At 38.0% G+C, this 72,089-nt stretch overlaps 1 protein-coding gene across 1 annotated transcript; it reads right to left on the minus strand.

Moving 5' to 3' along the window:
- Positions 1–45,942: 45,942 nt before the first annotated feature.
- LOC308670342 (C-type lectin domain family 5 member A-like) lies at positions 45,943–46,529 on the minus strand (the record flags this gene model as incomplete). Its single annotated transcript, XM_081331836.1, has 2 exons — positions 45,943–46,051; positions 46,144–46,529. The coding sequence occupies 2 exons, from the start codon at positions 46,527–46,529 to the stop codon at positions 45,943–45,945; spliced, it is 495 nt and encodes a 164-aa protein (XP_081187962.1).
- Between the last annotated feature and the right edge of the window lie 25,560 nt (positions 46,530–72,089).

The following is a 72,089-nucleotide window of genomic DNA, read 5'->3' on the forward strand; positions in this document are numbered from 1 at the left end:
ATTATCCTGTGCTTTTTGTATAAGATAAGATCTGAAGAAAGGATATCCTGACATATTCATTACTTAACATTATCTTTTATTTTTGCATTCCTTCTTTCCTTATCCAGGGAGAGTCATTTTTTTTAAAGAATCAAAGGTCACATTCCCTTGAAGGAATGTGGTTGGGAGGATGAAGCTGCATACTGTCAGTTTCATTTATATGCTCATTTTGTCCTTCATTCTTTCTCATTCCCTTTCCAAATATACACATAATTGATCAATCATCTCCAAAAAAACGAAAAAGCTACAGTCGTCATCCATCATCTCAAAGAAATGAAGCAACATAAGCTACCTGTAGTACCATAAGCTGCCTTTCAAGTACTCATGCAAACAGGTTCACTTGCTTCTGAGATAAAGACTTCTATTCATACCCAGCCAACAATAATTGTCTGTTAGACTGCCTCTTCTGTTCTTTTTTCCTCTTTCCAAGCTTACTCTTTCTACAGTGTCTTAACAAAGAAGAGATGGCACTGCTATTTGCAAAGCACAAAATGTGTCACTTAAAAAGCTATAGAAATGAATGTAGGTGGACTATACTTCTCCCATGTTTGCTCTGCATGAATGTTTTAAAATGTTACTGAAACAAAAGCACTTCCAACCAAAGTAAAATGCATCAGAAAGCAGTAGAATATCTCTGTTTATTTTTTTATTTGACTTCAAATTTAAAATTCCTAGATTAATATAAATTATTGTATGTTCAAGTACAGATTCTATGAGTAATATCACATGAACTTTAGCAGAAGATGAAGCACTGACAAATATAATTCCTATCATTCCAGCTGGCTCACTGTGAACAACACCTTTGTCATTAAAAATTATTAATAATAATCTAGGAGTCTTTGCAGCCATAGTAACATGACACAAGCAATGGTGCACAGTTTTCAAGCTTATTAAAATGTGAATTCTTTGAACATTTAGATAAGGAAGATTTTGTAGTACTTAAGACATTTAGTATAAATGTATTCATGCCATAGAATAGCCATCATAGAGAATGTAATTTTATAAATAGATATACTGTATTTATATATCAGATATTTCCTTTCTTCCTTTCTCCTACCCTCACTCTAGCCAAGAAAGACCAAAGAAATACACCACAAGAAATTAAGTTAAATATATTTAGAAAGTTAAAAACATTTCCATTTAAAATACTGAATTACCATTATTTTATTTTCAGAGTTAAATCACATTGATGTAAACAAGCATACTTTTGCACATATGGTGACAGAGAGAGGAAAAGAGAAAAGCAGAGAATAGAAAGCTAACAAATTTAACAAAATGTTCAAATGCATCAACATTATCTTTTAGTAACAAGGCTTATAATATTTCGGATCATTTCTACATTTCTCTGAGGACTATGGCTGCTTTAGATATTGTATCAGTAATATGAACAGTACAACAGGAGTAACAATCAAAGTAACTTTAAAGAGTGTTGGGGGCTTTTTGGCTATATTTTATTTGCATAGTTGTTGTACATCCCACTGTTTTTCAAATCTGGGCATCCATTTTTCTGTTTTTCAAAGGTTTATAATTTGTAAAAGTTATATTGAAGTCAAAGCATTCTAAACCTTTCTCTCCAAACTTTGCTCTTTCAGCTCAGATTTCCCCTGGCATGGATGTAAATTTTAGATGATTATTTTCTTCTAAATGATTATTTCTCATATATAACACAACACAACACAACAACATAACATAACATATATTAATATATGTTGGAAGGGACCTTGGAGGTCATCTTGTCGTCCAGTGCGCTCCCACAGGGAGGGACTTCTCAGGGTGCCGCCGGTAAAAGATTGCCGGCGGGTAACACCCAGGGGGAGGGCCTTCTCAGTGGGTGCGCCTGCCCTCTGGAACCAGCTGCCCGTGGAGCTTAGGACTGCCCCCGACCTCCGTTCATTCCGCCAGGACCTGAAGACCTGGCTCTTCGAGCTCTCTGGCCCAGGCTGAGAATTTTAATTTTAATTTTAATTGGGTTTTTTTTTTACTTTTTCAGGGACTGTTGTAATTATTTTTAATTGTTTTTAACTTTTGTATTTCCTGTTTTAAATACCCTGTAAACCGCCCTGAGTCCTGTGGGAAAGGGCAGTATATAAATCCAATTAAATAAAAATTGCTCCAACACTGGAGGTTTTTAAGAAGAGACTGGACAGCCATTTGCCTGAAATGGTATAAGGTTTCCTGCCTGAGCAGGGGGTTGGACTAGATTACCTCCAAGGTCCCTTCCAACTTCTTCTTCTTCTTCTTCTTCTTCTTCTTCTTCTTCTTCTTCTTCTTCTTCTTCTTCTTCTTCTTCTTCTTCTTCTTCTTCTTCTTCTTATTATTATTATTATTATTATTATTATTATTATTATTATTATTATTATTATTATTATTATTATTTAAATTGATAGGACACTCACTGAAGATACACACAGAAAGTCATAAAGTGTAAAAAATAAACTTTCTGCATTTGCTACAATATAATTCAATTAATGATGTTCTTTCAAATATGGTGACCATTTGTAACAATGTTGGTCATGCTTTAGAATTATTAGCAGATAAGTTTTGAAAAGATAAACAAATATCAGGCATCAAGATTCAAAGAGAAAATCTATATGTTAAAATGTTATTTATCTTGTTGGTAGGCTGATTTTTTTCTCCAAATCATTCTCTTAGCCTGCCATTTGTAGTTTTCTTTAGTAGGTTTTTTTTTGTCTTGTCAGATAAAATATCACTCTTTAATTAACATTTTTACCTTCATGAACCTCTCCTTTGCTTCGAACAACTTGACATATACGTTCAAAATGTATATTCAAAGTATACTTCTGTAAAGATTTGGGGGAATTCCTTATTGTTTTACATCTCACATTATTTAGCAAATGTGTACTTGATCATCACTTATGATATTTATGTACATTACCTAAGATAGTTTCTGACATTACCAAATCCAATTTTTTGTTGGGAACTTTCATACATTGTTGTTCTGTAAATATTTTAATTCCTCAACTGCTTAAAAATGTTCTAGTCAAATGGCAAGCTTCGAGGGTCAAACTCACAGAGATAGAGAGAGAAAGAGAAAGAGAAAGAGAAAGAGAGATTATGGGATTAATTACAATAAATATCTCTTTGTATGTAGCTTTCAATTGACACAAATATATTCCAAAATCAATGTTTTTACCTATTGTGTTATGAAAGCATTATCATCATTTTCATTCCCATCACGATTCAGCAAGGTGCATCACTCTTTTAACAATAATTCATTACTCCATAATGTACTTTTATATAAGATTATTGAGAGGATAAATGAAAAAAAATAGTTTCTTATCATTTCCAATTTCAAAAACAACTCAAGAAACAAGTGAAAATCCATCTGCCGGAGATTTTGGAGAGTTGCTATCATGAAGGCAAGATAATACTGAGGTACCTGGAAGTGGATGACACACAGAATTGTCCATGTTGAAAGAAAGGGGAGTCTGTGTGAGTGAAATTGTTTTTGAATTGAATTATTTTTAAACTATGTAATTGTTACTAATGAGGTGTTCATGGTAAAGGTAAAGGTAAAGGTTCCCTCGCACACGCGTGCTAGTCATTTCCGACTCTAGGGGCCGATGCTCATCTCCGTTTCAAAGCTGAAGAGCCAGCGCTTGTCCGAGGACGTCTCTGTGGTCATGTGGCCGGCATGACTAGACGCCAAAGGCGCACGGAACACTGTTACCTTCCCACCGTAGTGGTCCCTATTTTTCTACTTGCATTTTTACGTGCTTTTGAACTGCTAGGTTGGCAGAAGCTGGGACGAGTAACAGGTACTCACTCTGTCGACAAGCTCAGTGTCTTAACCCACTGAGCCACTGCATCCCCTCGGTGTTCATGGACCAAGGCTTAATTAGAACTCTTGTTTCAAAAGGCTCATTTTTGTTCTAACCATACAGAAAGTGATTTTGCATTGAACTTTTCATTCATTAAATTAATTTAAATACACGTATAATTATTTCCATTATATTTCTCCATGTGCTTATTATGTTACATTAAAATAGAGAAAATTTAAAAGAGGCCAAAATATGGCCATAAGTACCAATTTGTTGACTTAAAAAATATCAAGATTGACAGTATATGTACCTTGCCAGATAATACAAAGGATTTGTGTAATTTGTGGTTATAATACCACTTGATGTCAAACTTTTATAAAATAAGTGTGAAAGAAAACATGGACCGTAAAAATGGATCATTTCCCTTTGTTCATATATGGAAGGAGTTGCTTGCTCTGTTTTCTGTTGCACAAATTAATTTATATAGAAATTAGTGGAGAAAACATTTCTAAAAAAATATTTTTTGAAAGAAATCAAACAGGCTTCTATTATATGGAAGAGTTTGGCTTCTGTAGCAAACTGCTACATACATGAAGGTGTTTATGACAACTTGCAGCTTTCAAGTGTCTGGACAAAAATTTGCAGTGCACTTGCTGCTCTGGGGTTGTTGGAAGTTCAGTCCAATGTACGTGTTTAAAAGCAAAGTGGAGCATTCCAGACTGTAAATGTGAAAAACAGCAGATCATATATAGTGCACAGTGCAGATGATTTTAACAAATGGACTCATTTTTTCCACCCTCTTGAAAATATACAGATGTAAATGATTCAAGCCTGGGGGGGGAGGGGAGGATGGAATTAATGCAGGTCCAATAATACTTCCAGATAAATAGCCACACATCCTGTCAGATGCATCTAAGTTAAAATGAAAGGATGGAGAGGAGATGACTGAAGTATTTTAAGAATATCTGAAACTAAGTAAGGAGAAGCACACTTAGGGAGAAAACATTTTTTGGCAGAACTGTAAGAACATTTGCTTAAAAACTTTCAGCACAGTTAATTCCACTGAAATAAATAGTTTTGCTTCTAAACTCACATATTAAGCATCAATCAGATTATAAATTTGCAAATCTGAAATTATTTTTAGCCTGCACTGAAATGAATTGGAAAATGTAAAAGAAAATGCAGTGAATGTTGCTTTTGTTTCAAAAGCACCACAGCACTTCTGGGTTGAAAGGATTAGATGGTGACATCACCTTTGCCCAGGGGACAGCAGCTGAGGGCTCCTTTCATGTCCCTCTTAATTGCCCACTGAAGTGGTACCTATTTATCTACTCAAATCTGGATTGTTTCGAACTGCTAGGTGGGCAAGATCTGGGGCAAATGATGGGAATTCACCCTATCACACAGCAGACAGAGACTACACCCTCATCATCATCTGCATTATACACTTTTTACTGTATAAACAGGGAGAAAACCCCACACTCATCATGTTACCTAGTTGAATAAAGAAAGATCTGCATGCAAATAACCAAGATTGGAGAGCACCAAGGTTCCACAGTTCAACCCTGAGCTAGATATATTCTTTTATTCAATACAGAGATCAGAAACAGATAAAGAAGCCTATGTTGAGAAGGCAAGAAAGCAGGCACAGGCACTCAAAAGGCAAACATGACAGCATGTTATTAAGGCCTAGTTGCCCATCCTTTAAACATTACACAAAGAGCAGACCTGCAATTCAAGATAGACAAGTAGAGAGTAAAAGAACACTTAGCTGATTTAAATGAATTCAAGTTTCCAGGACAAAATGAATTAGTGCACTGAAGGAATTAGCAGAGATCATGTAAATGTGGCATCTAAAATGTGGAAAATTTTCAATCTTTGAAGGCTCCAAGGGACTCCAATAGGGGAAGTGTATTTTTAAAAGGGAAGGAAAAGGACCCAGGAAATTACCAACAGAGAGATTTGTAAAGCTCTACATCTGGTGAGGATGTAGAAGATGGTAGAAGACAGGAAGGCCTGGAGGAACGTTGTCCATAGGGTCGCGATGGGTCGGATACGACTCCGCAGCTAACAACAACAACAACAACATCTGGTGAGGGAGAAGAGAAAAGTAAAACACATGTAGGGCAATTTGATCCATTCTGGTCTAGTAGATCACAATGAACATGAACCAAGAGTATATCACAGATGCTAAAAAGGCAGAAAGGTTTTTATGTATTAATAGAAGCATAAAATTTAGATCCTGGGAAATAATTGCTCCAATCTTCTCTGCATGAGTCAGGCCCAGCTATAATTGTATCTTGTTCTGGGGACCAGACCCTATGGAAGACATAGATAAATGTAAACAGGTAAAGAATTGGGTATTGTATGTTTAGCATACAATAAAACTGGTAAATGGTAATAATAACATTTATTATACCATTTATTACAATAAAAATGGTAATAAAATATTACCATTTAGAGGAAAGAATGGAAGAGCCTAGAGAGCAGGAAGAGAGCCAATGCATCAATATTATAGGAACTGAATGATATAGGAAAGTTAGATAGTAGAGAAGTTACTCCATATAAGAAGTGTCAATCTGTTAAACACATTCCCTCATTAAATGTTATCCATCTGTTTGAAATGCTTTAGAGTATCCAATACTTGGATAATGAAGGAAGATTGAAATCTAGACAAGACCTATATCAACAAGGTGTTGATTTGGCATGGTGGCCATATTTACAAATTCAAACAAGATATGAAAAAGACTTGAAAACAACGGGGCTTTACAATGAACAGACAGAACTCGATCGTATATTGTTAAAAACAGATGAGAAGCTGATTAAAAAACTCTACAGGTTTCTGCCTAATCTAAAGATAGAGGAAGAACAAGTTAAAGAAACAATGATAGTTTGGGCAAAAAATGTTGGTCACACTATAGAACTTGAAGAATGGGAAAAGTTACGGGATAGAAATAACTAAAGCTGTATCATATAAAGAAAATTTGTATAAAATGTTTTATAGGTGGCACATGACACCAGTGAGACTAGCAAAAATGCAGCTAAAGACCAGGTATCTATTATCATCTCTGGTGGACATGTTCTAAAGCTAAAAGGTTTTGGCTTAAGATACATTTATGGTTGGAGCAGATGGTTAAAAAACAAATAGAATTTAAACCTGAATTGTTTTTGTTAGGAATGATAGATTATGATAAAGAGACTGGGTATTTAATACTACATGTATTAACAGCAGCGAGAATTATGTATGCCCAATAATGGAAAATTGATAGTATACCAACTGAAGAAATGTTTATCAAGAAAATACTAGATTGTGCAGAAATGGATAGATTAACTTTAGAGATTAAAGAAAAAGAGCATTTAGTTTATTATAGAACTTGGAATAAATTTTATCAATGGCTAGACAAACAAATTAGAGAGAAAGGAACATGATACTTATTTGTTTGACCTTATTTTACTAAGAAAAATATTACAGATTGAAAATTTAACATTGTTTACTATAATTTGCTATGTTTATTATTGTTATCAATCATTATTCTTACAATTTTTATTGATGTATATCAACCCAGACAATATGCTATGTGCTAAATATTGAATGTAATTGGGGGAAACCCCAACCCCTCCCTTAACTTTCCCTCTATCCCAACCCTGTACCCCATCCCCGCATTTTCCTCCCTACCTTTATAAAAACCAATAAAATTCACATAAAAAAGAAGATCCAATACTGATTAGGCATTTGAGCTAGGGAATTTCTGTGGTCCAGCTCTATTATATGATTTTCCTATAGAACATCTCATGTTCAAATCATCCCCACCCCAATAAATAAGGATACAGTAAGTTTTGTTCACACAATCCCATCAGTGTTGAGTCTTACTACAATGTTGACTGCTTCCATTGCATTTCAAGGAAGCAGACTAGCTAATGGAACAGGAACAGTCTGTAGAATACCTATACTGTACCTGCATCTTATAATTCTCTGCTATCTAGTAACTGTTCTTTCAGGGGTTGCTCCCTCACAGACCAATTAAAGGATTAAAATGAATTATAAATGAATATAGAAACATTTGAAAAATGTGAACACTTCCTTCACATATATGTACAGAGAGAAGCACAGCTGCAACTGATTGGAAAAATGATATGTTATCTTCCCCTGCCTATGTTATGGAGAGAAGCCAAACTTCTGGAAGACACAAATTCTTCCCTGAACAATAGTTTCACAGAAGAAACAGAGATCTCTGTATGTTATCTGCCTACTTGTCAATTACTAAGTGATAAATAAAATTTGGAAGCTGATTAGATGGCTGAGGACAAGGCTGCTGATGGGTAGATTAATGAGTAGCTGGTGAAGCTGGATTCTGGAGTGTGCTAGAGAAAAAGATGGCATGTTTGATCCTAGAACCCATCACTTGACAGCAGAACAGATCTGGGAAGAGAACAATGTGGGACAGCCTGAAGGAAAAATGAATCATTTTGGAGGACAGGCAGAAAGCAGCAGAGTGAGTTAAGAGTAGAGGAGAAGAAGAAAAAAAGGTTGAAAGACTGAGATAAAAGTTTAAATTTAGTTTTATTTAACCCATCTGATATTTCCAAGAGACAGAGAGAAAAACAGGTCTCCTACAGTGTAAGTAAGACACAACTTACCACACAGACAGACAGGATAAAGAAACTGAGAATGAAAGCAGTTTAGAGAGAAGAAAAATAAAATCTTTATCATATTTAAAAGAGCACATACAGAGCCAAAATCAGTTAATATTTGTTATTTGGACTCAGTCCACCAGCGAACAGAAAATATTCAAATCTCTGTAAATAAGTAAATAGCTTATAGATTAGTTGTTGATCCTCAACTATTTACCTGAATCTTGAGTACAGTTTGTTACATCTTATAATTTGTTAAAAAGTTTTCTTCTATGTTTTATTTCCCACTTGTGTATTTATGATCCTACATTAATGTTTCTGGGTCAACTGAATATCTGGCTTCTGGATTTTGTTCATCTGATCGATTCAATTCTGTAGAAACTATTAATTTTAAATGTTCTCCTTACAATGCTGCAAGTAATTTTGCAAATTTTGTTTTTCATTTGCTACCTGTAGGTTTTGTTGTTGTTAGCTGCGAAGTCGTGTCCGACCCATCGCGACCCTATGGACAACATTCCTCCAGGCCTTCCTGTCCTCTACCATCTTCTGGAGTCCATTTAAGGTCACGCCTACTGCTTCAGTGACTCCATCCAGACACCTCATTCTCTGGCCCCTTCGTCTCTTGCCCTCAATCTTTCCCAGCATTAGGCTCTTCTCCAGTGAGTCCTTCCTTCTCATTAGGTGGCCAAAGTATTTGAGTTTCAACTTCAGGATCTGGCCTTCTAAAGAGCAGTCAGGGTTGATCTCCTCTAGGACTGACCGGTTTGATCACCTTGCAGTCCAAGGGACTTGCAGGAGTCTTCTCCAGCACCATAGGTTTTACAGCACAGTATTTAGATCTCAAAATATTTTGGGGTTTTTTTGGAGTTCCTACTAAGGTCTCTAAATAACTATACTTGAGGAAACTACCACAACAACAAATAATATAATGATAGTGTTGACCTGCTCTTTAGCTAATAGTATTTTCAGAATCATGTTAGAGTCCTGGACTTTTTTTCTTTTTCTACAGAGCTATACAACAGAAAGGGACACGGTGGCTCAGTGGGTTAGGATGCTGAGCTTGTCGTTCAGAAGGTTGGCAGTTTGGCGGGTCAAATCCCAAGTGCTGCATAACAGAGTGAGCGCCTGTTACTCGTCCCAGCTTCTGCCAACCTAGCAGTTCGAAAGCACGTAAAAATGCAAGTAGAAAAATGGGGACCACTACGGTGGGAAGGTAACAGCGTTCTGTGGGCCTTTGGCATCTAGTCATGCTGGCCACATGGCCACGGAGACGTCCTCGGACAAGCACTGGCTCTTCGGCTTTGAAATGGAGATGACCACGGTCCCCTAGAGTTGGAAACAACTAGCATGCATGTGCGGGGGAACCTTTACCTTTACCTTTATACAACAGTAGCCAAGCCAAACATCACAGGAACTGAAGCATTCTGGGAGATACTTGATTGGATTGTGAAAGCTCAATATTTTTCAGTTGATTATTGCTTACATTAGAAGATTGAAAGTTTAGTCCTGTGTCCTAAACTTTTTAACATTTTTATTGACATTAAAATAACACAAAGCTAAATGGAAGGATATTTTGATTTCCACAATGGAGAATGGCTGCAAAAATTGATGGAATTGGCAGAGATGGCAAAACTGATGGTTTTGATTAAAGAAAAGAATACAGTTAATTTTGTTTCAATTTGGAAACCAGTTTTGGACTTTGTGCTTTAGGTAGAAAAAAAATAAAACTGATTTTAGGTTTTCCTGTTTCGATAGATTTGCTGTTATAGAAATAGCTAGTATATAGTATATGATTATATAACAGTAAAAAGTTCAGGGTTTATGTTATTACCTTATTCTACTGCATCAAAAGGAGTCAAAAGTCAATGCTTTCTCTTTTCCCCTTTTCCTCTCCTATTTTCATTTTTGTTTTCATTTTTCTTTGTACATCTATATTTTTTTTTATTTTGATAAACTAATAAAATATTTGAATTGCTAAAATTACACAAAACTGGGTTGGATAATTAAAGTTAAACCTCAAAATAATCTTCATAGTTCAAAGAATTATCTCCACCAATGGATTCAAGAATGTGGGGGAAAATGAGTCAAATATTTCATAGTTTTCAAATGCTGCATTAACTCCTTTTCTTTGTTTTATATTAAAAGAAATTTTAGACATTGAAGCTAAGCCAGGTATAACAAAAGGGCTTAGATGACAAAAGTGTTTAAGAAAAAAGACGGTAAATACATTAAAAGAAGGAAATAACTGTGAAAGAATAACAATTGTCAGAGATTATGATGATAATTTACATGCCTTTAGCAAGATATGGTACAAGTCAGAAAAACAGGCAAAATGAAACAGTTACCGTACATATTATATATTTTTTAAAAATGTTCTAAAATATCATCATGCATAACACATCCTTAATAAAATAAAATGGGTATTAAGCTGGGAAATGAAAAGATTAATGAGAATAGATAGGATAATGAAGTCCTATACTAATCTCCTAGTCAAAAAAAATCTTTAAATCACTTTTAAAGGACACGACGTTTTCATAGAAATAAATGGAAGGAGCAGTGGTATGAGCAGTAGTGTGTGTGTGTGTGTGTGTGTGTGTGTGTGCGTCTTTGTGCTTGTTAGACTGACAAAAGCCACATTATAGTATTCCAATGTAATTCCCACTCTTTTTTAATATCTATCTCAAGATTGTATTAATGCCCCAAAGAGAGAAACTACAGCATGACTTTGTGGTGTCACAGCTATTATTCTGATTAAGCTGGCAAGTTCATGGAGGTGCTTGGAAGTCTGAAACTCCATGACCCTGGAGCAAGGATCAGAACTAAAAGCTTATTCAGAGGAAATATAAGGAGTGAACAGAACTATAGGGAGCAATATGGGAGACAAATATTGGGGGATGGGGGTGGACCAAAAGGTTCCTAAATGTAAGCTATTGTTGAACCAGGGTTCACATGATAATAAAATGGTAGGCCAGAATAGCTGTAATGGCAGTTTTTGACTAACCAGCATGGAAAGAGAAATTGAGAATATCCAGCTGGCTATCATTCTTATCTAAGTATGAAAAACAAGACATGCACCATAAATTTTATTTATTTATTTAACAAATTTATATTTACTCCCACACAGTGATTCCAGGTGGCTTAAAAGGTAAAAGTTAAAGGTTCCCCCGCACATGCGTGCTAGTCGTTTCTGACTCTAGGGGCTGGTGCTCATCTCCGTTTCAAAGCCGAAGAACCAGCACTTGTCCGAGGATGTCTCCATGGTCATGTGGCCGGCATGACTAGACGCCAAAGGCACACAGAACGCTGTTACTTTCCCACCGTAGTGGTCGCTATTTTTCTACTTGCATTTTTACGTGCTTTCAAACTGCTAGGTTGGCAGAAGCTGGGACGAGTAACAGGCGCTCACTCTGTTACGCGGCACTCGGGATTCGACCCACCAAACTGCCAACCATCTGATCGATAAGCTCAGCATCCTAAAATTCATGAAAACCAACCTTCCCTCCAGCCCCATGATAGCAACATATACCTGCACACCAGCCACATAAACCCATGAACTTCAAGAAAACTTCAGATCTTATGAATATTCACTAAATGAAAATATGTGATCCTTTCTTTAAGATCAGTAAATAGGCACAAAAGTAGCTGTTCATCAGTCATGACTTTGAGGCTGGAGACAACTAGAAAAAAGTCACAATAGAGTATAACAATATAATCAGGCTGAAATACAATAATCTTTTTCTTATCTGAACTCAGATTAAGGTGATGAGAGGACAGTTCCCTTGAGACTCTATAATTTGGTGGCCTTCAGATGTAATAAATAATAATTTATCTAATCCGATTATAATTACTATCATCATTGTTATTATGATCTAAAAGAAAAGTTAAAAGTTAATAAACATTCTGTAACAGTTGACCACATATACTCAAAGTTGACAAAAGTGCTTTAGACCTGAGTACTATTGGCATAACAATGATAATGAAAACCTTAATTGTGATTCTGGGCACTCACAAAAAAGATATAAAGATTTTTAAAAAATATGAGCCAAAATTGATTCCTGAGGGACACTCATTGTAGGGGAAAGTTCTGAGAATTATAATAATAAATAGATAGTTGCTGAAGCTTATTTTATTATTCTTATTTTTACATATTCTTTTCTCCAAGAAAATATCCATATAAAGTAAATCTCACAAGAGACCATCAAAGTCAGGATTATACCAAGTGGACCGAATTATCCATACTATTAAAGAAAAACATGCTTGGATTTGTACTCTTTGTCTGAATGTGAACAACTGTATAATGATTGTTGCTTATCAGGAAAGCATGTCTTCTTTTAAACTCTATTCCTAATATATATACAAAGAGTTATTGATATTTACTGCATTAAAGCTATTATGTGACACATGAAAGACAAATCTACTCACATCAATAGGTTGTTAGAACACATACAATACTTGTCTGTGTAAATTTATTCTTTCTAGCTAAGGAATTTATGCAAAAAATATCTCTGTAATATATGGTTCCACACAACTTCTTTTTGTTCTTATTTCTTTTTTTATCTATATGTTATTTATGATCAGTGGTTATCTTGTCAATTTAGCTTATGTGTTTCTGCATTGTTTGAACTGTATTGAAAGTGACACTTGTTCTTTTGTGTGAGAGAGCAAGTAGAAAAATGCAAGTTCCTCTGCCTGCTCAAACTGTCTGAAGAATTTCTCCAGCCCACCCATGAATGTGTGAAAGTTACCTCCATGTCTTCTCAGTCTGACAATGAATCTGAAAAGGTGTGGAGACACTTTTATATTAGCACTAAAAACTGCCAATTTTAGCAGAAGGAATAGATTAGATCCTGAAATATCTTCTTTGCTCAGAGTTATAGAACAAAAACATACCACAGATAAAATCTACTGCCTAATACAATAGACTATTTGGCCTTGATCAGGAATAAACAGGAAGTAGCTTTCCAGATGTCAACTCTAACTCCAGCCATATTGGAAAATAGTGTGGGCTGCAGCTGAACAACTTGTAAAAAAATTAAAATTAGAAAGCATCCATATCATCTATTTCTCTGTTTAATGGTTTGAGAAACTAAAACAAATGTTGACATATATTATCAATGCATACAGATGATTTCTTGGTGTTTCTTATGCTTTTCTTCATATATTTAAATTTAAATGTATTCATATGGGCATGCATCTAAATTTATACAGAGGGATGTAGGTTTCAATTGCTTCTGTTCTATACTCTTTGTTCTTTTCTTCTTGATTGTGATAATAGTTAAATGTCACTACAGTTTTATCATGCTGTAATGGCGGAGTGGTTAGAATGCAGTATTGCAGGGTAATTCTGCTAACTCAGCCTTCTGAGGTCAGTAAAATGAGGACCCAGATTGTTGGGGGCAATATGCTGATTCTGTAAATCACTTAGAGAGGGTCGAAAAGCACTGTGTAAAGCACTGTGAAGCGATATATAAGTCTAAGTGCTGTTGTTATTACTTACCAATTCTGAGCAATTTGTTAAATTCATAAAAAGAAATAGTGGACGTCAATATAAACAGTACACATAATCATACACATATATACACAAACATGATGTCTTGCTTTCATATAATAGAGATACCACCCCAGTAAAAACCACTGCTAACAATCAATCTACAGAGTAGCTGTGATTGTGGAGGAGTTAGGCATTGTCATTTCTGTGGAACTACACTGAATTCATGCATGCAAAGCAGCCATTTAGAAAAGAGCAAAGGAGCACAATTTTATAAGGTAACTCTAAACTATGGCATGGGATATATTTCATATTTGAGGATTAGGCAACAGAAATTTGGGGAACCAAAAGGTTTTTCACTTTTATTCTATTCTATTCTGTTGCCATGTGTATTGAAAAACATTAGTAAGCAATTTTAACTATAATGCTGTAGAATGCCCACAATGGAGCCTCAGACTATCTGAAACGCCATTAGTACAAACCTGATAGGGGAGAAGAGGTTGTGTTTTTTGAGGGGGAGGGGGGTTGTTTACTTATTCACTCAACTTACAATATATAGCTACCCATTCACCAAGTGAGCCTCTCACCAATGAATCTAGGCAGCTAACAAAGATAGGAACAACACACACACATCAAAATCCAACAAACTATAGAAACAGATGTAACATCTATAGCACCAGGCACAATGATTCACAAAATATGTATTAGTACATAGCAGTGGCTCATGCAACATTCTAGCCCTGTGCCAAAGAGAAGATCTTGAGAATATTTCCAAAGGTCAGCAGGGTTGAGACTCTGCAAATCTCAGGGGAATGCTGTTTAGTAGGGCAGCTACAGACACAGAAAAGGCATATTTCCTGAATATTACAAGGTGGCACTGTTTAATGGACATAATCCAGAGCATGTCAGTCCTGTCTGATCTCCTTGAACAGGAAGAGACAATTGGATATATTTTGGCCCTGTGCCAGGAAGAGCTTTATAGGTGACAACCAGCATCTTGAATTCTACCCAGCAGCCAAACAGTAAACAGTGAAGCTTGAGCTGAAGTAGTGTTACATAGATGTTGTTATATTCTAGAACAGCTGTAGATTTTAAATACTGTTAAGAATAGCCAGTTTCTTCATAACCTATTCCTCAAAAGGGAGGTGGTGGGTAGAAACTGAGAAGAGTGAGAGACCATACAGGCACAATCCAATTTAAAGCCAACATCACTCCATTCGTTCCAAAAAGTGACTTAAGACTTCTATAAAACTTTCTATGAGAATGTGTGGGAATTTTCTTAAGTTCGCTCTGAAATCCAATATATTCATCAGGTGCATGCAGTGAACCAAACCACCTGCAGTGGGGATCAGCATAAGAGAACAGTTAGAAAGTGAACCCACCATGACATATTGACATTCCCCCAAAGTAGATAATATGACCAGATCTAACATATGACCCCCTTTGTGTGTTAAGACTTTGATGTCAGGACCAAGGTTGTCATGGTGGCTGTAACTGCCAAACCTCTTCAATCTCCACGCTAAGGGAAGATAAATTGTAATATCTCAATACTTATTTTATTTAGCATATGGCAATGTTATATTAGCCAGGTGATTACAGTGCTAAGGTAGAGTTGTAATTTGGCTGCCTATTTGCTAGCCCTATTTGGTTCATGCTCATGTGCTTCCCAAGGTGTGCCACAGGACAGCGAGCTAGCTGCACACCAGAAAGAAAGACAAGCAGCTTTCCTGCAGTGTCATCCAAGGCCCTCTCCCTCCATTGAAGCTACCTCTCAAGATAAATTGGCATTGCATCTGAGAAGGATTCTGAGCATCTCCACAAAGCATCAGCTGGTCTCTCCACTGAAGGAGTACCTATTTATCTACTCACATAGAACATGGTTTTGAACTGCTGGGTGCACAGAAGCAGAGGTGAGTGATGAGAATTTACCTCACCACACAGTGCTAGGACTTGAAATGCTGGAACAAAGGCCATCTCAAGTGTCACTAGGCCATTTGAGCCACCATGCCTCTATCTCTCAGTACTATAGATTTGGGAAAATCCATAACTAAGCTTACCAGGCAACTCCAGCAAAGATGCTACTGTGTAACAGAAGGACAAGTACCAGAATAGCGCTCCCAACCGATCCCTAGAACTCAATGTCTCAAACAGGGTCTCACAACTAATTACAGAACAGCATTTCTGAAAGCTCCCAGACCTTCCCATATTATCTACTTTGGGGGAATGTCAATATGCTACAGTTGGTGCCAGGTAGATACAACTTTGAGACAGTTATATCTTCCTTAGTCCATACCCAGATCTCATTATATACTTTAAAAAAGGGAGGGGGTTAGGGAATAATAAAATAGTAATGTTCTATTTCATTTAAACGTAGTAAACAAATGGGAAATCAAACATATGAACTAATGTTAGCAATTGAAATGTCTAAATAGATCTTCAATTGGGACTCCTAATAGCAAAATATTAGTTGAGTATTGAAAGAGATGTGAATTCTTTGAAGAATTTGTGAACTTCAAAGACTGTATTTTCATATAATCTTTTGGTGGTCTCTAGAATATTTTATTTTTCTTGTGAAATGTGTGGATTCAGCTGTACCAGGAATTGGTCTACAATTTTCTAGAAATGAATATTTCACAATAGGGAATTATATCCAATGTTCCAATTGTAATCTGGTCTTTAAATGTGCCAATGAATCATCAACAGAATGCTGAATTATTGGATAATGTGAGAAAAATTGAACATTTCCACATCACTGCTTCAAACCGTTATATAATTAATGAGAGATATCCACCAAATCTATAATGTGTGTGTGTGTGTGTGTGTGTGTGTGTGAGAGAGAGAGAGAGAGAGAGAGAGAGAGAGAGAGAGAGAGAGAGAGAGAGAGAGAGAGAGAGAGAGAGAGAGAGAGAGAGAGAGAGAGAGAGAGAGAGAGAGTTGTTTTTAATAGATATATTGGAGCATAACAAAGAATGGTTAATGGTTAACTTACTGAAGTTAAGAGTGGAGTTCCAAGTTCATATGTCTTCAGAATTCTTTTCACAGAGATGATGTTATAACAATCTTTATACTGTGAGGCACTAGAATGTCACTTAGAAAATACCATTGTAACCCCCATGAGTACCATCAGTTGGAAGCATGGGATGGGATGGGACAGGAAGGGAAGGGAAGGGAAGGGAAGGGAAGGGAAGAAGAAAAGAAATTCAGGTAAAATAACTGACAGCCATTTTATTACTTCTGTTTTTAATCAGGCTTTCTCACAAACATTTGCTCTGTATAACAATTTAATACTATGATACTGATTATGATGATTCACCACAGAAATGGGTAATTATGAAGTATTTTGTACTGCTTAAAAAGCCTTTGTGACAAACTTTGACAGCTAGGTCAGATATAGATGCAGAATTGTGCTAAAGGTAAAGGTAAAGGTTCCCCCGCACATGCGTGCTAGTCGTTTCCGACTCTAGGGGCCGGTGCTCATCTCTGTTTCAAAGCCGAAGAGCCAGCGCTTGTCTGAGGATGTCTCCATGTTCATGTGGCCAGCATGACTAGACGCCAAAGGTGCACGGAACGCTGTTACCTTCCCACCGGAGTGGTCCCTATTTTTCTACTTGCATTTTTACGTGCTTTTGAACTGCTAGGTTGGCAGAAGCTGGGACGAGTAACAGGCGCTCACTCTGTTATGCGGCACTCGGGATTCGACCCGCCGAACTGCCGACCTTCTGATTGACAAGCTCAGCATCCTAACCCACTGAGCCACCGCGTCCCTAATTGTGCTAGTGTGGCTCAAAGTCTAACGGGGTTTGATTTATGTATTCAGGGGATAGAAACTGGCTTAATAGCTAAAATAATACTTTAGCAAAAAACTGCTTCTGAAGTCTGTGTTACATTAAGAGAAAGCATAATAAGCCAAATAAAAATAGGATCTTGAGCTAAAGGTATCAGGAACAAGTGGAGGGAATATGAACTTGCCCACAATTGAGAAAAACACCATTAGAGCTCTAAGACTCATATTTTACGTGCCTTTGACTCCTGGTGACTACCTGGACTAGTTGATGCAGTTTTCTTGGCAAGATTTTCAGAAATGTCTTGCCATTGCCTACTTTCTAGGGCTGAGAGGGAGTTTACTGGCCCATTTAGTAGGTTTTGAACATAAATTGGGATTAGAATTCACAGTATCCTTATTACCAGTGCTTTTTTTGTAAATGAAAAAGGTGCCGGAACTCACACATGTCATACAACCTGCCTTGCCTACCCTATAAGGTTCCATCCAAAAAAGGTGCCGGAACTCCGTTCTGAGCGTTCTATGAGAAAAAAAGCCCTGCTTATTACTAGCCTGGTGTCTTACCTACTACCTCAAACTGGCTCTTTTAATGTCAGTGGAACAACTCAAAGAAAGGAAATTATAGAAGGAATGGTAGAGAGAACATCTTAATAGGGTTTAGTGGTCAGGAGGTTGAGCTATTAGTAGTAGCTAATAACATTGCTTACTAAATGATAGGCACTTAAATCTTGTGAGGTGTAAACAGGAAGAAAATCAAATATATGCTTGCGGTTGGCAAAAAAAAAATCAATTTTAGTTTAACTCCATCTGAGAGATATAATCTTTACAGTGGGAAGAGAAAAAAATGATGAGGATGCATTAGTGAAAAATCAGAGAAGAAAATTTAAGGGTAAGAAAAGAAAGAAGAAAATAGAGAAGCAGGCTTATGTTTTTCTAAATCTCAAGATAGCTATGAGTCAAATGAGATGGGAAGAGATTTTTCTTCCTAAAAGCTATACAATAATAGCATGAATATAATAATATAATAGTACAATATAACAAAATGTAATTGAGTAAAAGATCTATAAGTATAATATTTCCACAGTATTTTACAAGTAGCTTATATTCACAATCTTGATAAGATGGATGGTCTGATTTACAGAGGAAAGGCATATTCAGTGCAGCCCTATAAAAAAGCAGAGGGGTGCAATCATCTTTGGCACCCAATTTTGGCAACTTGGGGGACAATAAATAGAAGGTTTGGTTATTTCTATGAAACTGCTATTCTTTTCACTAGAAGGAAATATTGTATGCCATGCAATCTATCCTGGGCCTTTTAGATTAGCATGCTGTTTCAGGTATAGTGATGGTTCTATTTCCAGCCCTTACTAATATTAAAGTCAGATACAGCTACCAGGCACTCGATTTCTGAATATGGCATAAGGAGAAAGCTATATCTAGTCTTTTGAGTCATTCATGCCTTGGGCTGTCCTTAGGCTGTAAGGCTTTCCTAGAGCAACTAAAGGCTACTGCCTTATTGTCTATGCAGACTAAATTAAAGAATAATGGGGAAAAGAAAGAGAAATGAATTCTGCAGGATATTATGGGAAAAGACCCCTGTGTACAGATGGATGTATGAGAGAATGAATAGTTGTGGGTTTTTTATTATTATTATCTTTTTGCACATTTCATAGTTGATTATTAGTATTTTGCAGAATTGACCCCTAAGAATGATTAGGTATGGAATAGTATTATATATTTGACAATATTCAATAATAGATCCCACAAATTTAAGATTTATCTGTGCATGTTTGAAATCTAACTGTATTTGATTATCTGATTGTAAATATCAAATAATCAAAAAATAGCCAACAAGTCCATAATACCCAAATTTAAAGTATGCACTGAATTCAACTTCAAAGGCAAAATTCAAATAAGAAATGTTGAAGTTTCCCCAAATAGTTTCTTAATTTAGGGTAAAGAGAATTAGTTCAAATAAATTAGTTAATCGATTAGTTGCTAAATTAATTCCACAAGAAACTCCTATTAATTTGAGTGAGTCCTAGTCATTCCTAATATAGTAGTACTGCCAAGCAAGGAGAAAGAAAGCCAGATTTGTCATATCCAAAAGTGGGAGAGAAATTTTGCTTCATTTGTTTTACCTCCTGAGGACATTTCTTTCCCGTCCTCCTCATTCTGAATTTCATTCTGAGTCTGGCGTAGATGTATAGCCAGATTGTAGTTTCCTAGGGAAGTGACATACCCACAAAATATAGTTTTCCCTCTACTGAGTCTGGAGGTCAAATCTTGATGATATAGTACCCCAAGAGGTTTTTCAGCAATTGTAAAAGGATTTCTAAGGCCAGGTTTCTTTCTCTGCCTTGGAAAAGAAAATCAAAAACATCCATCCTAATGGGGGGGGGGCAAAACCTTAATCTGAACAATTATTAAAGTCAAATATAAAGCAATTCACTTTTCCAAAGAGAAATGGATCGTAATACAAGAATGATCAGAGACAGATTTAAAATACGTTTTATATTTACAGACTAAAATTATTGGAAATGCAGAAATAAATCAATAGAATGTGCACATTTCTCTCTCACCAGGTAAAGAGAGCAGTAAGCTTAAGTGTAGTAAGTTAGGTCATCAGAGAGAAACTACATCTATGGGATCAAATGATTACAACACAACTTTGTTCACTGTGAGCAGTTCTGAAAATCTATTGCTTGTTATTCTAAAATTCTATAAGATAGATGTGCAACTAAAGCATTTTGACAATGAAGATATTTGATGTGTTTTTTTCTTTCTTGAGTGCTTTTCTGTTGAATCACTATATCCAAATTCATGGCCCTAATGAATTTATTTTGAGAGGATATGTGAGAAAGATTTTTTCTTTGTCATGTATTTTTCCAGGCACAATTATGTAAAACATACTTTTAAAAATGTATATATTCACATATTACCACCTTTTTTTTAACCTTTTTTGTCCTTCATGGTTCTTCTATGATCATGAAGTCCTTAAGGGTGTCTACAAAGCAGAAGCCAGGAAAACTTGTACAAGTCTACAAAGCCAATACCAGGACAGGCATAGTCTAGAACAGAGGCCTCCAATCTTTTGGGCATCAGGGACCGGTTCTGTGGAGAAAGATTTTTCCACAGACCAGAGAGAGCGTGGTTTCGTGTGCTGCATGCATCCCACGGATGGGGCTTTGCTCGTTTGTGCAGCCCAGTTGTTGGTATGCTGTGACCCGGTGCTGGTCCATGGACCAGGGGTTGTGGACCCCTGGTCTAGAGGTTGGGATATAGTATATAATGGAAATCCAGGTGAGCTCTGACTCAACCAGTTTAGGGTTTTGACAAATTCACAAAGTAATAACTTATCAATGACCTTGATTTGTGTGTGTGTGTGTGTGTGCGCGCGCGCGCACGTGTGTATGTGTGTGTGTGTGTAGAATTTTTACATTGTTAATACATGTATTGTTCAAAAAATAAGTGTGTTCCCAAAGGTTCCTCCTGGAGACAAGAAACTGGATAGCACCAAGCCCATGTTTAGAACTGTAAACAGGGCTACAAAAGACAGTGAGCTGAATCAATGATAATATTGTCCATGTTGTCTATTTAGCACATAAAAGAAGACTTACTTTCAGGCAAGTAGGTCACTAGTAGAATTTTATCAATATAATCTGTCCAATCATGATCTAATCTGTCAGTTCCTTTCATTATTTTTCTGCCAATTTTGCAGTCAGGAAGTGAGACAAACTGCAAAGTGACAAAATTTATTTGCAATATGGTGTTCATCCTGAATTTACAGAGTGATTTCTGGGAAGTGAATCCATTAGTTGACTGCAAACCACATCCTTATAAATGTTAATAGTACTTCTGCTGGAAAATATTGGATTCCTTTCCCAAGGTACTAGTAAATGATAAACCTCTTAGCCCATAACTGAGTTCAGTTACCCATAGGTGCTTATATAGCATTTTTTTTCTTAGCTTATTTATTCACCTGAATATAAGTCTGGGTGAAATGACCAAAATACTTATACTTTGCTCAAAATGTACAATTCTGTTCAAACCATAATAAAAGTCACTTATCCTCAGGGAGGACTAATTCTTTTCAAATGTCACCATGCAAGTCTCCTGCTATTTTTCATTGTCCTTATATTTCAAGCCTGTTGAGCTATATATCTTGCACTGCCTATAATCTATGAATGCAGTTAAACTAGAAAAGTTTGAATTTAAAAGGACAAAGTTATAGGAAGATTTCTTTTAATCTTAGAATAATAATAATAATAAGTTGGAAGGGACCTTGGAGGTCATCTAGTCCAACCCCCTGCTCAGGCAGGAAACCCTATACCATTTCAGACAAATGGCTGGCCAGTCTCTTCTTAAAAACTTCCAGTGTTGGAGCATTCACCACTTCTGGAGGCAGGTTGTTCCACTGGTTAATTTTTTTAACTGTCAGGAAGTTTCTCTTTAGTTCTAGGTTGCTTCTCTCCTTGATTAGTTTCCATCCATTGCTTCTTGTCCTGCTTTCAGGTGCTTTGGAGAATAGTTTGACTCCCTCTTCTTTGTGGCAGCCCCTGAGATATTGGAACACTGCTATCATGTCACCCCTCACTCTTCGCTTCGTTAAACTACACATACCCAGTTCCAGCAACCGTTCCCTATATGTTTTAGCCTCCAGTCCCCCAATCATCTTTGTTGTTCTTCTCTGTACTCTTTCTAGAGTCTCAACATCTGGATGCAGTATTCCAGGTGTGGCCTTACCAAGGCATTGTAAAGTGGTATTAGTACTTCACATGATCTTGATTCTATTCCTCTGTTAATGCAGCCTAGCACTGTGTTGGCTTTTTTGGCAGCTGCAGCACACTGCTGGCTCATATTTAAGTGATTGTCCACTAGGACTCCAAGATCTCTCTCACAGTTACTACTATTGAGCAAGGTACCACCTATACTATACCTGTGCATTTGATTTTTCCTGCCTAAATGTAGAACCTTACTGTTTTCACAATTGAATTTCATTTTGTTAGATAGTGCCCAGTGTTCGAGTCTGTCCAGATCCTCCTGTATCTTAAGCCTATCTTCTGGAGTATTGGGTATTCCTGCCAGCTTGGTGTCTTCTGCAAATTTGATGAGTTCCCCATCTATCCCCTTGTTCAAATCATTAATGAAGATATTGAAGAGCACTGGGCCCAGAACAGAGCCCTGGGGAACCCCACTACACACTTCCCTCCATGTAGATGCAGTTCCATTGAGGACCACACGCTGAGTACGGCCTGTCAGCCAGCAATAAATCCATCTGGTGGTGATGCTATCTAACCCACATTTTTCTATCTTATCAAGTAGCAGGTTGCGATCTACTTTATCAAATGCCTTACTGAAATCCAAGTAAATTATATCCAAAGCATTCCTCTGGGCCACTAGTTTTGTCACTTGGTCAAAGAATGCAATAAGATTTGTCTGGCATGATCTGTTTTTGACAAACCCATGTTGGCTTTTAGTGATAACTTTGTTTGCATCAAGGTGTTCACTGATTTGTTGTTTGATTATCTTTTCCAGAATCTTCCCAGGTATTGAGGTCAGGCTGATAGGTTTCCTGGATCTATTTTTTTCCTTTTTTGAAGATGGGAACTACATCAGCTCTTTTCCAGTCCTCTGGTAGTTCCCCAGTGCTCCAGGATCTTTGAAAAATATAGTTCAGTGGTTTTGAGATCACATCTGCCAGTTCCTTGAGAACCTTGGTGTGTAATCCATCTGGTCCTGGTGATTTGAACTCGTCTAGGGTGGACAGGTGCTCACTTATCATTTTCTTGCCTATCTTAACTTGCATTTCTATTCTGTTTTTTATGGCACTGGTTTTGGTAGGTTGGACTATTTTTTCCCTTTCTGTAAAGACAGATGCAAAAAGCGAGTTAAATAGTTCTGCTTTCTCCCTATTGCTTGTCACCTTCTTGCCACTTTCCCCCACTAATGGACCAGTCATTTCCTTAACTTTTTTCTTGTTTCTTATATGTTGAAAGAAGCCTTTTTTATTATTTTTGACTTTGGTCACAAGCCTTAGTTCATTTTGAGCCTTAGCTTCCCTTACTTCATCTTTGCAGGCACAGGCTATTTGCTGATATTCTGCCTTAGTTATGTGCCCCTCTTTCCACTTCTTACACTTGTCCTTTTCATCTTTCCATTTATCAGAGAGTTCTTTATGCAGCCATGCTGGTTTCTTTTGAGAGCTGTTATTTTTCTTCTTGGTTGGTATTGTACTAGACTGGGCCTTTATTATCTCACTTTTCAAAATTTCCCAAGCTTCTTGAGTTGTTTTCCCCTTTAGGATTCTCATCCATGGAATTCTTCCCACGGTCTCTCTACGTTTATTGAAATTAGCTCTTTTAAAGTCCAAGACTCTAGTTTGGCTGTATTCTATTGCTTGTGCTTCCATAATGTTGAATTCCAATATTGCATGATCGCTTCCCCCCAAGGTTCCTGTGGCTTCGATACTTTCTATAATTTCATCTCTGTTAGTGAGAATTAAATCCAATACTGTGGCTAATCCCCTAGTTCCCTTCTCTACTTTTTGGGAGAGAAAGTTGTCTGCTAGGTTTGTCAGGAATCTGTTAGATCTTCCACTTGGTGCAGAATTTGTCTCCCAGTTGATATCAGGGTAATTACAGTCCCCCATTACTATTGTGATGCACTTCCTACATACCTTAGTTAACTGACTAGCAAAAAGTTCATCTATTTCCTCTGCTTGGTTGGGCGGCATATAGTATACAACAATGGCAATGTCATTTTTCCCCCTTTTATATTGACCCAAATACATTCAAGTTTACAGCTTTCATCATTGTTGTGCTCTATTTCTGTAGAGATAAAGTTATTTCTTATATAGAGAGCAACTCCACCTCCTCTTTTGTTTAATCTGTTTCTTTTAAATAATTTATATCCCTCTAGCTATGTGTTCCATTTGTGGGTTTCGTCCCACCATGTTTCCGTAATGGCAACAATATTATATCCGCCCTCATTTACCTGAATTTCTAGTTCACCCTGCTTACTGTTCATACTCTGTGCATTGGTGTATAGACATTTGAGTCCTTTATGACTGACCTTGTGTTTACTTGCTACATAACTTGTATGGTGCCTGAGTTCCCCTATTTTCTTAGATTGCCGGGGACAGTGATGTTCTGTATCAATTAACTCACTGTCCCCGTTGTTTAATTTAAATATTCCTCCAGAAAAGCTGTGAATTTATTGCCAAGTAACTCAGTCCCTTTCTTGGATGGATGCAGACCATCTCTTTTGTACATTTTTTTCATTGGACCAGCTACAGACATCATGACTAATATAACCAAAGCCTTCTCCTTTACACCACTCCTTTAGCCACATATTAAATTCTGCTATACACTGGCCTTTTCCATTTTGCTCCTTATACACTGGTAAGAACTCTGGAAAAGTGATCCTACAGCCTATTCTGCTGAGTTCCTGCCCCAAGCTCTGGAAATCATTCTGCACAGAGAGTACATTGTTTTGGGACAGATCGTTAGTGCCAAGATGTACAATGGCATCCACATCACAGTCTTTGCTGGCATTGTTGACTATATATATTTTGGTAAATGAAAGTATTTTTTTAAAAAATTAGCAAATTACTCATATACATATATACGCCAACACTATGGAACACTGTTACCTTCCCACTGAAGTGTTACCTATTTATCTACTTGCATTTGTATGCTTTCAAACTGTTAAGTGCAGGAGCTGGAGCAAGTAAACAGGACTCACTGCATCATGCAGTGCTTGAGTCTCAAAACTGGGTTGTCAGCTTTCCTGCTGACAAGTTCAGCATCTTTAACCACTGAGTTATCACCCCCCCCCCGTTCTCTATCACATTTGGACACATCTGTTTCATAGCTAGTTAACCCATTTTTATTTAAATGTATTATAGATATTGTAGCTTCTTTCTCTCTATTCCCTGTGATCCAATTTTTTTAAAAAAATGTGCTGGCCTCCATCCAGCAAAGTGACTTATGATGGAGCCATCACTTTCAGTGTCCTTTCACTACAATGCTGTGCTCACTAACAAATCGGACTTCTCAATGGTGGTATATAATAGCAGCAGCAGCGGATCTCTCACCAGTGCATTAGTAGGGATATGACATCCATATTTCTGACAACCCTGGAAAATGTCATTCTCCTCTAGATATATCCCTACCTGGAACACTACAAACTGCTTTGGCTTGGAGGATTAAGCGATCCATAACCAGAACAGTACAGCAGCTGGTTTTGCACCTACCTGTGTATTGTCTATGTTGTGTATTACTAATTGTTATTTACATTAGTTAAACAGAAGTTACAGAACTGAGGTAAAACCGCGGCAGCTTTTGACAGCTGTCAAAAGCTGCCGGGCGAAACCGCGCAAGCGCCAAAAGTGACAGCTCAACACGCGCTACAGATGACAGCTCCGAGCTGTCAAAACCAAACGAACCCGATTGGCGGAGACCACGGCGCGGGAGAAGACTCACCCGGGATTGGTCGATCCGCCGGCAGCTGTCAGTATAAATAGTTGTCATGTTCCCTTGTTCTTTGCCTGGTTCAGAATAAAAGTTAAATTGTTAACTTGCTGTCTCGCCTGCTTCTTAGCTAAAGCACTGGCGACGAAGGTGGGATGCTGCTTGCTTAGCTGAAGTCACTACCTAAGGGGAGAAGAGATTTTTTCCCTTAGCCGAGCTGGTCACTTGCTGAAGTCACTGGAAGTCAAACTTCCATTTAACGCAAGCAGCGGCACCTCAAAGACAGACAGCATGACGAACCACGGCCACATTCGAGAATTCGATACCCGCCACCCAGAAGGCTGGGAATCGCATCTGGGCCAGGTAGAAGGGTACCTGGTAGTCAAGAAGATAACGGATGACCGGGCCAAGGCGGCCGCCCTCCTCTGGCTCAGCGGCCCCGCCGTTTATGATGCCGCTGTGGGGATCTTCACCCCGGAGCCGGTCGCCACCATCTCTTATGCAGACCTTACTGAGGGGCTGAGTAAATACTTCATGCCCCTCAAGTCAGAACTCTACTGGAGAGTGAACTTCGCTCGGAAACTCCAGCTTCCTGACGAGTCAGCAAATGACTTCATAACCAGGGTCAGGCATGCCGCACGTCGGTGCCGGTTCCCGGATTTGGAAGACCGAATCCGGGACCAGATTGTCATAGGGCTAAAGGACGAACGGCTGAGGAAGAAGCTGATCGCCAAGCCTGAAATGACAATGACCGATGTGGCTAGAGAAGTCATCGCATACGAAGACTGCCACGGAGACGACCGACGGGTACCGGACAGCGGACCTCGGGGGTCCGTGCACCAGGAAGACGGCAGGTTCAGCGGTTCTGAGGACGACGACGGCCCCACAGATATAGACGCGGTGCAACGGCGGTTCGAGAAACTGAGGATGCAACGCAACTACAGGGGGGGCCCTGCCGGCAATCAGAGGGGGCCCAATTTTCCGACTAACAGGGCGAAATGTGCCAGCTGCGGCGGAAGCCACCCCAGGGCAACGTGCCGGTTCCGCAGTGCCAAGTGCCACGGGTGCGGGAAGACAGGTCACCTCAAAGCCGTATGCCGCAGCCGGAGCCGGGAAAACCTGCACGACCTGGAGGTGACAGCCGAAGGTATGGCCCCATATACACTAAGAGCTAGGCACAGCCCCAGAACCCCAGTGTCTAACGTAAGGGGAAGGGCGGAGAAACATACAGTCCACAACATCCTTAAGCCCAAAATTAAGGTGGACGTCCGGATTCAGGGAATTCCCTGTGAGATGGAGGTGGACTCTGGGTCCTCCGTCTCACTAATCTCTTGGCAAACGTACAGGGACATTTGTAACCGTAGTAAGGAAGGACCCGCCCTTAGACCCACCAAACTCCGCCTAGCCGACTTCCAGAAAACGCCCATTAAACTCCGGGGAAAAGCTTCCGTCTCCGTAGAGTTCAAAAAATTTAAAGGATCCCTTCCTATTTTGGTGACCCAAGAAAACAGAATAAGCCTGCTAGGATTAGACTGGTTTGAGGCACTAGGAATAGCGTTGACAGGTGTCAACGCCATTCAGCTGTCAAAATTGGAATCCGTCTGCCGTCAATTCGCGGACGTTTTTGACAGCTCACTAGGGAAATACACGGGACCGCCCGTATCACTTAAACTGAACCCAAATGTGATGCCTGTCAGAATCAAGGCCAGAAGGGTTCCCTTCGCTTTGAGGGAAAAAATAGAAGCGGAGCTTGACAGATTAACAAACTTAGGGGTCCTCGAACCGGTAGAAGGGGCCGAGTGGGAGACACCCATAGTGACCCCAGTTAAACCAAACGGCCAAATAAGATTATGCGCCGATTATAAAGCGACCCTCAACCTCGCTTTAAACGCACATGCCTACCCGGTCCCGGCTGTCAAAGACATCCTCGCGGCCATTAAGTCAGGCGCCATATTTGCCAAATTAGACTTGGCGCAGGCGTATTTACAGTTGCCTGTCACCCCTGACACTGCTTTGGCTCAAACAATAGTCACCCACAAGGGAGCATTCAAAATTAACCGCCTTCAATTTGGCATCTCTGCAGCCCCGGGAATCTTCCAGGAAATCATGGAGAAAACACTTAAGGGAATCCCCGGGGTCTGCCCATATTTTGATGACGTCCTAATTGCAGGGGAATCAGAAAATGACCTGGCTGACAAACTAACTAAGGTACTCCTAAGGTTCAGGAAGGCTGGTCTCAAATTAAAAAAAGACAAATGCTCCATCGGGGTGCCCTCAACAGAGTTCTTAGGGTTTAAAATAGACGCTAAGGGAATTCACCCCACGGACACAAAAATTAAAGCTATCAAAACAGCACCGACACCCAAAAACAAACAAGAACTTCAGGCTTTCTTAGGGTTAGTCAACTTTTACCACACCTTCCTACCGCATAAAGCCTCCATTGCAGAACCCTTACATAGATTACTAGACAAGGGCAAACCCTGGACGTGGACCCCTGAGCATGATAAAAGTTTTAACTTCCTAAAAAACTTACTCTCCAGCAGCACAACCGTAGCCCTTTTTAACGAACAGCTGCCCTTATGTCTCGCCTGTGATGCCTCCCCGTACGGCATCGGAGCGGTCCTAAGCCATTTAACTACAGAAGGAATACAGACCCCTGTAGCGTTCTATTCGAGAACGCTGTCAAAACCTGAGCGGAATTACGCTCAAATCGATAAAGAGGCTCTAGCTATAGTGGCCAGCGTAAAAAAATTTCATGATTACCTGTATGGTCGACCATTTACTATTTATACTGACCATAAGCCCCTATTAGGACTCTTTACAGTAAACAGGCTAACACCACAAATATTATCTCCCCGCATCCTGAGATGGTCTACATTTCTATCAGCCTATTCATACAAACTAGAATACAGGCCAGGGAAAACCATGGGCCATGCAGACGGCCTGAGCAGACTGCCGCAGCCAATTGTTGACCCAGACCCAGCACCAGCTGGAAGGATACTGGCTATCTCAGAACTGCCAGAATGCCCCTTAACTGTCAAAGATATCTCCGCAGCTACCGCGGGAGACAAAATCCTAGGCAGAGTCCTAGGCTATGTCACAACGGGCTGGCAATATGCACCCCAGGAACCACAATTCCAACCTTACTTCTTAAAACAAAAGGAATTATCCACCCATCAGGGATGTCTCTTATGGGGCTGCAGAGTAATCATCCCTGACAAACACAGGCTTAAGGTGCTAGATAGCCTCCACGAAGGGCACCCGGGCACCGTCAAAATGAAGGCTCTGGCCAGGAGCTATGTGTGGTGGCCGGGTATAGACAAACACATTGAGGCACACGTAGCTGGCTGCTATTCCTGCCAGCTAGTTAGAGCAGCTCAGCCACAGGCGCCCGTACATAGATGGGAAACGACAAAGTCACCTTGGTCCCGCATTCATATAGATTATGCAGGTCCGTTCCAGGGACAATCTTTCCTAATTGTCGTAGACAGCTTTTCAAAATGGCTTGAAGTGGCGCCGGTAGCCAATACAACCTCCTCGGCCACTATACAAGTTTTAAGGGGATTATTCGCCACACACGGCCTCCCTGATGTTATAGTTTCCGATAACGGGCCCCAATTTACCTCCTACGAATTCCAGAGTTTCACAACGGCGAACTCTATTAGGCACACCACCTCGGCTCCCTTTCACCCATCATCGAACGGCTTGGCAGAGGTGATGGTAAAATCAACCAAGGAGGCCCTGCGCAAGATCATCTCCGGCAACTGGCACCAACGACTGGCACAATTTCTTCTCTCCCAACACACCACGCCTTGCACAACTACCGGAAAGTCCCCAGCAGAGCTTCGCTGGGGCAAAAGATTGACCACCAGACTGGACCGTCTCCACCCAGACAGATCCCCTCCAGACCCAGACCTACCCCTCCATCATAGAACTCTCACCACTGGGCAAGCTGTCTGGGCGAGAAACTACGGGGGAGGAAACAAATGGACACAAGGGGTGGTCATCGAACAAACAGGCCCTTTGTCTTACATCATTGACATCGGACAAAATATACACATCCGCAGACACATAGACCAACTACGCCAACGCAGTCCTCAAACTATAGGGGGAAGGGGTGACGACGAAATACCGACAGAAGCACCGGCGCAAAGACTGGCACGACAGGACTCCCCTGATCGGAGCATACCAGTTCAACACCCCACTCCAATTTACGCAGATCCTGCAGAGCCAAACCCCCCACCCCCGGAACCGACCCAAGAGGCGCCAAGAGAACCAGAACATACTACCGAGGCTACCCCCCGGCGCTCCGAGAGATTGAAGAAACCTCCCACATACCTGAAAGACTATGAATGGGGAAAACCAAAGAAGAAACAGTTGGGGTAAAATCAACTCAATCAGAGGGAGGGGGAAGGGGTGTTGTGTATTACTAATTGTTATTTACATTAGTTAAACAGAAGTTACAGAACTGAGGTAAAACCGCGGCAGCTTTTGACAGCTGTCAAAAGCTGCCGGGCGAAACCGCGCAAGCGCCAAAAGTGACAGCTCAACACGCGCTACAGATGACAGCTCCGAGCTGTCAAAACCAAACGAACCCGATTGGCGGAGACCACGGCGCGGGAGAAGACTCACCCGGGATTGGTCGATCCGCCGGCAGCTGTCAGTATAAATAGTTGTCATGTTCCCTTGTTCTTTGCCTGGTTCAGAATAAAAGTTAAATTGTTAACTTGCTGTCTCGCCTGCTTCTTAGCTAAAGCAGTCTATAATGTATCGGCTCAGGAAATTGGGGAAAGGTAATCTTCTAAGAGCCATCAGCCCAGAATTTTTGGAGGCATTAGGATTCTCTTAGCAATCCAGAATATCAAATATTGATGGCCTGAGGTTTTGAGCAAGGAGTAATAATGGAATTGGATCATAGTTCTATCTTGGGAGACAAATAAAATGTAAATCTGTAGAAAGAAAGATATTGTGCTTTTTAGTTTATGCTGCTTTATTTCTATAAACCCAATTCCTCTGAGCTGAAGAAAGTTACTAATTCCATTGCTACAAACTGTCCTACTTCCTAAGGACATGGTCAAAACCCTCATTTAAAAATTGCCTGTCTAAAACATCTTTACTTTTGTTGCAACATCTGCTTGGTATATTTTTGAAGACAAAAAGAACAGGAAAAAAAGCAAGTGTGATAATGGAAATAACTAATGGATCCCAAATGGAAATATCATGGGTCACTTGAAGGTTTGTGATAGCTCAGTGAATATTGATATTATGGGGTAGCATCTAATTATCACATAAAGTAACAATAACTCTGAATTTAAATCATATTTAAATATGAATTCAAGTTCACAAATCAACATTTGAAATGAATTTTATTTCCTTAAATCTTAGCATTTTTCAAACTCATGAAAAGTAATTTTTTTCAACAATTTTTTTCAATAAATATTTCTCAAAAAACTTGGGAAGAAAATGTGCAAGTCATAATTTAATTTAATTTAATTTAATAATTTAATTTGTATACCGCCCTTCTCCCGAAGGACTCAGGGTGGTGAACAGGGCAATACACTATAAAAATAGAATACAAAAATTAAAAAGCCATTAAACATTATGCCCATAAAATTAATACATATTAAAATTAAAACTTTTTATAAAAACCCAGCCCCATCCCATCAGACCAGGCCAGCTTGTTCGAAAAAGAAAGTTTTGAGATCGCGCCGGAAGGAGAGAAGGTCGGGGGACATCTGGAGGTGTGACTAAGTTGTCACACCTCTCCAGAAATGACACAACCTTTATTTTTGTATTTAAGATCACACTATATATCTCCTGCTGCCTGTCAAATTGTTTAGTTTTTGACTACAATGACAAACATTACATATGGTCTCTCTTTTTTTTAGGCTTTCCAATCAACAGGAGATTTTTACATGTTGCAGTAGGCTTTCACTTTGAAAAAAATTCTCTTAATTGTGTTCTAGTGAGGATTCATGCTGAGCTAGATGTCCCTGTTTGAATGGTGTCTACAGCACAGATTGAGATTGGATACAGGAGCCAGAAGTCTCTCCAGAGCATATTTCTCTTTACAGTCACTCTTCATGTGCCAATTGCAGGAACACAAGTTTTAGTGATTGACTTTTGAATTCAGCTGTTGGGAACCGGGAATTTCATCTTAGCTGACATTCATTATACTGCCTTTTTTATGCAAAAAAGCTTGACTTTGCCTCATCTCTTAGCTTTGGGCCCAAGCCCAAAGACAACTGTGAAATCAAAAAGTCCAATTCTTTCCTTGCTTACACCTAATGCATAAAATTTTATCAGAACAAAGCTATAAAATGTCTAACCTAATAGATATATCTTGAAAGATTCTATTTTTTTATAATATGTTTTATTATTTTTTTAACATGGTCACCTTAATATTCGATAAACAGTGTGTTGTCTGGGTTTACATTATAAAAACATTTACTAACAATTGGTTTCTATCCACATAATAGCTTTACTTGATTTCCTCTTCTTCCCATAATGTTCTCTTTTACCAAGCTTAAGTTAACACAATTCGTATTGTTTTGATAGATAATTGAATATATATATTTTCTAATATTTTCTCAAATAATAATCACATCAATATAATATTTCTTTTCTATCTAGTCATTCTGGTTGCCTCATCGTAAATCCCATTTACAGTTCTTGTTTACATTTGTTTTTTTCCACAATATTCAAGACATTCTTTCTGGTTAAGATTTTCTCAAAGTTAATTACATTTAGATATTTGATTCTAGTTTCTCTAATGTAAACCATCCCATAACTTTTATCTTACTTAAGGAATAAATAAGACTAAAAAAGAGAAAAAAAGAACAAGAGTAAAGAGGGATTAAAAGATAGTATACTACTGAAAGTCCATGTTTCCCTAAGCTAATACATATTTATTTCCATTTTTTTTACATTCTTTTTTACCATAAATAAAAATATATTTAATCTTTAAATATTCCATTTAATAAGTCTAGTCATCTGGTCTTTTAACTCTTATTCAAACATTTTTTTTCAATCCATTGTAATTTTCTTAAAATCAATCACATTTAAATATCTAAAATATGTCCTTATATATAAGCCATTCTAACTCTTTTATATTACTCATATCAAGAAATAAGATAAGAAAAGAAAAGAAAGAGAGAGTACTATGTTATTTGAGGGACTCCTCCGTCTTAAAGTAAAATTCATATACAAAACCTTTCTATTACTTTAACCATATTCAAACAGATGTTTCTTTTTTAAAATATTCTTTTTATATTTATACAAGTTTTATTGATTTTTTAATATTTACATATACATGTATTTGTGAAGCAATATGGTGGTTGGGTAGTCAAAGTAACAAATAACCAGTTGTTTGTAAATAGTTCAGGTTGCATCAACAAGGATTCCCTCTCTGATTCTCTTAGTTATCACATAGTCAAAATAATCAAATTAATACATTTCTAGCTGTGACCTAGTCCACTAACAGAATTTTCAATATATTTTCACTAATACATATCAATATCCTGTTTTTAAGTTTTACTTAATTGTAACAAAATACTCTAGAGTAGCCTATAATATAAAAAAAGAAAGCTTAATTTTTGGGTAACCCACAATTCCCTATTTCAATAAAAAATAATTCTCTTGTCTACAAAACTCACATTGTTCATTACAAAGCATTCTTATGTTTTATCAGTATAGTCTAGTTTTCATCTTAACAAAACACCAATTATTAGAAAAATATTTTGTCTTAACCGTTCAACAATTATTAAAATACTATCTTTCATTATAAGATTCTAAATTCTATAGTATAATTCAAAATTATCTTCTAAAAGCTTAATTCTGTTTTCCTTTAAGGATCTAATATATTGATTCTAATAACCAACTTTACTTTAAAAGTTAAATATAAGATGAGTTTCTGTCTATATCATTATAACTAATATATTCTGTATGTCGTCTTAACCATTCATTAATTGTTAAAATACTATCTTTCATTATATCATTCCAAATTCCATAATATAGCTCAGAATTGTATTCTAGAAGCTTATTTTTGCTTTCCCTTACAGATCTAAAACCTAAAGGTAAAATCAGTTATATTTTTAGAGATTCCCCTTAATCCATTAAGAGATATTTTTAAACTCTATCCTTAGGAATTCCAAAGAAAAGACAAGTTCAATTTTTTATATCTAACTCTTGCCTTCCTTTTGTGCCAATCAAGCTTCCCTTTTGACATATTTAAATTCTGCAAATGTATCTCCCTTTCTTACTATACCCCTTATTTGAATCCAGGGAGAGCATCCAAATGTCAGTTTTGCAAAGAAAATGTCCCCTTTGTAACCACTGAAGTTTTGCTTTAGGAGTTCAGGTTTTGATTATTGACGTAATATAGTTGTCATTAGATCAGTCAGGTCTTTTTCTTCTTTCAATTCCATCTGAGTTAGGTAGAAAGTAGTAGTTGGTGTTGTGGTTGTCATTTGATTAGCTAAATTCTCAATATAGTGAATTTGAAGGCCTTTAATGTCTTCACTCTTAATGTTGTTTTCTTCAGGTGCTATTGTTTTTTGAGTTGTAAGTTTTGTAGTTAACATTGAAATTTGGACTTTAGGGTTCTCTCTAGGTTGCATTTGTTGTTCTTTGAAGTCTCCTATTTTAGTGTTAGTTTCCATTTCTTCTATTTGCTTTTGGATTGTCAGTTCCTCATTTAAGGTCATAGTTTGATTTGGTGGCATTAAATTGTCAGATTTTTCTTGCAGTTTGGCTTTAATTTGCTCTGTCATTACCAAAATCGTGTCCAGTATCAGTTGTAGTTAAGTGGTGGGATGTATTCATCCATTTCATTGTTGTTTGCAGCTAAATCTTCCATGGAGGCTATTGTAATAAGAGTCAAAGATTATCCACCTCCAAAAGAGTTATTTTCAGTGCCAGGTGTTCCCACACTCTTTAAAAGTGATGTCAAGGACAGCTCTGTTATTCGGTGAGCTCTCACAGTAAAGAAGAAATTTACTTGCTGTACCAAGTACAAGATGTCATCAATAGCATATGGAATACAATGTAATTTTTTCCCCAAATTAATCTAACACTTTTATAATATTAGTCCATTTTTCCCCTTAATTCACTGCTTAAAGAGAAAATAGGGTAGTAGATCCCTACCAAAAAATAGGAGCTTTTTAGTAAGTAGAGATAAAATTGCTCAATTTCTTTTCTGAATTACTTGATTTTCTTTTAAGGCTTTAAGGCTTTAAAATTTGTTCCACATGTATATAATCGACATTCTTTCAAAGGAGGGGGAGGCAATTTTTGGAAAGGTTTCACAGGAAGGTGATTAGGGGAATAAGAAAAGTAAAGTCTCATCCAGTTCCTCCAGATTGCTTCTTAGTGCTAGGTAGTGCTTTTGGCTTTTCGGCAGGGAGCGGCTTAATGATCGGCCATCTTCATGGCCAGTCTCTTCTTCTTTGGGCCAAAGGAGCTGCTCTGGATTCAAGTGGAGGTCTGCCACCCTTCCACGATCACAGGAAGGGCCTCCTCATGGTAGACACCCCTCCAGGGCGATTTTTGACCCTTTTCAGGGTCCTTCAAAAAATAAAGATTGGACGGCAGGGAGCGGACTCTTCCTGCATGTCTGGAAGCGCCACACATGCAAACCGGAAGCCCTTTAAAATATTCTGTCTGATAAGTCCCATCATCTATTTTCTTAATTTTCACTTTGGCCTTCTTCTTTTATCCAATATCTTTAATCAATATATTCTGCTGAATCAAAGAGTCTTTCCATATTCTTGTAGGTGTCACTGTAGACATAAAAAATAAGTCAAGTACAATATCTTTGTAAGAGGCATTTACTCTTTCATGTTTGTTGAAAATCTATTTCTTTCTTTTTCTCTCTGTATCTCTTATCATTTTTGTCTCTCCAGTTCTAGTAGTGTTCCTGATGTCTCTGCAATCCATTTTGACCAGTCTTTTTCCTTATCCTCAAATTTGTCTTGTGATCTTAAAGTATAAGTTGCCTTTTCCAAAACCAATATTTCTTGTAATTTTTTTCCCACTTGGGTTAAATCATACTTCTTTGTTGTGTTAAGTTCCATCTTTGAGTCTCTATCCTCGAATTTGTGTTCAGTTATCTGTTTTATCTGTTCCTTCTCTATTGTTATTTCCTGGGTTTTTTTCTTGTTGTTGTAAAGTTAAATTGGAGATGAATTGGTTTATGTTTTCAAAGTTATTTTGTATTTCTTTGTGGTTTGAAGTATTGTTGTTTGAATTAGTTGCAGCATTTCATATGTCTCCTCTTGAAAGGTATTTATTTTTTCTTGATAAGTGCTTTCTGCAAGCCTCTGATTTTCCATAATGGTCAAGAATTGAGGTTTTCTTTTCTCTGCAAATAGCTTTAGAGTCACAGTTTAGTAGATATTTATAACCCAAAAAAGTTCAAAAAGATTTCCTGAAGTTTATAATCTTCTCTTTGTCTGCAACCCAAATTGTTTTCTTTTTTGTTTTGTTACAGCTGTTCTCTATTGTTATAGCTTTGACGGTCACAAACACAGATTAGTTTTTCCAGATTTTGCCATAGCTGTCATAGTCCTTATCAACCACTAGATGTCAGCACCAGTTTATTTTTCAAATTATCAAAATAAAAAATTGCCTTTAAAATGACAATCTTAACCATTCAACAATTCCAAACTTATTCAGATTTAGGTTTTATATTCATTTCATTTCATTTCTGTATGTTTTGGTCCTCCATAAAAGGTTTAATTCACTGCTTCCATTAGTAAAAGCGTGGGGCAAAAATCCCCTTCCTTCACATTCAGAGGTTTTTTTTGCTTCTTGGGAATTTTTTTTCCAGGAAAGTTAATAAGTAGGATAGAGAAAATCAATGATCTTACCCAGATTCAAATACACTGCTTACAATCAGCTTAAAATAGTGCTTTTTTTTTTACTTTGGTTGCTTGTAGCTTGGCCTAGACTTTGAAGTTAGGCTAGCCTTTCTCCTATTGGTTTCTGGAAGGCTTCTCCTGGACCTAACGGGTTGACTGCCATCTCTCCATGGTCCACGGGACTTCCTTCCTTCTTTGCTACCACTTCAGGGCTGCTTCTGGACCATTTAGGGTCCCCTAACAGGAAGAAATTCAGCCAAAGGGCATGGAGCCCTGAAATCCCTTGGCTGCTGCGCTATTGCCCAAGACCAGAAGTCATATCTTGAAAGATTCTAGAGGTAGCTACTCTGAACCTTATTTCCCTCTGCAGTTCAATTTAGGCTGCTCTCTGGAATGTACTGCCTCTTCTTCTAGAAAGTGCAGTGCTGCCAAGATTCCCCCCTCCCTTCTCAGTTGCACCTCCTATTATACGTAACATATTTGGGATTTGTTATGGTTTATGAAATATTAAGAACCATCAGAATGGCAAAATGTATTGCATTCACTGGGTGAGTTTCCTTCTCCTTTGCAAGGTTTTTGAAATATTGTTTTTAAAATAAAATAAAATAAAAAAAAATAAACAGCAAAAGGAGAGTCAAAATGATCACAAAAAAATAAAAATGAACTTAGGATTCAGATGGTTTTGAATTGAGAATTTGTGAGTAGGAAATTGTTATTGTTTTGTTTGCTGGAAAGATAATAAGATAAGAAGGTACTTTGAATGTTGGGTACTAGAGGGAACCAGACAAAACTAAAGATTATTTAATAGCAAGAACATTTAGATAAGACATGTTAATACAAAAATAGAAGACAATATTCTATCAGCAAATGTTTTTATAGAGATTTGGACTCCATAATTTGGACTCATTCCATTTTATGGACTGAAATTAATTTTAAGAATATCTAGCATCATAGATGGATGATGGATAAATACTGTTACAGAAGAAGAGTAAGCTATACTGACTAAAATTGAAGTTGATTTAAATGTGGATTTACATAAGACAAGCTATGAGAATGATTTGCCAATATATGACACATTGGATATTCAAATGAAACCAATGGATGTACCATAGGGATTAGTGCTTAGTGAGCTTAGTCATGGAATGACTAAGTTGTGTTAGATTGAGTGTCTACTACTTTTGGGTTGCCAGTGCTGTGGAGTTTTTTTTAACAAAGGATTATATGTTTTGGCACAGAAGAGGAGTAAGCAAAGGAAAATTGATACAGTGTTGCACATGTTGTCATATCTATGTTACAATCACTTGTATGTTATCTATATGTTAAGATATTTTTTTCAAATATTTTTTTTAAATTGAATATTAAAACATTTTAATATGACCAGTGAATAATATAAGTACTGTTGTATATCTGTAAAACAAAAACCATTCTTTGCCTACTTGACTCCCCAGTCTTCATCTACCCAGAGTAAAGTGTCAAAGGTTATCCAGGATCTAGCTATTTCCATAGCAAATGGAACAAGATAAACATACTTTGAAACTGCCATTGGATTTCTTCTTCTTACCCTAAACTATGGCTTTTTATATATTATGTCAGTTTTACTGTCATGGAAACACCATTCCCTGTTGTAATAATTTCTGTTGTAAAACACAGCTGTCTAACAAATGCATGCTGGAGTCATTTCCCTTCAGCATCTGTTAAACCTCAACTTGGAACTCCTAGTGTATACAAAAGAAAAGACACTCTCTATAGAAAAAATCAATCACAGAAGAGTGAGATAAAATTAAAGAGTTTAGCCTTCCTTGGCTTCCTTTGTGTCTAATTTAGGCCTCTCTGACCCATTGCCATCACTGTTTTGCTTATGCCAGCTGGCTCTAGCTGTTAAAAATATCAGTCTTCTATGCAGAATGTAGAACAATAAACTATTTCAGGAGGATCTTGACCCCTAAAGGGTATAAAGGCACACAAGCAGAGAATGGTAACCCATCACTACAGATTCCAAAGCTATAGCACTGTGGAAGAATTTGACAGAGAAACTTGTAATCAAGTAAATATTCCAGGTCTCAAGTTCTTCACCCTGTTAAGGAAAGGCAAAGAGAAGTAGAAGTACAGTATATTCAAAGTGATGCCAAGACTAAACCGTGAAAAAAACTAAGAGGCCAAAGAAACAGTGGGTATTGGAAGAATTCACACAGGAATGAAAGGAAGAGTTGATGATAATTGCTTCAATTCTTCAGGATAGAATCAAGGCAGCTGTAAGAGTATGTATGATTCTGCTTAAATTCATTTTCTACATTTTTCCCTAACAAAGTCTTTTAAAGAGTCTAATATTTATCAGAGGTTGGGTGATATAGCAAAGTTTTTAGAACAGATATATCTTCCTAAACCAGGCATGTCAAACTCGCGACATCACATGACGTCGTGCGACATATTGTGACTTTTTCCCCATTGCTGGCTATCGGGAGGGCGCAGTTTCGTCGTGATGCATCCAGCCTGTGGGCCGGCAATTTGACATGCCTGTCCTAGACTGTAACTCAGTTGACTTTTCTAATTGTATGTGTTATGAAACTAGGAATTTCCAAGCAAAATAATGTACAATTATGTTATGTTTGGGCAAATGACCTTTAATTTGGAAAGGAGATATTCACAGTTAGTAAGATTTTTTTTGTTTTCATTTTGCCATAAATAAACCTATAGTGAGTGCTTTGTACTTGGCAAATTCCAAATATCACATATTTTCTTTCAAATGCTTTTAACACTGATTTCTTCAAACCATTTTTTTTTAGAAAATGGCCATCTACCCCTGCTCTCTTTAAGCACTGAAATAGGTCTATACCTCAAATGTTTACTACAGAAACAGAAGAGTCTGGTGATGGTACAACATATGTACAAAAGGGTAGAGTTTGCTTCACAAAGGCGCAATGCTCATTTCAACATTGGCTCCCTCTACTCCCTGATAGATATCTCTGTCCTCATGCTGGTAAATCTAATAAATGGGAAGACTTTCTGTTTCAGAAAGTTTGATAAAGGTCGTCATCGAAAGACTACATATCAGCCATTTTTGTTATTCACTAGACATTCCTGGATGCTAGCTTTCCTGTATTATAATGTCTGTGGGCCTCTTTGATATAAATCGGCTAAATAAAGAGTTTTAAGTTAGACATGAGCCCAGCAAGGTTTCTTTATCAGACTACCTATCTAGGCAAGAGCAATTAGGGAAATGACTTTGTTAAAAATTCAAGTCATAAGTTCCATGGACTAAGTCTCTCTGGGCAGATCTTTTGAAGTACATTGTGGCAAACATCTTGAAGGTGATTCTCATAGTTATCTCTGCATATAGACCTTGCAAAGAGCAGCCAACACCTAGCAAAGTGTGTGCACACATTAGGCAGGCAAAGAAAATATAACTCATTGCTTCAAAATATGTGCTCCAGCTGTGTTCAGAAGTGGGCAAGATAATACATATAGTATATCAGTGTGGAATTTTAAATAAATAAGACTTTGTGTGTTTGTGTGTATACACACGTGCCTTTGAGTTAGTCTTTATTTCTGACCACTATACTGTATGTGAAAATCCTGCCTTTGATGAGTTAGTCTTTATTTCTGACCACTATACTGTATGTGCAAATCCATGAGGTTTTCTTGCCAAAAACTAATTCTGACTATGGCAGAACTAGAACTTACAGTCTCCTAGTTTCTAATGTAGTGCCTTTAATCACTACACTACACTACACCTGTTAAATATTTATTTATTTTATATTTATTTATATTTAAATTTATATACCGCCCTATTCCCGTAGGACTCAGGGCGGTTTACAGGGAAAATTAAAAGTTAAAATACATCATATACAATTAAAAATGATTAAAACTAAGATTAAATTAATCCCTGAACTTAACTAAAACCCCATTAATTAAAAATTAAAACCCCTCAGTCTGGGCCAGACAACTCAATAAACCAAGTTTTCAAGTCCCTACGAAATGAGCGAAGGTCGGGGGCGGTCCTAAGCTCCATGGGAAGCTGGTTCTAAAGGGCCGGCGCACCCACAGAGAACGCCCTTCCCCTGGGGATAACCCGTTGGCATTCCTTAACCGGCGGTACCCTAAGAAGACCCTCCCTATGGGAGCGCACAGGATGATGGGAAGTTGATGCCGGCAGCAGGTGTTCCCTTAGATAATCCGGACCAAAGCCATTTAGAGCTTTATAGGTCATTACCAGCACCTTGAATCTCACCCAGAGGGCAACCGGAAGCCAATGCAGCTCACGGAGAAGAGGTGTTACATGGGAGTATCAGGAAACTCCCATAACAACTCGTGCAGCTGCATTCTGCACCAGCTGAAGCCTCCGAGTGGTCCTCAAGGGCAGCCCCATGTAGAGAGCATTGCAGTAGTCTATCCGGGAGGTCACAAGCACATGGGTGACTGTGCGTAGGGCGTCTTGGTCCAGATAGGGCCACAACTGGCGCACCAGACGAAGCTGGGCAAAAGCCCCCCTGGTCATGGCTCCTATATGATCTTAAAAATTGAGCCATGAATCCAAGAGGACACCCAAGTTGCGAGCCCTATCAACGGGGGGTAACACCTCACCCCCCATCATTAGTGGTGGAACAACCTGGTTTATCCGAGATGCCGATATGCACAGCCACTCAGTCTTGGCAGGATTGAGTCGAAGCCTGTTTCTCCCCATCCAAACACAGACCGCTTCCAGGCAATGGGACATCACGTCGAGTGCATCACTGGGTTGGTTCGGGGTGGAAAGAAAAAGTTGGGTATCATCAGCGTACTGATGATACCCCACCCCAAAACCACGAATGAGCTCACCCAGCGGTTTCAAGTAGATGTTGAACAGGAGGGGAGAGAGGACCGACCCCTGAGGGACTCCACAAACGAGAGACCTCGGGGTGGACCTCTGCCCTCCCGTCAACACCAACTGCGAGCGGCCCAGGAGGTAGGAAGAGAACCACCGTAAAATGGTGCCTCCCACTCCCAACCCACTGAGACACCGCAGTAGGATTTATTTATTTATTTATTTTATTGCATTTATATACCGCCCTTTGCCTGAGGACTCAGGGCGGTTTACAGGGAGTTAAAAATCAACCATACAAAAGTTAAAAAACCAATTTAAAAAAGATTAAACTAACCCTGTACAACTAAAAACCCCAATTAAAATAAATTTCTCGAAAGCCACTGAGAGATCTAAAAGGACTAGGACAGAGGAACATCCCCTGTCCCGAGCCCGCCAGAGATCATTCACCAGTGCGACCAATGCCGTCTCCGTGCTGTACCCAGGCCTGAAACCCGATTGGTATGGGTCCAGATAATCAGTTTCCTCCAGGAACAGAGGAAGCTGATATGCCACCACACTCTCAACAACCTTCGCCAAGAAGCGAAGGTTGGAGACCGGATGGTAGTTATTTAAAACAGCCGGGTCCAGGGCAGGCTTTTTGAGGAGGGGCCTCACCACCGCCTCCTTCAAGGCAGCAGGGAAGATACCCTCCTTCAAGGAAGCAGTTATTACTGCTTGGAACCAGCCTCGTGTCTCCTCCCGAGCCGCATAAACCAGCCAGGAGGGGCACGGGTCCAGTAAACAAGTGGTGGAGCTCAGTCTCCTCATAATCCTGTCCATGTCATCAGGGGAAACAGGGTTGAACTCAGTCCAGATAACATGCTCAAGACCACTTTATTCCTCCATGCCAGACTCTGCCCAGTCAGAGTCCAAACCGGTCCGGATCTGAGCGATTTTGTCCACCAGATGATGACTAAACTCCTCAGCCCGACCCTGTAAGGGTTCCTCCCTCACCTCCCAATTAAGGAGAGAGCGAGTCACCCTAAACAGGGCGTCTGGCCGATTATCTGCGGACACGATGAGGGCAGCGAAGTAATTAGACTTCGCCGTCCTCATCGCAGCGAGGTAAGACCTTGTGAAGGCTCTTAGTCGCAATCGGTCAGATTCAGACCGGGTGGACCTCCAACCGCTCTCTAGACCCCGTCTCCGATGCTTCATCTCCCGGAGCTCCACAGTAAACCATGGAGCCCAACGGGATCTGTGCCGAGTCTGGGCTCACAAGGGTACAACACGGTCGAGTGCCTCGGCAGCCGCCCTTTCCCAGGCATCAACCAAGGCATTGACCGGGCTGTGAGTGAGGGAGATAGGTAAGGACCCAAGCACTGTCTGGAACCGTTCTGGGTCCATTAGGCGCCTGGGACAGAACCATCTGGTCGGTTCCACAGCCCGGCAGCGGGGGGTGGCACAATGGAAGACCAGCCGCAGGAGATAATGATCGGACCATGACAGGGGGACAACAGATGGTGAGCCCCCTCCCAAATCATCCAACCATTGTCCAGATAGAAAAATCAGGTCAAGGGTGTGACCCGCCCCATGAGTTGGGCCCTGAATTACTTGGGCCAGGTCCATGGCCATCATGGAAGCCATGAACTCCCGAGCTAACTCTGACGACTCTCCCAGAGAAGGCAGGTTGAAGTCGCCCAGAACTATAAGTCTGGGAAACTCCACCGTCAATCCTGAGAGGGTGTCGAGCAGCTCAGGCAGGGCCGTTGCCACACAGCTGGGCACCAGGTATGTTAGCAACAGACCCAGCTGAGCCTGAGGGCCACATCTCATGAGAAGGGACTCACTCCCGCCTATCTGGACAAGGGTGGTCTACCGCGGACATAAGGTCTCCCGTATAACCACTGCCACCCCACCACCCCTGCCCCGAGCCCGAGACTGGTGTAGCACACAGAAACCCGGAGGGCAAAGTTCAACCAGAGGGACACCGCCCTCTGGGCCCAACCAGGTCTCTGTAATGCATGCCAGATCCACGTGTTCCTCCTCGATCAATTCCCAGATGAGGGGAGCCTTGTTCAACACGGATCTGGCATTGAAATATACCAATCTTATCTCAGGGTCCTGATCCCCCTCACCCCCGGATACAAGGGTACTAACCGGAGGGTTGGAACACGCCACCACTTGAAGACAGTGGGGGCGCGGTCCCGGATATTGATACAGCCCTCCGTGTAACCGCCTGCTGCCATTCCCAATCATCGTGGGGATTTTTAACCCCACCCCCATACCAGCGGAACCAAAAGCCCACGTCCCCAACCCCATCTCACCGGGAACTATTGGAGGCCCAGACTGACAGCCGGTTGATAAAACCCTCCCCGATTCCCCCCTCCCTCCCATTCCCACCCCTCCCTAACCCTTTAAAACAACCCGCTAAAAAACATACAAGGGGCCTCTTAATGCATTTCCACCAGAGGCCCCTATTTAAGCCCAGCCACCTCTCAGGGTCCCAACAATTGGGCCCGTCCTCAAGGGAAGTAAGGGACATGGCGACCGGTCGTATCCAGGAGGGAGGAGCCCCCCTGAGAGCATACAAGTCCGTGCTAGAGTATTGTATGTGAACCATATCATGATAACAACTGCATAGGGCCACAAACCAATGAGCAATTAGATGACATAATGATGTGATGTTATAAGCCAGGATAAGCATCTCAATCCCCCCAAATCAGTCCAACTCGGCTCTCACCCGAGTCAACCAGGTGAATCAACTGCAGCCGCTCTCTCACCGCCGCTGAGGAAAGCCCACCAGGGATGGACTGAGTCCAGGGTACCAGGGAAACCCATCCCACTGATCTCTCACATCAGTGGGTGGTTGATGGACAATCCCACTGCCCTCTCACCACGGCGTAATCCCAGTACATATCAACTGGCAATAGGAAGTCTTAGGAGTGGGGATAATATTCATGTTCCACCCTGCTCCAACCAACCAGGCAATTAAGAAGGCAGTCCTTCGTGACAAGTACAGTGTAGGTCAGCTATTCTAGGAAACTCAAACCAGGGCCTCCCCAACTAAGCACAACACCAAGGTCTTATCACGGAAGGTCCAAACGCCATCAGGCCATCAAGCCACCATCTTTGACAGTACGCCCGATAGCAGACCAGACAGCAAGGGCTCATCCAAGCCAGCCTTTAGCCCAGCAGAGCGTCCAGATGGAGAAGGGGGGGGTCTTCACACCACCAAAGAGGCGCCCACCCCCTATTCCTATCTCCATAGGGCCAAATGTCCAGCAACCGTCCCAGCTGCAAGTTCCTTCTCTGGCCGATCTTCGGGCCGGGAGGGCTCCCAGAAAGGAGTCCCAGTGCAGCCCAGTGCAGCACGGCATCTGCCATCGCTGGGGGCGGCAACAACCAAGCAACATGGCCATGTATCTTCAGGTTGAAGGCAAAGACAGCCCACCTGCTGAAATAGCGTTCGAGCAGCACAACCATCCCGGCCGATCCTCAGCTGGTCTTCGGGCCAGGAGGCCTTCCGAAAGAGGGAAACCCTCTGATGGAACTGGGGACAACGATGCTCATGGGGCGGCTGCACCTCAGCTGGTCTTTGGGCCGGGAGGCCTTCCGAAAGAGAAAAGTGCCTACCAGCTGGAAACAGCAACGCTACAGCCGGCACCCCCCGCCTCGGCCGATCTTCAGGCCAGCGAGACCAAGAAAGAAGAAAAAGCCTCTGCATCGCTCAAAAGATATAGAATTTTGAAACCAGTATATGTCATCAAAATTTGGGAATTAGTACATTACATATTATTTCTATTTTACTTTCTTGTAGTGCTTAAAATCTTTTTTATTAAGTTTTTACTAAAGAAAATAAATGTCTGTTTCTATATCCTTTATTTTTAAAGCAGCAATATAATACAGGTTGATATATTCACTCAAGGAGGAATTGGATCTAAAAATAGAATTCCATGTAACCTGAAGTAGGTTGGAAAGGAGTACTCACTCTAAATTTTAAATTGCATTACAGTAGATTCACTTTCTTATCAGGGCCAAAGCTTATGAACTGAGGATAGAATTCCGATTATATCTTGCTGTGAATTTCCATTGTCCAAAGAGTTTTTATACCTTCTCCTCACAAACGAAGCAGTTTAATTCAGAGCAAGATCTTGAGATGGTGGAATTTAATCCAATTGTAGCACAGTCATTTGTTTTATCTTGAATATTAAATCTATGTAGGGAAATTGAAAAAAGTCAGAACTTTATTTACAGGAAGTGGAGCAGAGTAGTAATACTGCAGAATGTCAGCTGTAGAACAGAAACTTCATTTTTATATGGGAGATGCCAGGGTCAAACTTTGTGTTATCAATCCACCTCCACTGTCCAATGAATTTTTTCAGGCCAATGAAGTAATCTGCATTTTGTGTTCTGCTGTTCAGAAATGCCAGTTCTGCTTTGATGGTGATAACAGCAAGATGAGAATTTAACTGGGCACATTCTTTTTTGCTCTCGTCCCATGTATTTTGCACAGTAGAAAAGTAGTAGCACTTCCCTTCATACAGAGTCCACCTTAAGGGGCATCTGGTTTTTCCTGGTGAGGTGATTTTGGGAACTTCTGAGATCTGTGAAATATATGTAAAGAACAAAGAAGTGCCTATTAGCTTAATAGCCAAAGTTGGTACTAGTGTACTGATGAGTTTCCAATTCATATTAGTTTGTATTTTAGATGCAAAACACCAAGATATTTTCCTTTTGCATGCAGACTGAAATCTTCAGTTATGACTCAGGCTTTTCTTGAATTTGAGAGCAGATGAGATACTGCTTCTGTTTTCTTCCACAGCGGGCCATAGAATTCTTTCTCTCTGTGCCTAAGAAGACTTAATTATGTCATTTCTCCCTTAAGGGAGTCTTACTTCCTTTTCTCATTTGCTTCACTTGGACCGTGTTTCACTTCTTCATTTCTTCATATCGCTGTGGAAATTTGAGTTAGTCTTTATTTCTGACCACTATACTGTATGTGCAAATCCATGAAGTTTTCTTGCCAAAAACTAGTTCTGACTATGGCAGAACTAGAACTTACAGTCTCCTAGTTTCTAATGTAGTGCCTTTAATCACTACACTACACTACACCTGTTAAATAAGATATAGAATTTTGAAACCAGTATATGTCATCAAAATTTGGGAATTAGTACATTACATATTATTTCTATTTTACTTTCTTGTAGTGCTTAAAATCTTTTTTATTAAGTTTTTACTAAAGAAAATAAATGTGTTTCTGTATGAACTTTGTATTAATCCCATTCAGATTCTATAGAAACAATTCTAATATAAAGTAAAGTAACTCTATGACCTATTCATTGGATATTCTGATCCACAGAAGATGGGCTTAGGTAAAGGTAAAGGTAAAGGTAAAGGTTCCCCCGCACATGCGTGCTAGTCATTTACAACTCTAGGGGACAGTGTTCATCTCCGTTTCAAAGCTGAAGAGCCAGTGTTTGTCCGAGGATGTCTCCGTGGTCATGTGACCAGCATGACTAGACGCCAAAGGTGCACGGAACGCTGTTACCTTCCTACCGTAGTGGTCCCTATTTTTCTACTTGCATTTTTACATGCTTTCGAACTGCTAGGTTGGCAGAAGCTGGGACGAGTAACAGGCGCTCACTCTGCTATGCGGCACTCGGGATTCAACCCGCCAAACTGCTGATCTTCTGATCGACAAGCTCAGCGTCCTAACCCACTGAGCCACCGCATCCCTCTGAAAATGGGCTTAGAGAAGAGATATAATCTGTTGAACCTGACAGTAGCAATAACACAGATTACATTGGTGGTATTGATATATACAGTAACTAAAATATCTCAGAGGTCTTTCTCATTTGAAATTGTATTAATTAAATTCATGAAAGAGTAATATAATGAAACATTATATAATCTTTTTGAGAAAAATGAAAATAATTACCTATTAAATATGATGTGAAGGTTGTTGAATTAATGCTTATTCCTCATTTTGAGATTTAGCACAAAACTATTCTATATTTGAATAAAAATTTTTGAAAGAGCAAAACGGATAAAGGAGGTTAATTCCACTGCAATCTGTTCCTCTGTAAATTTAGCATTTTTTCTCTCTTATCCACTTTCTATCTGCCCATCTAATTTAGTTCTCTAGCTATTTAACTAGCTATGTTAAGACATTGAATGAATATAGGAAAAACACAATACAATTTTTACATGTTGAGAACATGCTGAGGTAGATTTTCTACAAAACCTTGGTGTTACTATTGTTGCTAATATTGTTGTTATTGTTACAGCAATATTTCGCAAAAGAAAAACCTAACAATATTAGATATCATTATGACATGTTCAAAAATTATTTTTTATGAATTAAGTAGGTATGGAACTACTGAGTAAACCACTAAATGTGACCAAATAAAAGATTACGCTAAAAATTGCATATACGTGTTATATTTATATTGTGAGTTGTTTCTACATTTAAAATTAGTCTTGTTTATTTTTTTTTACTTTGCAAAAATTTACCAGTATTTAGCTCATCAATAACAGCCTAATTTATAATTTTTCAATTCATGCCATAATGGAGAAAATATAAGCTGGAAGTCTGTTTAGTCTACTGACCAGGTAAAAATGCATAGTCTCTTGCTCTCTTCACTATTCTGATCTTTAATTTGATCTAAGCAGCCCTTTAAAAAGAGGACTTGCTCGTCATTAAAAAAAACCTCATTTTTAAACTGAAGGATCCATGGGTGCTTTTGGTGCACTGCAATCTGTTTCCAAAATATACATATATAAATCCTAACTTCACGCCAAATGAGCAACAAAGGCATTTTGTGTAAAATTGTTGTGATACCTCACCAGTCAGTGGATCCGGCTGCTGAGTTTGAGGAATCAGATGAGGAGGAGGGGCCTGGAGTGACATTAGAGTCAGAGGAAGGCTCTTGAGGAGCTCCGAGACTTACAGTTGGACGAGGAGCCTGTCCCCTCTACTCGCGCTCAGGCTGAGACACAGCTGTGCTCGGAGCCTGAGTTGGACAGTGATGAAGAACAGTTGGGACAAATCCAGGATGCACAAAGGCGCAGGCAAGAGAAGCGATAGGACAAAGGAATGCAATAGTGCGGCTCCAAAGGCAAAGGAGAAGGCATTAGGATTATAAAAGGGAAGGTGTGGGAGGTGCTAGTTGCCAAAGGCAACCATTCGTGTTGTGGATCGAGTTTCTGTGGACTGTGTTTGTTTGCCTTGGACATTGACTCAGGTCTGTGAGAATATAAGGGGTTGGTTTTTTCTCGCGGTTCCTGCCTGTTTCTTGGAAGAGGAGTTTCTCCTTGTGACCATAACAAGAACTCACATAGGCTGGGACAGAACAAAAATATACCATTATCCATAGTTACTATTAGATTTAACTGTAGGCGGATAGCTGTATTAGTCCATGGTAACCAAAATCACAAAATTTGTAGCATCTTTTGAGATTTATTAATAATTGCTTGATTGTTTGACTCATAGGTGAAAACCAAAAGTATTTACTTTGTGAGCCATGATGAAAACCGTCACTCTGGGTTCAAAACTACACAATGGACACATAATACATGAATTACAGTACAAAGCTACATGTTTCTAATTTCCATCTAGAACATTATCAAACCTACCACCTATAGCCATATATACCATATATGCTACAACCACATTTGTTCCAGCCTACTTGAAAAAGATGTCCAAATGAAGGAATTAAACAAAACAGAACAACAGAACACTACAGGTTGTTCCTGGCTCAATGCATAATAAGCTAGAGCCCATACTGGGAGATTTCACTGCACTTTCTCAGCCATTGGGTGGCAGGCCTAAACTTGCATTCAGACAATGACCCAATTTGAACTCAATTCTCACAAGCAACAAGAAACAGCTGAACAACAATACTAACATGGAACCAGACCCTGCAACAAAGCCAGACATCTATGTTACCTCAACATTTACACCAACAGCACCATTACAGGCTCCAAAAACTTCACAGTGTCATTGTTTTATCTGTAATATAATACATGCTATCATCTGCCAGCAGTGCCCTATGAATTCTATCAAGGACAAACAAGCCAGACTTTGTACAAAAAAATAATAGACATAAGTTTGACCTCAGACTCAAAAGAAGGGCTTAGTAATAACAGAACATTTTATCTTACCAGGAACACTCCATTACACATCTCAAAGTAGCCATTTGGAGAAAGGAAACTTTACTGACACAATTGAGAGACAGCTGAACTCACATACATCAAAATGTTTCAGACGGTTTCAACAGACACAATGGGTTTTAATTGTATTTATTTTATTTAATTTTCACATTTCCAAATCGCACATCTCCCCCTCAAATTAATAATATTAATTACTAATCTATGTCATATATAACTGCATCTGCATAACCACACTGTCTCCCTTCCCTCTCAGTCTTATCCCAATTTAAATCCTACATTAGTTAAGTTGCTCCATGTATCTTATTATGTGAGCTATAGCTCACAAACATTTATGACTTTTAATGAAATTTGTAAATTTGTAAAGGTGTTGCCAACTTTTCATGGTTATTAGATTTCAGGAAGTCTCAAACCAAGTTATGTCTGTGGAACTATGAGAATGCAAGTAATGTATTTTTTTTCCAAAAAAATATGTATTGTATTTACTATTTCATCAGAAGGGAAGGGAATTGACAATAATGCAAAAGACTGACTTTAGTTTGGCTTGGCTGGTTACTTCAAGGCCATATTTCTCATACTGTCCTCTCATTGTGCAGCACAGCTTAAGTCCTGCTTGCTTTGGAAAATAGGAAAGAATCTAGGAGGGAATAAATTAAGAAAATGGATCATTGTCAGCCTTTCGCATTTCATCAATAAAATATCTTGCAGGCTGTAATTTGATATTCCCTTTATTATGAGAACTGAATTTAGTCACCTATTCTTAGCTGCTATTGCCTCTTGCAGCTTAAATGCTTTAGGTTGAAAGGAATTCACCTCCTCTTGCCTCACTTCACCTCCTCTAGCTCAAACTTTCAAATAAATTAAATTTCATTTTGTGCTTATATTCCGCCTTTTTTATTAAACTCTTTCTAGAGAAGTTTGGTTTATTTCCCAGTGTTTGTTCATCTCCAACTTTATCCCATCTTCTTACTTTTTGATTTCTATATTTCAGTCCCCAAATGCTTGCCCAATAGGTGGGCATTTAGCCTCCAAACCACCTTCAAGAGTCCCTACTGACCAGGAGCAGCAAATTCAGTCAGGGTCATAATTAGTAAAAAGGTAAAGAGAACCTGGCTAGAACTGTTATCATGAAGGACAAGCTTCCCAACTTCTACAGAATCATTCAGAAGGCAACTTGCACAGATGCTATACTATGGATGTCATAGTTAACTCTGTGTTCCATACAGGTTTTAGTTTTTTAAAAAAATCCCACATTCCAACTTCTTGAACGCAATGATGTTTTATAATTATTCAGAAATAGACCCTTCTCAATTTGCTCACTAGCTTCTTCTTTTTTAACAAAATACATTTAAAAAAAAACTTCATTTGGAGGTCCCAACAATTCTCCAACTTTTAAATACATTATTGATCTCTGTATCATGTAGAAAAGGACAATAATGCTGTACAACTATGTGGGAAATGGCAAAGAATTTCTCTTATGGCATCTGGAAGACATTATAGGTATCATAGATATATTTATGTTGATGTAAAGCCCCAGGTGTTAGATTGGTAACCATAAACCATTGCCACAATATCAGCATATAACACTTACTAGCACAGGACAGATATATTTCAATCCAATGCTACATTGACAATATATTGCACAGCATCTAGAGCACACTGCAGCTGTAATGCACATCTTTAACCTGATTTATATTCTGAACAAAAAAGTGCTGCACTTTAAATACAAATATGAATTCATCCACTATCCTGACTTTTGAACATAAAGTCATAAAGAGGCATACACAAGGGGATACCTTCTGTTCTTCCAAGTTTGTTCTGGGAGATAAATGATAAAATATGTCTTCTTGGCTTTATTTGAATATAGTTTAAATGATTGATCTTTATGAAAACTAGATCAATAAATCATAGCATAGTTATTCATTTTCTAACTTTGTGCCAATTACTTTTTAAAATTATTTTTACTGCATATGCAAAAAAGGAAAAGAAGAACAAAATATAAAGCATATATCTCTTACATACAAAAAAGCTAGTTTTAAATATACATGCCTTGTTACACAATTAATTTAGTCACAGCTAGTTTCCCCACACTGAAGTAAGTTTATTTAACAATGGAAAAGAAATGAGAAATAACTAGTATACTGTATGCAATCCAATGTCAAGATGTCCAAAATGTAGGACAAAATTAGTTGTATAAACAATTGTATGATAAATGGAGAGTAAGTGTTCTTCCAACACTGGGGATTCAATTGTTTTGGAAACATAAAAGTTCAATATCTGTTTCCGTTGTTCTTAGGCTGCTTTATAAAATTGCTAATCTTTAATTTAAATAATATTTATAAAAGCTTTCCAAAATCTAATATGTGAAATAACTTTTGTACCAAATTAGTCACTATAATATCATATTAAACCACACATGTAATATTGGAATTCAACATTATGGAAGCACAAGCAATAGAACACAGCCAAACTAGAGTCTTGGACTTTAAAAGAGCTAATTTCAATAAACTTAAAGAGACTTTGGGAAGAATTCCATGGATGAGAATCCTAAAGGGGAAAACAACTCAAGAAGCTTGGGAAATTTTGAAAAGTGAGATAATAAAGGCCCAGTCTAGCACAATACCAACAAAGAAGAAAAATAACAGCTCTCAAAAGAAACCAGCATGGCTGCATAAAGAACTCTCTGATAAACTGAAAGATAAAAAGGACAAGTATAAGAAGTGGAAAGAGGGGCACATAACTAAGGCAGAATATCAGCAAACAGCCCTTGCCTGGAAAGATGAAGTGAGGGAAGCTAAGGCTCAAAATGAACTAAGGCTTGCGACCAAAGTCAAAAATAACAAAAAAAGCTTCTTTCAGCATGTAAAAAACAAGAAAAAAGTTAAAGAAATGATTGGTCCATTAGTGGGGGAAAGTGGCAAGAAGGTGACAAGCAATAGGGAGAAAGCAGAACTATTTTTTTGCATCTGTCTTTACACAAAGGGAAAAAACAGTCCAACCTACCAAAACCAGTGCCATAAAAAACAGAATAGAAATGCAAGTTAAGATAGGCAACAAAATGATAAGTGAGCACCTGTCCAGCCTAGACAAGTTCAAATCACCAGGACCAGATGGATTACAACCCAGAGTTCTCAAGGAACTGGCAGACGTGATCTCAGAACCACTGAACTATATTTTTCAAAGATCCTGGAGCACTGGGGAACTACCAGAGGACTGGAAGAGAGCTGATGTAGTTCCCATATTCAAAAAAGGAAAAAAAAATAGATCCAGGAAACCTATCAGCCTGACCTCAATACCTGGGAAGATTCTGGAAAAGATAATGAAACAACAAATCAGTGAATACCTTGATGCAAACAAAGTTATCACTAAAAGCCAACATGGGTTTGTCAAAAACAGATCATGCCAGACAAATCTTATTGCATTCTTTGACCAAGTGACAAAACTTGTGGCCCAGAGGAATGCTGTGGATATAATTTACTTGGACTTCAGTAAGGCATTGATAAAGTAGACCACAACCTGCTACTTGATAAGATAGAAAAATGTGGGTTAGACAGCATCACCACCAGATGGATTCATAGCTGGCTGTCAGGCCGTACTCAGCATGTGGTCCTCAATGGAACTGCATCTACATGGAGGGAAGTGTGTAGTGGGGTTCCCCAGGGCTCTGTTCTGGGCCCAGTGCTCTTCAATATCTTCATTAATGATTTGAACAAGGGGATAGATGGGGAACTCATCAAATTTGCAGATGACACCAAGCTGGCAGGAATAGCCAATACTCCAGAAGATAGGCTTAAGATACAGGAGGATCTGGACAGACTCAAACACTGGGCGCTATCTAACAAAATGAAATTCAATTGTAAAAAAAGTAAGGTTCTACATTTAGGCAGGAACAATCAAATGCACAGTTATAGTATAGGTGGTAACTTGCTCAATAGTAGTAACTGTGAGAGAGATCTTGGAGTCCTAGTGGACAATCACTTAAATATGAGCCAGCAGTGTACTGCAGCTGCCAAAAAAGCCAACACAGTGCTAGGCTGCATTAACAGAGGGATAGAATCAAGATCACGTGAACTACTAATACCACTTTACAATACCTTGGTAAGGCCACACATCCAGTTTTGGTCACCATGATGTAAAAAAGATATTGAGACTCTAGAAAGAGTACAGAGAAGAACAACAAAGATGATTGGGGGACTGGAGGCTAAAACATATAGGGAACGGTTGCTGGAATTGGGTATGTGTAGTTTAATGAAGAGAAAGGTGAGGGATGACATGATAGCAGTGTTCCAATATCTCAGGGGCCGCCACAAAGAAGAGGGAGTCAAGCTATTTTCCAAAGCACCTGAAAGCAGGACAAGAAGCAACCAATAGAAACTAGTCAAGGAGAGAAGCAACCTAGAACTAAGGAGAAACTTCCTGACAGTTAGAACAATTAACCAGTGGAACAACCTGCCTCCAGAATTGATTAATGTTCCAACACTGGAAGTTTTTAAGAAGAGACTGGCCAGCCATTTGTCTGAAATGGTATAGGGTTTCCTGCCTGAGCAGGGGGTTGGACTAGATGACCTCCAAGGTACCTTCCAACTTATTATTATTATTACTTCACCAAATATTAAATATACACCAAACTGTGCTGCACGTGATTAGCTTCCCAATGTGCAAAATTACATCAAACAAAATATTATGTAACTACCATCAAGTTAAGTTATTTTACTAACAAATTAAAACATGTTTTCTTTTTATGCGCTTATTTTTGCCCTATATATAGGTACCATGAATAATCGATTCCAAAGCCGAAGAGGAAGCAGTCACAAATTTTCTCTTCCATTTATGAATTCAGTACGTCCTCCAAGCTGTTACATCCTTAGAGGTAATATGCCATCAAGAAAACATTGTAAAAGTCATGTCAGTAGGCATCTGTTCCTAATATCGTTATGAATTTTGATCAGATTGAATGACATAAGGAAAGCTTTTCTTCAAATCCTTTTAGACCATTATCAGCTAGTCTTTCTTCATTTCCTTGTTAAATCCAGTATACATGGAGAATGTTTGGCTAGCCACTCATTCTGAATTCATTTTTTATCATGCTTAGCTGTTTGTGAAATCTTGCACCATTTTGGAAGAATAATTGACTATTGGGAAATGAGCTCTAATTTCTGATCATTAATTCATTCTTTATTTTTTTAGAAGTCTGTTTCAAGCTTACAGAGTGATTTAATGTAAACTAAAACACAACCAATGCTCACTTCTATATTGATACCTGCAGAAATTTTGTGAAGTCCTTCTTCAGTGTCTTTCAGCTGCTTACAATTATTTATCTGTATGTAAAGATGCATGGAGTAGTTGAAGTACATAATAGAAATCTGCAGATTATATTTTGCTAAAAAGACTACGATTAAAAAACCACTGAAATATTTTTCTTAGTTTGAGAAAAAGCAAAGCAAAGCAAAATGTTAATGTTAAACTTAAGAACAATTGTTCATACAAATTCTTTAGTTCACATTTGGTCAATAGATCTTATCATCTGTCTGGGATTTTTCAAAAAATTGTTTTTAACAGATTTAACAAATTGCAAAGTATATTTGCATTCAAACTAATTGTGTTTTAATATCAAACCCATCTTCAATCATTCATGATCAATTCAGTTCAATAATTATCTATACCGGGGTGTCAAACTGGCAGTCTGCAGGCTGGATGCATCCCGTGCAGGCCACGCCCACCCCAACTCTGCAAAGGCAAAAAACATCACAATGCGTCATGATATGTCACATGACACAATCGAGATTGACACCTGTGATCTATACAGATAGGGCTTTTTTCTCCCTTTTTTCTTTTTATTAAATTCATGTAGATATATAGGTTATTGTGGTATTTTTTCTATACATTTCAATATCACCCAGATAAAACTAACTTATAGCAGACAATGAAATTTCAAACTAGTCATTAATGTAAAAATGAAACTGCTATTTAAAATGTGTGGATATTTGTTTATGTGGATTCAAACACACGTACCATGAAATAGAGATTTTATATCCTATTTCTCTAATCAATTTTTTGTTTGAATTTGTTTAAACAACTGTATTTTTACTCTACAGTTCTTTAAAAGGGATCAAGTAAAATGCTCATAACCATGCCACCAACCAAACATATTTGGATCCAATAAGCAAAGAAGAACTGCTAAAGTGAAGCGAGCATAAAAGAAGTACTCCTAGATATCAAATCCTGGAGCAGAACAAAAACCAAAGAGGTACTGATGGTAATAAAAAGATTAACTCATCAGCAACGGCTCCCCTTTTGAACTTCAGCCAGAAGTTAAATTCCCACAGGGTGACTCCCCCAAGGTTATTAGGTGTGTCCAAGGCTTTGACTCAACAAGAGAAAATAATTAGTATTTAAGATAAGGGTCGGTGTGATTCTTATTTAAGAATGTGCAGCATTTGCAATGCAACTGAACCTGCCCCATGGAGATTTGTATCAATGTAAAGCAAGGTAGTGCTGGAGCTTCATTTTCCTCTTAAAATCAGAAGGTTGTGTTGCGTTAAAAGGGATGCTTCACACACTGTCAAAGCACAGCATCTATTCAAAACATTACATAGTCATAGTAATTATCCTAAAAGAATTCTGTCTGCAGGCTTTCACACTAAAATGTGTTATGGTGAAGAAAATGTAAAACGATAAAAGTGAGAGGGAAAAGGTGTAGAAAAAAAGATGTACATCTTTAATTGCAAGAAAAAAGACAAATTGTTTTTGGCAAGTAGAGTATTTCTGAGTATGGGTACAGTGATTATGATAGAAGAAAGCAGAGAATAAGGCTGAAGCTTAACTAAAAGAAAAATAACACACAGGAAAGAATGTCTACAGTATGATGTGCAACATAAGGTAGGAGGAAGAAGGACAAATAATTATAAAATCAGTTTTAAGGACAAAGAATTATAAAATCAGAGTGATAACATGAACTAGGGATGGGATAATGATTTTTTTAAAAAAAATATGTATGTGGGAAAATCAGTAGTGTTAAAAATGTTGAAGAGCACAAAACTAAGATAGATGTAAAATAAAAAGGAAGGAATAATGTTATTTTTAAAAAACCCAGAAAACCCTTTTCATCTTTTCAAAAGAAAAGGGAAAAGAGGAAATATTTTTGCAATATGAACAGAGCAACCCTGAATTAAACTGAGTTTTTATCAGAAATCAAGTTTTAGTAATAACAGACCACAGGAAAGAAGTGAGCAAAGAAAAACATCCTTCATTGTTAGAAAATTACAGCTAAGAAAAATTCTATTCATTTTATTATCAGCATGGAAATATTCTAGTCTAAAACTTCAAAGAATATCTCTAAAACATTTCCTAATATTTTATGTTTTGCAATATCAATTTACACATGGACGCAATATAGGGGGCATCCTTAGGAAATTATCCAAAAATTGTTTGTAAAAATGTAAACCATACCACTTTCATCTTTTGTCCAACAGATTTTTCATAATCTAAGCTTTTAAAGTGCAAATTTAACCAGTGTGTATTCTTCTCTGAAAATGTAACTACAGCTTTTATGTAAAGCTTTTAATAGTGTAAAGGTTCTTTTTAATGAATTAGTGAAGGCAAGCAGAGGAGTGTGCTGAATATAGAAATACTGTCAAAATAATTCAACGTACGACATGACATAAACGCTGACCCATATGTATTTACTTATGATGTCACTGAGTACATATAAAAGAGTTTTGCATCTTGCTATTGTAGGCCACATTTTATTATTAGCCAACAGGAGAGAGGTGTTTTTTTAATCAGGGAAGTGTTAGACAGATATTGTAACAAATTAGTATTTCTACTATTGTGAAATCTGTTGTGAAGATGACTCACTTAATATTTCTCAGTGATGAGATCTGACAGTGTAGCCACCTGTTAAGGTAAACTGAAGCTATTCCAATGCATCCCAGCAGATTACCTCCCATCTGCATAATCTACAGGGAATGGAGAAGTTTTCAGAAATCAATAATCTGCTGGGGCTAAGCAATCTGATCTTCTAAATGAGGACCCAGATTGTTGGGGGCAATAAGCTGACTTTGTAATAATGCCGCTTGGGGGTGTGTGAAAGCCCTAATAAGCAGGCATATACATAGAATGAAGGCTTTTGCTAAGCACATGGATTTGTGCTTTAGATTGTAAGCCGCCCTGAGTCTTCAGAGAAGGGCGAGATATAAATGGGATTAAAAATCATAAATAAATAAATAAATAAATAAATAAATAAATAAATAAATAAATAAATAAATAAGTAATTGGATTCTGCATTTCAATGGCTATTTGTGCTGGGTCTATCCAAATATCAAATATTTTTTGTGCAGTTACTCTATTATATCTTTTTTATTGGACCCAACAATAACCAGAAACAAAGGCAATATACAAGGAAATTAACTTACTATCTAATATCTTGTGAATATAATGTAGATTCTAGAGTGAAAAAAATCCTAATTGAGCTGGATTTTTGACATTGCTCAAATAGACAAATAATCGAAGGATTATTTTACTACAATTGTATTTTAAGCAATTATATTAAACTTGATGAATACTTCTAAAAAGACATATCATTTCCAATCCCCAGAAAAAGAAAAATGTTATTCTGGTTCAGGGTTGGCCAGACTCTGTAGACATAGAATTGTTTTTCTCTAGTTTGGAAAACACAAACCAATTGGGGCCCTGAAATTAACAAGTGTTACAGTTTGTGAAAGCAGAAACATTCAGTAATGTACCCTCATTGCATAATTCAGTATGAAATAAAGATGAAGATATGGTTCTCTATTAGTATACTTTTCTTCTATCTCAAGGGTAGAAGCGCATTAGACTGGCTCTGTCCACAAGCCTTGATTTTTCTTAGGAGTCAGGTGAACTGCGGGAAACCATAGAGGCTGCAGAGGTTAGAAGGAAGACTATACAATGAAACCCAGGAACCTACACAAGAACACTCTTCATAACATTACGTGCAGTAATCTCACAAATTTTCCATAACAGTTTCACTCAAAGCATTTATCAGATTAATGAGGATACTAAATAAAAATAATAAAACAATGCAGAAGGGATACCTAGCAGAGAACTATTTTTCCAACTTTGGATGGGTAATTTATGAACTCTCATGACCCTTGATACATGACCCCAGCAGTCATAGGACTATAGCATGACATAAATAATAGGATATAAATTTTCATAGCTTGAACAAAAAGGAATAGAAAAAGAAATGCAAATAAGACTTTAAGGCTCTGTTGCAGAAACCTGGGGAGTTAAGAGTAGAAAGAAGTGTCAGAGTGATTGAAAACGTCTAGGACAAATAACCCTAAAGACATTCAATTAGGATAATCCCTTTGTCATTACCAATATCATTATGGAACAAATGGCTTGAAGACTGTAATCATAAATCCTTCTCTATACTGTAGCTATTTATTTCTTAACAGAAAAACTTTCAACACTGAAACATCTATTAATTTCAAGCGCAGAGCTAACATAATCAAACATAATATTTAACACCAAAAAAGGTTGGCTTGGTCAAGTTATTAAATGAATGCTAAAACTTTGGGGCAATATCTTTAACCTTGGATCTCCTTGGTTATAGGCTCATTGATAAATGCTACTGTAAGGAGTTTGAAGAATTCTTATACACTTTCCCAAATCTCTATACAAGAGAAGTAAAATATCTCTTTTCAAAAATAAAATAATTGAAGTATACAGGGCAATGGATATATTTCCTGGAATGACCTGCATGCTAGCCTGTGATATCAAGAGGTTATTTGTAAAGTGTATAGTTTAAATGCAACACCTGTCTTTGCGAGGCTCTCATAGTTGCTTCAAATGATGTCGTGTATATGCATACAAGATTCCCATTGAGACTGGAAATAGCAGGGGGCAACTTCTGAAGTAGTTATGCAAGATGTGTGACTGCTTTGATGCTTTAAAGAAAGCTATTTCATTCAAACTAACTCACTCTCTGATGCTTCTCTTTCAAATGTTTTGCACAGTACTATGCCAGGTACTATGCTTTTCAAAAAATAAGACATTGCACTATGATAAGACCTAGTAATCTTTTAATGAATAGCAATAATTTGAAAACATGACATATTTATCTTGTTTCTCCTTCCTATATAACTACTGAAAATAAAAATGAAGAATATTAATTACAAAAAAAGTAAAATGGCGCATTTATGGTACAATTATTTATCAAACAATATTCATTATTTTATGCATTTTTAGTTCTATAGATAACATTAAGTCTTGAGAATATGGACATATTCAATCTCTCTTACTCTCTCTATTTCTCTCTCTCTCTCTCTCTCTCTCTGTGTATGTCTGTGTGTCTATGTGTATGCATGTGCAGCTTGGTAGCTAGCTATAAATCAGATTTTATTTTTACCCTTTTAAAAGCTTTGATGGATACTCAATTTCTGCAGCTATTGTTTCTTCTAAGTGGGTAACATAGGTGAGAGAAAAATAGAATCAGACAATGAAATTATTCTGCATTTCTTCCTACTAGGTGAAATTATTCCAATGGAAGAAAGAAATTTGGAGAAATCCTTCTGGCTGGGTGCTCTTCTATTTAGTTACAATGTACCCTATAAATATGCATCTTTCCCCCCCCCCCCAATTTTTCCCCATTGTGATTCTTTCAGTAATGATTCTATTCTCAATCCTATGGGGGAGTCCTGACTTTGATAAATTTTGAGGGTTTTTTCCCTGAAACAATTTGGAGAATTCATTTACCAATGATCACACAACTTTTATGACTACATATAGGAGGCTTCATAGCTGCCTAGCTCTGAAAAAAAAACTTTTATCAACTTGATGTTGGCCTGATTTAGAAAATTTATGAAAAAATTGGGAGTGCAGGGAAAGAGGGTGAACATGCCTACTTCTTATCTTCTTTTTATTCTTGCCTAGATGTGTCAGAGTAATTGCTATTTCTGAGAGATAAAAAGAAAACCTGCATTGTCTGTTTTAAATCATGGATATTCTACAACCCTCCAGGGTGATGGTAGTAGCTCAATGATAGCTATCACCATCCAATTATCTTGCTTACTATAGCAGATGTAGTTTGTCTCTTATTAGAATCTTAGCTAAAAGTGTTTTTTTTTGGGGGGGGGGGCTTCTAATGTTTGGCCATTGTGGCAATGTGGCTGCCTGACTTCTATATAAGTTTCTCAAGAGGATAATGAGATGTTCTGTGATTTCCATGTTTCTGACTACATTCCACAGCTTGACACAATCAACCCAATAAAAGGCTTTTCTATCATTGATGAAGCACATACTGATTTTTGTGTGTGTGTTCTTTGGCTTTTCAAATTATTTGTTTATTTAGGAACTTATAGGCCACTCAGCTTGCTGTCCAGGTTATCCAGCATGCTTTGGTAACAGTTTGTGTTTATGTGTATGTGTGTATACATGTGTAACATGTTTAAAATCAGTAGCCTAAACATGAAATTATTTTCATTGTTTATTGTTTTCTTTAGATTCATAAGTAAATGTATCTCCTTACTAAAAAAAATTCTACCAGAAATACGAAATATTCAAAATTCTTCATGTTGTGAAAGAGTATAAGGAAGCAAGAAGAATCCTGCATTAGCCTGAAGACCCTTATAGTATGACCCAGGGGCCAACCAGATATATCCTAGCATTGACCCGAGAGACTTGATAGCTCTATTCCACTGTTGCTCCCTTGTACTAATTGTTGTTAGTACAACAATTAACCAAAGAGGCTGTGTGTGTAAATGAATTGATCCTCTTCTATTGAATGATAAGCCAAAGGCTGGAATAATTCAGGAAAAGTATTGTGAAGTAGGAAGAAGAAATGAAATCAACCATTAGAAACATTAATATTAAAGAGTGAGATTTTCTGGAAAAGAAAATTATGGAGACTACATTCATTCTATGATAAAATTATTTTTGCTTTGTGAAACAAAAGAGTAATACTGTACTGTGTGACATTTTAAAAAGGCAAAGTTTTAATCATTTATGTTGTAAAAATTAGATTACTTTGAATGTCATGCTTTATTTGTTTTTACCAGAATGTGAATCTTGGGAATTGTTTCATTATGCTTGGTATTTCATTGAAATACTCATTTACTTAATTGTAAGGATTTATTGCAACTTAACCAGTCACATTGCCTTGTGAAATAAAAAGGTTTCAAATTAAGTTATTCTATCTGTTTTGAATTCATAAGTAAATGGGAATTTAATTTTGATCTTCATGCTTTTGATTCTTAAAATAGAGAGGAAATGTTTAATGCTGTAGACTGTATTAAAAATAGATATCCCAAAGAAGTTGAAACAAGATTTAACTTTAATTTTCCTCTTAGTTTTAAGATTAACACAGGGAATTATTGGTGCTCTCTGAACTTGGTTATTTTCTTGCAGACATTTCATTACCCAAACTAGGTAACATTATCAGTGGTGATAATTATCCAGATGTTGTTCTTCAACTATGTAATGCAATTTATTTGCAGTTATTATTGAAAAAAAAGTCCAAAAATTGCAGTTGTGAAGTGCAGTGGCCAGACTATATTGTATAAGTTATATGGATCTTTTAATACCAGAACTAGAAGATTACTACTGGTTACCAGTTGCTCTCCAAACATAATTTTAGGTGCTGGAGCACTTTTAAATCTGTAAATGACTTAAGAGCTCATTATCTAAGAAATCTCCTCCTTTCTTATGAATTTATCCAGTTATACAGATGAATAAAAGGTAAAGATTCCCCCGCACATACGTGCTAGTCATTTCCAACTCTAGGGGATGGTGCTCATTTCCATTTCAAAGCCGAAGAGCCAGCGCTTGTCCGAGGACGTCTCCGTGGTCATGTGGCTGGCATGAATGGATGCCAAAGGCGCATAGAACGCTGTTACCTTCCCACCATATTGGTCCCTATTTTTCTACTTGCATTTTTTATGTGCTTTCTAACTGCTAGGATGGCAGAAGCTGGGATGAGTAACAGGCACTCACTCTGTCATGCGGCACTCTGGATTCAACCCGCCAAACTGCCAACCATCTGATCGACAAGCTCAGCATCCTAACCCACTGAGCCACCGTGTCCCTTATATAGATGAATAGAAGCTGCCAAAAGATGAGTTTTCAGTTATGTGGGAAAGGATCTTCCTTCATGAAGCTCCCAAGTTGTGGAATGACCTGTCCAAGGAATTGTGCTTAGTACTCTCTCGCTCTCTCACCCTCCACCTTCCCCCCTCCCTCTCTCTCTCTCCTAATATTTAGGAAAGTGATAAAAAATCATTCCTATTGAGAAGCTTTTTACTATTAATTTTATTTAACTGCATTGATTGTATTGATTTTAATTGTTGATATTTTAATTGTTTATATTTATTTTCATTGACATTATTTTATGTTTAATATTTTTATGTAATTGTTCTAAGACACTGAGAGTTTATAGAGAAAGCAAAATAAGGTTTAAAATCTTTTGAAAATCAGGAAAGTGATTTGAGGAGGAATTTCAAAACAGGTAGGTCTTTTGAAGCTGCCAAAGGAAACACAGTTGGAACATTCCAACCCTGGCAAAAGATTATCACTTTATTTATTTATAGATATCTTTTGTTCAAATGGTTCAGAGACCTCCAGAGTAGATAATAGAAATAGTTGACACAGAGATGTGGAAAAGCAGCTGCAAAAGCTTCAGGAACTGGGATTAAGAAAGCACAAGTTGTTAATGTGTATGACTACTCAGAAATGGCAGGAGTCTCTTTCAAAATTATTATCATTTGGCTTTCGAAATAACTACCCTCAGGTGAAACTAAATAAGATTTTTTTGGCATGCAAAATAATTAGTTTAGTGATATTGGGAAATGATCATGGCGTAAGATTCATAGGAGTGAAATTGAAACAGCACAGATGTTTATATTATATTATCCTATCCCTATACACATGAGGGCCTTTGATATCTGTAGTTTTGTGTTTGTAACACTTTCTAATCTATATGACAGTGCATTTATTACTCATTTTCATTAATAAGTTTTATTACTTTGGCCTGATGGTAGAATTGTTTGGTGACCAAACAACTCAATGGAATGGTTCTGATTTTTAAATCTCAAAAATATTCCAACAGTAGAGATTTAGAGCTATTATTGTGACACACTGACACCAGGCATCTTTCCCATCTGAGCAGTAATTTGGCTAGTATACTCTACAATGCATGGTAGACCCATGTAATTCCTCAAAGCCAGGTTTTCCTCTATGCTTTAAGCCAATAGGGAGATTGGTTGAAAGGAGATGGAAAATTGTTCAGATTGACTAAAACAGGAATAGGAAATGTGGAAAGCCAGAGGATCACCATGACTGGAAATCAAAGTGGATATAGATGTATATGCACAATGTGCTATACAAATAAATCCAATTCATGATCACTTTCATTGGCAATGATCCATGAAATAGGAGCATATGCCACTGCACACACATGCATAATATTGTTTCTTTTTCCTACAGGGACGTGGTGGTGCAGAGGCTTAATGATGCTGAAACTGCCAGCCAGAAATGAGCTGCATACTGGTGGCTCCATGAGATGGAGGGAGCTCCAGTCACTCAGTCCCTAACTCCTGCCCACCCAGCAGTTCAAAAGCCTGCAATATTGCAAGTAGATAAATGGGTACCACTTCAGTGGGAAAAACCTAGCTGCGTTTGTATGTGCAGAGAGTGGAAGCTTATACTGGACCTGGCCAGACATGAGGAATTGCAACACGAGGTGAGGTGAGGCGAGACTGGCAGAGAAGCCCGGAAAAGCACCACTAGCTAATTGGTGTAAAGCTAGTTCCACCCTCCCACAATGGACTGGACTGCATTGTGTCCAGCATACGTAGATTTCCCTGATATTGTATGCCATATGCTAAATAAATAAATAAATACATTTGTTTTCCTTTAAACATTGTTTTAAAAGTGAGGGATTGTGGCTAATGGTGGCTTTCATTAATTAATTATTAATTATTGTGTCATTGTTGTCTGAACTTTCTTTTATTCCCTTTTACAAAAAGATCGTCATCATCTGATTTATAGTTAATGCTTTTTAAAAAGAAATTGTTATCTTAGCTTATATAAATAGCAAGAGACTTAAAAAAAGAACAACAACGACATAAGCCTGCAGCTTGAACAACTACATTTCTGCTTATTATCATTCTTCGGCATTCTTTGGATACAAATCTCCAATGCTTTAGAAACAATATATTTTTATAAGTATATAAAATTGTATCTAACAATTTGAAAATGATCTCCCACAGTTTCACTCTGAAAGAAATAAACATATAAAACAAAAGGTTTTTTTTTTAAATACAATTGAATGATTGCTTGAGGTCTGGTCATTCAATTGGGAATGCTAGTAGTCCATTTTGTCGGAAGAAACTAGAGAAGAGAAAAGAGATAATGGAAATGTTTTGAGCAAAGAGGTATTGGCTGGAACAAAACAAGCCAGAGAGAAATTGGATATGCAGAGAAAAAGCAATGAAACATACACAATGCACAACAGACTCTGTTCCATATAAACAAAAATATGTTACTCTCTGAGCTGATGGTCAGCTGTAACTGATACATTAGGATCCCCATCCCTTATGTGCAGCAATTTTTATCAGGCTGTTACAAACCTAAAAGAAAAAATGAAACTAAATCTATATGAGAGTGAGTAAGCCACTCACTCTCATATTTTTTTTATTGACAATGCCCTTGCAATATTATCTGAATGTTGTGCTTTCTGCTTTGTTAAGTATCTTTCTCTTGCAAAGAGAAATAATATATCAGAGAAGAAATCATGACAATTAAAGTGAATTTTAAACCATATGTAAAATCTGGGAGCACCTTTTGATATGTTTATTTGATTTATTATTCAATAAATCTGTCATATTCTGGACAGCGAACAAATTATTGAAATAGTAAAAAATAAGCAGTAGAAATATTAATATAAAAGAACTGATCTGTCTATAATTACATAAACACACATTTCTACATGATGTTGCATAATTCAGGTCAGGTCAAAGTTGCCCTTGATGTACAGAAAGTCATAAATCTTTAATTATTTTATATCTCTTTAGCCCCATTTGGTCATTATTCCACTTAAGAGGTGTTTCACCATTGTAGTGCTCACCATTACTCAAAATACGAGGAACATGCAGAAGTCTGCAAGAGAAAAACTCTCATCCATTCAATTGTCCAAATAGTCCTCATTTAATGATTGACATCTTTAGATATGACCATGATGAAAAAAGTAACTTTATCACCAATCCTCACATTTACAACCTTCGCAGGTCTGTAAAGCAAAAGAAAGCTGAAGTAAGATTATAAGCACAGTTTGACATAGCCACTGCTTTGCTTAAGAACAGAGTTGCTGATCCCAATTGTAGTTGTTGAATGAAGTATGATTATTTTCCAGATCCAAAAAAACAAAGCCATACATATTTCCAGTAAACAATTGTGGAAAGAAAGAAAGAAAGAAAGAAAGAAAGAAAGAAAGAAAGAAAGAAAGAAAGAAAGAAAGAAAGAAAGAAAGAAAGAAAGATTGTATATTGTAATTTTATATGTAATGGGAAGAACTATTATTTTTCTCAGATTTTGTATTGTAGTTTTCTTGTCTGTTTGCACTAAACTAGTGGACTCATCACCTCTTTTATCACAAAAGAATAATGATAATGGCTTTTGAATACTTGCATATCAGCTTTCCATCTCCAACAATGCTAGGACTTCTCTATTTCAGTCTGTGTTGGTACATTACACAGTCTGCACTAACAGTTTTTTTCACTAGTGAGAAGTTTGTATGAAGTACCTTGATGTGAAAAAATTCAAGTCGTTAGTTTAGCAAAAGTCTAAGGAATCATTATCCTTTAAAAAAAAACTTTCTTTATCTGACTGTCTTGTCAAAGCAAATTATTTCTAAAAGTACTTAACTTCATAGCAATACTGCCACTTAGCACCTGTGTTCACACTAAGCCAATTCAATAGTGCCTAGAAGATGTCTGTGTCCTGAAAAGCATTGTTGTGAGGGCGAATGAAAAACCATGGCTGACTTATGAGGTCCACAAGATGATGAAAGCATGCTTCCAGTGGCTCCGCGGCGCCGGAGACAGCCTTCCCGGGCTGCCCGCCGCTCAGCTGTGTGATTTTTCGCCCGAAACAGCGCCGATCAGCTGTTCGGGCGAATTTGAAGCCCCCTCCTCGGGAGAAGAGGAGGGGGTGAGCCCCCAGGTAGGGGTTGAGTTCTCCGGGGCCGCCTGAGCTTGGAGCTTGGGCGGCTGAAGGATCGAACTCCCCCGCAGCCTGGGCTGCTCCCAGCTGGCTAGCGTCTCTGCTCCGGACTTCATGGAGCAGAGCCAGGCGTCTGCGACCATCCCTGCTTGAAGGAGAGACTATGAAAGGAAAAGAGCAGGCAGAGCAGTACAAGAGGGAAAGATGAAGAGATGAAGAGGATTATTTTATTTTACTCTCGAGCTTGATGGACTTTGCTTAAAACTTAAAGTGAAAGTGCGTCACAATTGTAAGTAAAAGATGGCGTCTAAACCTCCCCCTAGAACTTTTCGGAGTGCTGGAAATTCTCCGGTGCAACAACAATCATTACTGCAGGCGTTGCATTCTCCAGATGTATTGACATTGAAGGATCTTGAAAAACATACCCAGTTAATTTTGGAGTCAATGGGTGTTAAATTTGCACAGATGGAGGAGAAATTGGAGAAATTGGAGCAGAGAATGGAAGAAAGGATGGAACAGAAACTCAGAGAGATGAAGGTAGACATTTTGTCCTCAGTGCATAAAGTAGCTAAATGTGTGGAGGTGCTGGATGACAAAGTGGAAGAACTGACTCAAAAGAATGCTATATTAGAAGCAAAAGTATTGGAAATTGAAGATTTAAAAGACAAAATGGATAGCGAACTGAGTCTGGCTCAATTTTACCAGAGGCAGTTTGCTGTTAGAATTAGAGGCCTAAAAGAGAATATTAAGGAAGATTTAAAGCAGCTGGTTTCTGAGGCTTTTGAGGTGGTATTGAACCATCCAGCATCTGAAATAAAACAAGGCATGGACAAAGTGTTTCGTGTGAACTCGTGGATTGCTAAACAGAGAAAGTTGCCTAGAGATGTGGTGGTTTATTTTGTAAAAAGGGAAATTAGAGATGAAGTTATACAAGCTGCCTATGATACTAAAGTTGTGATTGCTGGTCAAGAAGTTTTGGTTCTAAAAGAAATTCCTCCAAAGATTTTAAAGAGAAGGAAGGACTTTATATTTCTTGTGCAAGAGCTCAAGCAAAGAGATATAAGGTTCAGATGGGAGATCCCAGCTGGGTTGAGCTTCATGTATGAAGGCAAAAGATACTGTTTGGGTACTGTGAAGCAAGCGCATGATTTTTACAACAATGTCTTAAAAGCAACCCCATCAACACTTTTGGAAGCTGCAGAGGGATCTGGAGAAGGAGAACATCAAGAGGATGAAGATGGACAGATAGACAAGAATGGTACAGGAGGAGATCAAGCTGCAACTCTTTTGGATGATCCAAGAGAACAGAGGGTGACGCGTGCTGCCTTAAAACGCTCAAAAAAGATAAGAAAATAGGACCAGTAGAAATCTATGGAACTTCCACAACATACTGATAGTCAAGTGGTAGTTGTGTTTTTAAGAGTTTTGGGATGATATGTATGGTAACAGAATCTTTAATTTGGAATTAATGGACAATTTACTACAGAGGAAGAGGAAGAAAGTTTTGTGGATTAATGTGGGTTAATTTGTGTAAGAACTATCTATTATAGCCTATTTTGGCTAGAGAGGTTAATAGGGATAGGTGCTTGTGATGTGTAAATGAGAATATGTTTAGGAAATAGTGAATTGTGGAAGAACATAGATGGGAATGACGCTAGTTTTATTTTAGTTCTTTATACATATTTAGTATTATTAAGGATTGGTTTACTCTATATAAGCTAGAGAGTGATGGATTTTAGAGTTTATAATTGTTAGTATATGATTGTTTATGATTGCTTTTTAGATATATACCTTGTATTTTGCTCTGGGAAGTCGGGGGGGAGGGGGGGAGGAGGGGGAGTAGGGGGGGGAGGCAGGGGAGGGAGGAGGGAGAGGGGGAGGGGGGGGATAGGGGGGAGGTAGGGAGGGGAGGAGGGAGGGGGAAGGGGGGTTTTCTAAAGGAAAACTGTATTTTAAAACTTTTCAATAAAAAAAAAAAGATGATGAAAGCACGGAACGTGGCTTTTAAATCTGGTGACATGCTGGCACTTAGAACAGCCAGAGCAAATCTGAAAAGTGCCATAAAAGGTGCAAAGCAAGCCCATTGCCAGAAAATTCAGAACTTTTTTCAGGACCCAACAAACACCAGGCGAATGTTTGAAAGGAATCCAGGCCATTACGGATTACAAGGTGACTCCATCGAATTGCAAGGACAACCCAGACTTCCTAAACAAACTGAATACATTTTTTGGTAGAGAAAATTTACATTACAGTGGGCATCTGTTCCTCAACACAAATCCTATTTATTATAATTGCTTTTCTTCAAAATAAGCCATAAAGAGGAAAGATAACTTTTGTGGGTGCATTTAATCTTTTGTTTCTCTCTTCTCTTTATATTCTTTCCTTCCATCCTTGAGGGCATTAAATAGATCGAAAAAATTATTAGCCGATCAGATTTCTTTTTTTTTTTTGCCAAAAGAAAAACATATGCATTCACATAAATGTATATATTTGCAATGAAATATATCAAACAATTTCTTTGCTCTACATGCAATTTTGCTAGGAAAAGTTATATTTAAGTGAATAAGATTTGCCCAAATTGAGATATAAATTTTCAAACAAAATCAAATACACAAAGGAATTTTCTCAAACACTTTAATGGTCACATTGGGTTTTGTTTTTATACATCATCACAATTCACAATATATTCAACTTATGTTTTAAATTGCATGGCAAGACATTTTTACATATGTACCAACTATTGATCATACAAAAGCAATTTGGAAAAGAAAAAGGACCATAAAAAAGATTAAAAGATATTTCAGGTGCAGCAAGAATGTTTATAGACATTGAAAAATTACCAATCAGAAACATATACAAATCCATTTCAATTTATCTTCCAGAAAGAATATCCATTGCTTTCTGTTTTCCCTGACCTGGTGTCCAGCATATGTTCTCCACTTCAATGTCCATAATTCCCAGCCAAAGAAATAGCACCATATTAGAGGTGAATCTTTGAACATATCTGATAGAAAAACATACAAAACTGACTATCCATCAGATACGCTAGTCATAATTAATTGAGAATAAAGCACATATTTTAAGCAGTTCTTCTGTTCAAATTAATCTGGTCACATCAAATGTGAATGACTTGTGTTAGCTAATTGCTACCAGAATTACCAGTATAAATCTGAATTAACAAAATATAACATAAAGAATGTTTAGACTTCATCTGAGAGTGGCTAAAACAAAAGCATTTGATCTTAATTGCAAAGATTTCAAAATGACAATTCATGCATTGTCACATCACAATGTAAGTTGTACCCTTTTGTACTTGTATTGCAACATCTCATACAAGCACATAAGGAACAGAGTTGACAATGCAATATTATGACACATTTCAACACTTTCCCCTTCTCTCAGTGCCTATGACTGAAAAGTGAATAGTGTATGAGAGGTCCATGAGAGGTCCATGACTATATTTATGTTTTTGCTATTATGTAAATCTGTAGTTCTGCATTTAAGGTTATCATGGAGAGTTTTGCTATTACTGACATTGTAATTGACATTTGATCAGCTAGCTATTAATGCAGATTATTTCTTTTGGACAGCTCATAAACAGACTAATTCTCTCATTCTTTCAATCATATCTGTACACAGAAGGATTCATTTTTTATATAGAGAGCTTGTTTTGCATCACAATACATCATAGAAAATACCCATGAAAAATAATTATACAAAGGCTGGCTTTTTATACTCTGTTTTATAATGAAAGTAGTTGGGGCCACAGACCTTTAAGGGAGTAAAGTCTAATGATTTTTTTTTATTCCCAGACAAGAAGTGTACTGAGTTATACTTTCATTTCAATTTTAATTCATCTTCAGCAGGATCAATTTTCCATAAAGGCAAATTTCTTCCTATATTTCTCAAAAATCTAGATTTTAGCTTGCTGAATTGTTTATATATTTTGTATTTCAGGCATTAATGAAATACACAAAATGTTCCTTTTCCCTAGTTCCTAATCCTGACAAACTGAAGAATACATTCTTAAGGGCCGTTGCTAATGCTCACTTATCATTGGACCTACACAGCTCTTGACACATCAGATAAAACCAGGAGGATGTGTTGGGATGGGTACATGAAAATCAATAACTTCTACATACTTAGTGATTCCATTTAAGGTTTATCAAATGAGGATATTTCTCTCATTGAAAATGTAGGCATATATTTCATGGTTAGGATAAGCTGGAGATGTAAATCAATAACAGACATAAATTTTTAATGGTTTATTTATTTTAAAAAATATAAAATCAGTAGTAATGGGATCTGCTAACTATGATGCCATTTTCACCGGCAGAGCCTTTTCACATCAATTCTAAATGGCAGTACTTCAGTGTAGCAAATAGAATGTAACTGATATGAGACTATACATCTGAGATATTATTTTACGCCTGCACATGTTCTAGGAAAACTAGGATTGATCACAATTCCCAGAAAATATAGTGTGAAAATACCATAACTAGAACTTATGTTGGCTAGAAGTACATATATACTGTAATGTATTGGGTTTTGTATTACTAAAGAGTATCACATGGGGTTAATTGCTGGAAGGTTATTTAAGCAGGGAAGCTGGCTAACGGCTCCCAGCTCCTCAGACAACCCGTCTTCAGCGCCACCATTGGCTGCTTCTAGGGCGGCAATAGGTTGCTTTAAACCTATTGGCCACCGCCTAGAGGCCAGGGTATAAATTGCTGCATTCACAGCCCTGTTTCTCAGTTCAGTTCCTGCAACCAAATAAAGTATGATTCTTGCTGAACTCACTCGCCTCGTCTCATCAATGAAGCAACGAACCCAGTATCTAACATATACATTAGTGAAAATCTGTGTTATAGGGAACATTGAAT

This window comes from Vipera berus, assembly GCF_964194415.1.
Source record: "Vipera berus genome assembly, chromosome: 6".
In the NCBI taxonomy this organism is placed as follows: domain Eukaryota; kingdom Metazoa; phylum Chordata; class Lepidosauria; order Squamata; family Viperidae; genus Vipera; species Vipera berus.